A 72,089-nucleotide genomic window follows, 5' to 3' on the forward strand; every position below is an offset into this window, starting at 1 on the left:
AAATACAGCATCTTCTCATTACCTGCAGAATTCATTACAAAGTGAGACTCAGACTGAAGTAGCACTTTTTAGGTGCTTCTGGCTCTGCAGTGTTTCTCGAATGGTGTTAAATCTATTATTATTTTTATTACTATTATTTCAACAAATCTTCAGAATACCCTCCTCTGATTAAAAAAAAAAAAATATCTGGCTAGATCAATTTTAAAAAAAAATTTAAGGGAACATTTTGCATCAGATTATTATGTGGATCAAACAAAACAAGTCATTGTAGATTTTTTTTTTTTTTTTAGAATTTTGTGTGTTTAAAATAAATTTGCAAACAAAGTCAACTTAATTTTGTCATGTAGGTCAAGCAAGACTGTTTTTTTTTTGCTGTTCCTGTAAGTGTACTTACTTGAAAGATAACCAGGGTGAGCCTGATGTGATTCCATATCACTCATGATGTCAAGTCAAGGTTTTGGGGTGGAGATGCGGTGATTTTGGAACATTTAGAAACAACTTCCATATCCAGGAAGCTCCCGTCATTGTGTGTTCAGTAATGCGTGCACTGTCATTTAAAGTAAAAATCCAAGTGGGGAAAATAATCTGGAATTTGCAGGTCCTTTCATTTCGCAGTTATTTTGGAATACAGTAAATAAAACAAGCTCATTGTTTGTTGTATAATCTTCTTATATACCTAAAAAGATTGGCTGGGATTACATTAGTAGATCTTGTTAAGTAAAAAATAAACAAATGCAGATTAATTAAAACTAGACATTTTCATATAAAGATACAAACATATTTTTTTATGGTTAATATTACAGATTTAACACTTACATCTGCTCAGATTTATTTCTGTCAGTGTTGGTTTGTTGACACTTCACTCATCAGTCTCTAATCAAATATAAAAATACATGTTCAACTCTTCAGATTATAACTCCAGTTTATGACTGTGCGTTGTGTGTAAATGTTGGTAGTGCAGTGACAGAAGTTTGGTGTTTAAATGCAAACACAGTGGAAGTGAACATCTAGTATAACTGGATATTGGTTGGTGGCACTTTTTTTTATTCTGATATACTTAGGACAGAGGTGTTATTGGCAAAATGCTACTACATAGTTATAAAACCCAATAGTAAAGCTAACTGCACTACTTCCCTGAAAGAGTCAAGCTTCTGTCTACGTAGGGGATCTTCCAAAATAACAGAAATATTATATAAAAAATATAAAATTATAATCTGAACTGTTAAAAATTACAAGTAAACAGTAAAATGTGCATTCCTGTTAAATGATGTCCTGACCTGTCATTAGATCCTGCAGCAGCACATGCAAGTACAATAGGTCCAAGGTGCATTACACTATTAATGTATAAAAAGCTTTTAACAATCTAAAGTGGCAAACGGTTGCTCCACAGTTCTTTTCTTAATGGTTCCACTGTTGTGCTGCATTATTTCAGCTTCATGTTGGTCCGTCTGTTGACACACAGCATCATTAGAGGAACAGTTGGCCAATTATATGTATTCACTTCTACATCAGCTGAAACACAGTAGTGTTTACAGTGTGGGTTTAGACAACACACAGCCAGTTATACAGTACAGCTCCATGTCAGCCTTCACCTGAACAAACTGAAGAGACCCGGAATTTAGTCTTCTATGAAACTTAAAATGAATAATCCCTTTTAAATATACATTTGATTGTTTGGGGGAAAAAGCAGAAAACAGCTGCTTTTCTTAGCTGAAGAAAAGGTGACGAGACATGTTTTTTGTAGGATAGTGACAAAGGTCAAGATACACTGCAGCTTTAATTTGTGTCAACAGAGGTGTGGACGGTGCAAGTAATTTAATGTGGTTACTATAAAAATATCAAGTCTGATAAATGTTTCGGTCAACTATTCATTTAACACCTCTAGTAGTATTGTTGTTCGTCCACGTTGAACCTTGTCATTAACTCGTGTGTTGTGTTTGTGTGCAGGGGGGACATGTGTGGTGAACCCTACAGATCTGTTCTGCTCGGTACCGGGCCGCCTGTCACTGCTCAGCTCCACCTCCAAGTACAAAGTCACTATCGCCGAGGTGAAAAGAAGACTGTCCCCACCAGAGTGCCTCAACGCCTCCCTACTGGGCGGCATACTGCGCAGGTCAGTACAAACACACACTGACCGCACACTGCTGCAAAACAAGGGTTCATCACAGCTTCTTTACTGCATCTTAATGTAACTACAGTGACTCAAGAGAGTGTACTGAATTGTTGTCTTGGACCGGTAGTTGTTTTAGCAGTAAATATTTTGTGAAGGCACCAATGGTCAACCCTACAATATCGTTGCAATATCGATATCGGGGTATCGTGATTTTCTCCATATCGCCCAGCCCTAGTTTACATGCAAGAATCATGGCGGCGGTTTATTTTGCGTTCAAACCCCCTGACCACTAGATCCTTAAGTGTTGTAGTTTATCTTCATTTACTTGACTCTTCTAGTCCAACGTAAGAACATTTTGCTGGCGGGTTACAGAGAGTGTGATAAATACAAATGCAGACTCTACAGGTCTAATGGCACAAAAAAAGTTAACTTTTTTAACTCAAATTTTATGCACATGATGGTGTATTCTTTATACTATGACAATGTTCCTAAAATTAAAGAGAAATAAATCACAACATCGCACTTAGTTTACAGTATAACAATATATCGTGATATATTGAAATGTAACTCTGTATTGTGATACGTATCGTATCGCCAGATTCCTGACGATACACCATGCTAGTTGGACCTAGAGTTCCCCCTAATAAATCCACTGGTCACTGGTTTAGTTCTTGATGATTTGGCAAAAAAATGTTTAAGCCAAGTAGGCAAGGGTGTAGGTTTTGTGTCAATATTGGCAGTGGTATTGACACATATGAAACGGGGGGTTTAGGGGTCCTTTACCGGAAAATTTTGAGCATCATACGCTTCATTTCCTCCAGTCTGGGGATTTTCTTGCACCAATTTGTGCCTTTTCTGCATCACTTTATGGTCTAAATGTCTTAAATAAAAGTCCTCTGCTACTTTCACGTATCTATAGGCAAATGCGCATGCTCCAAATATTGAGAGGTGTGTGTCCCCTGCACCCCGCAGAAATCTACACCTATTCATGTAGGACACAAAACTTGCAAAACATCGAGGCCATCTTGCAGCAGCAGGGTTATATAAGAATAAAAGTGTCGAAGTGTAGCAGTGAAAGTGTGAAAAACAACAAATTTTTGCTTCATAAATCAACAACTTGGAGACAAACTCACGGTGAATGTGGATTTACTGCAGGGCTGTTCTTTTGGATTGTATTAGAATACCAAAATGTTCCTGTTATTTTGTCCACTCCCTGTAAATCTAACAAAATAACACTGACGTGAAGAGTGTGACAGAAAGGGATTTTAGAGTGAAAACACAGATTTTTAAAAGCCTGAATCTGGCTGGTGAACATTGGAGAGCGCTGCCTGAGTCTTTGTAGCCCTCAGATGAAACAGAGGATATACAGTAGCGCCCACAAAGACTATTGTAGGCGAACGAGGGGCCGGGGCTGCACGCGCCGCCATGCCCAGGGAGCCAGAGGGAGGCGAGACCAGGCCAAAGCATGCCAGGATCAGAGGAACCAGAGGAAAGCAAGAGTTGCCAGCACTGTATTATTGATGAGGCGCAGAGAAAGGGAAGGGGGGAAGAGGAGAGAGAATATGGCTGGTCCTACAAGATGAGGCATCATATAGTCAAAAACAAACAAACAAAAACGTGCAAATAGAGGTGTTGATCCTTATCTGGAGTGGAATAAATCACAGCAACAGCACTAAAATTATTCTAACAGATGAGAACGTGAAGCTGTCAGAGCCAAAAATCACAATCAGTGTTTAGAAGTTTATCTGAAGTGTAAGTGTGTTTGTTTGGACACTGGCTTGTAACAGAATGATAGAAATCCCTCAGTAATTTCAATCAAAATATCCCTAAAGGGTCCACAGGCGTACACGTATGGCTTAAAAAAAATTTCACATAAAAAGATAAAGAAATGACAGGGACCACTGGTCCTCCGGTTTCCAAAATAGCACTTCTCACTTTAGGTATAGACGGAGACAAACACTCAGACAGTGACAGAGGAAACTCAGGGGGACATGCTAACATATCTCAGCGTATACATAGCATATTTAATTTTTAACAAGTTGACATGTTTTAATTCCACACTCTTTGATTTTATGCTTAATTTCACGCCTTTGTCAAATCAAAGCAAATCTATATTCTTCCATCACTGCTTTCAAGACGTAATTAAAGACATGCTGATGATTTTACTATGGTTCAATTCCTTTAAAACATAATTAAGGATGATGTTGATCCATATTTATGTGTGTAAAAAAGTTATTTGACTCTTCAACAGAGCAAAGTCTAAGAACGGAGGCCGGTGTCTTCGTGAGAAACTAGACCGTCTAGGCCTCAACCTGCCGGCGGGGCGGAGGAAAGCTGCCAACGTCACGCTGCTCACCTCCCTGGTGGAAGGTATAAGCCCAAAATATTGTCCAAAAGTTTTAGTTATACCTTCAGATCTATTCCAGTGTTCTTATTTAATCCTTTCAGCAGTTGCTTCATCAGTCTGTTCCCCCTTTTTTCCGTGCTCAGGTGAGGCGCTCCACCTGGCGAGGGACTTTGGCTACACCTGCGAGACAGAGTTCCCCAGCAAGGCAGTGGGGGAACATTTGGCGAGGCAGCACAGTGAGCCGAAAGAGACCAGCGCACGCAAGAAAATGGTCCTGGCTACAAAGTGAGAATGCAAACACACACTCACACACACATTCACACTCAAATAAAATAGAGTAACGGCACTACAGTGTCTTTTATTCTGACATTTGCCTGATGTTAAAGGTTTTATACCTCCAAAAGGTCAAAAGGTTTAGATTTAAGTTTGCGTACAAGTCTATATGTTGAGGTGGAAATCACAGTCAATTCCAGAGATGCATCAGGGTCGAGATCGCTGATAAACACCATTTTACACCTTGTTTTCCCATTTACAGCCGCCTTATACTCTTCATCACCCTACTAGTAACCATCCATGTTTGGGGAACTCTTTCGGGATAAAACGGCTCTGTGAGAGTCAGACAACTGAGGAAAATTTAGGTTTAAGGGAGGATTGGTTACCAAGAAGAACATTATATAAGAATAAAAACTTCATGCACAGCAGGGAAAAAGTGCTGTGAGTTTGGACAACCTCCCACTCCTAACCACACACACTTTTCACACAAAGAGCATCGACTGGATTTGAATTTTAAAATACTATACTCACAAAATGTGTGTTTATGTAACAGCATGAGCTGCATTTACAGTAAATACTTACACACTGAGAGCTGGATGTGCTGAGGGGAAACAGCTCCCACTCTTGTCCAGCTAAGTTAGATTTTTTCCGATAAAGTAATCCCAACAATGTTCTCAACGCTGAGTAAAATCCAGAAAGACAGCCCTGACCAAATGCTGAAAACCAGCTTTGACTCTGCGTTTGCAGAATTTTTTTGGGTATCATGTTGTGAAAGTGTTTTGCTTGTTTTTGGATTGACATTGAGCTTGTCTCGCTCCTGCATGTCCTTCAATTGTTTCCTGGGAGGAATTTATGTGTGGGTTGATCCAAAAAATGATGAGGATGGGTGCAAGGGAAAGAAAAAAAAAAAAAACACCACAAATTGCGACGGTTGTGTTGGAGACAGATGGTAAACCCTCATTCCCTCCCTCCTTCTGTCCATCAGGCAAATCTGTAAGGAGTTCCAGGACTTATTGAGCCAAGATCGCTCTCCTCTGGGCTCCTCCAGACCGACCCCCATCCTGGACCTGGACATCCAGAGACACCTCACACACTTCAGGTAACACACACCTGCTCTTTACACAGCAGTAATGGACATTTTTTTTAACAATGTCTCCAATCTGGAGTCACTGTAGACAATTGAAACTACTCGGTGTCGACAGTTTTTCCTGCAGAGCCCGGCTGCTCTCCGTCTTGGCTCTGACCGCTTTGCCATTTTCCAAAGATGCAGCTGTGCAGTTTGTTAGTGCAGTTTGTTATTTGGCACAAATGACAGAGGAGGAGGGAACGGCGGCTTGTTAGCAGAAATGTCACATCTATGGCGTCATCCATCGCAGAATATACACAAGTTTTGTCAAACCTCCAAAGGGAGATGTAGTGTAGAGCGCCGGGCAGAGAAATAAGATGTGAGCTCGGTTGACAGATTGAACAGCAGCATCCTTCTGGCAGCTTAAAGGTCTGAGCTGAGAGGTGACCTGACATTTAGCTCTGCAACAACCTGCCTGAGGATTTTACAGGCCGGACAAACCACTATCACATTGAGAAAGTGATTTAAAATTTCTAAAAACCCTGTTTTATGATCATTTATACTTTATTTTATCCCATAACGAACAACAACCAATGAGAAATCAACACAAATAAACAACTTATCTAACAAAAAATAATAATTAAAACAAGTGATCAAAGAAAACAGTAAGCCTGTGTGCAAATTTGCTAATTTAATCTTCTTTTGCTTTTGCTTCTAATGCTCTCCATGTACACTCCACTCCTCTGTATCCCTTATGTTTGATTTAATGCAATGTCCAAAAATACAATAAAATAAAATTTAAAAGAATTTCATTTTAAATAACGTAATGTTTCTGATGTGTGCCATCACTGGATTGTGGGGTAAACTTTGCTTTATAGAACTTTTAGAAACTGAAAACATACAAATTAAAAAAGCTTTCTGTTAAAGTTGATATGGTAAATTTTGTTTTAGCAAATTAGAATTAAAATATGATTGACTGTGACTGTTAATTGCTTTACATATTTACACACAGTGGTGTAGTGATAGTTATTGAGGTGGGTGTACTGCTAGATAGATGGGTAGGTTACCAGGGATGACGTAGGTATACTCTTCAATGTATTCCAATGTCTTTTTTTGGCTGAGAGGAGGGTATACTATTAACCACTGGTTCCCAAACTGGGGGTCCAGACCCCACTAAGGGTCACCAAAGTTTCACTGGGGGTCACTAGGCTCCCTTGATTTTAAGGGGTGTAAGAAAACTTTAAAAATTCACAGTAGGCTCAGGATTTCAATTATTTCTGTGAAGAAAATCGTTATTTTTAGAGTTTAGATTAAAAGAACAATGGCCAAGTGTCACACTGAATTTTTCAAAAAACAAGCCTATTAAATATGTATGATTATTAAAAACAAACAGACAGAGAATCGTGTAAAAATGGTGAAAAAAATACCAGAGAAAAGTCATCTGTGATGCAAAATTCACAGGGAATATCTCCTTCAAATGACATAAACTTCCTGCAGTTATTTCATTCTGTATTTGGGATAATTGTTCAGTTTATCAGTTGCTCTGTACTGTTATTGCGATGCATTGAATATAATATGAAATATCCATAGTCAGGGATTTACTCAGTGATAGCAAAGGGTTTCTTTAAGGAAAAAGGTTGGGAATCACTGCTGTAATGAGCCAGAAAAAGAAATGGTTATACCCCAATTACCTGCATATACCCTCCACTACACCACTGTCTACATGGGATTTTGAAAACCTATACAGCTATTGTATGTTTTGACGCCATTGTGTGTGATAATATCTGCACAGTGTTAGAACTGCTACTAAGGATTGTTTTTGGTTTATTATCTAGTGTATGAAATAGCAGAAAAATGCCCTTCACAATTTCTGAAAGCCCACAGGGGAGTCTTCAAATGTCTTGTTTTGTCTGATCAACACTCCTAAACCTAGAAATATAGAGTAACTATCATTTTAAACAAATTGAAAAAAAAAATTGCTTAAACAATTTATTGATTGTCAAAATAATTGCCGGTTAGTTTTCTTTCAATTGACTACTCAGATAATCGATGTTTAAAGCTGACAATATTCCGGCCTAGAATTTGCTAAAACAGATAAGGTATTCAGTGTTTCCTCCTAAATTACTGTAGGAACAGGGTGTACCCAGCATTTAGAACATCACAGGACATTAAAACTCTGCTCTGACAGGAGTTAGCCCGACTAAAGACACTCTTTTAGGAGGATTAGAAGCTCCATAATGCAGGGAGAGGAAAGTTACTCTGCAGGTGAACGAGCTGAGGAGAGAAAAAAGAGCACTAGTTCAGTAAGCCAGTCTGCCTTACAAACCCAAACTCTACCCCTGATTTCTTTCTTCTCCTTACACCTGAATGAAACAAAGCTTTGTCACAGTTCTGACGGTTGCTTCTGCCTCCCTCCCTCACAGTCTGATCACTCACGGGTTTGGCACGCCGGCGGTCTGCGCGGCTCTCAGCACCTTCCAGACGGTCCTGAGTGAGATGCTCAACTACCTGGACAAAAACTCGAGCGGGAAGACGAGCGGACCCACCGACCAACAGATCAACAACAACTCAGAAAAGACGCAGCTCCGGAAAACAGCCGAGCCCCAGAGCAAAGACGGGAAAACAGAAAAGACTGAGTAGCCCACACCCACCCGGTCCCCGTGCCTTGGAGCGCTGCATTTAGGAGTGTGTGTGTGTGTATCTGTGTGTGTGTGTGTGTGTGCACTCTCAGAAAGGATTTAACTCCCGTGCATTACTGTGTCTTATTTGGGACAATTCATATTTATTGTTATTTATTTATCTTATGTTGAAATGTAACACTAACCCGAAGTGTCCCAAACAAGACGTCCTGATGTGAGAGTGGAACATCCTGTTTAGGTGTGTGTGTGTGTGTGTGTGTCATGACAAGGAGGAGCCTCGCCATGGAGACGGCTGTGACTCATCCAAGACTTTGATTTCTTTATTTATTAATTCTGAAAACAGGAAGTAAACATGGACATGCTGACATCACAGGTTTCCAGGACAACATACACACTTTACACACACATTTTAAGGGTTTTGGGGCAATTTGATCTCAATCCAGCAAATTTAGGTGTGAATCTTCTGCCACAACACAAAAACTAAAACACTTTTTTGACCTTTAAGGGTCCCTTTAATCTTTGTTGTATTAAATAATTACAGAAATCTTCATCATTACCAACTAAAATTCTAATTTTGCTTCAATTATGTGTTGACTAAACTGAAATAATTTCATCTTCCAAACGTTTTTCATAGTTTAATTGAAAAAAAAAAAATCACCCTGACCGATGCACTCACACACACACACACACACACACACACACACACACACACACACACACACACACACACACACACACACACACACCTGTACCTGTGACAGCACTTGAACCCCCACCAAGCAGACTTACTTTAATTTCTACGCCGTACAATCAGTGCCATAGCAACCAGTGTGTTTACCATGTGGGCTGGATGTGAGACTGACGCCACTGCCTGGGGTCGGCTACACTGTGGTGTGTTTGTCTAAGTGTGTGTGAGTGTGTGTGTGAGAGATAAAGAGAAAGAGAGAGAGAGAAAGAGTGCGAGAGAGAGAGAGAGAGAGAGAGAGAGAGAGAGAGAGAAGGGTCCAACTCAGCCATTTTGTAAAAGGTGACTCTTGCAGTTGCCGTCGTTACTCTTCCCTGTGCATGTCTATCTTTGTACACTCCCCAGAACGCAAGTTTAGCCGACACAAGCTCTCTGACTCGCTCATGAACATTTGTAAAGATATATATAAATATTTAAATTACTTTTCTTGTAGGCTTTCAACTATATATATGTTAAATCCCTACCTTCTAAAATGCTGGTGTTCAATAAAGACAGTTGCTACGTGTTCTACTATTTACTCTGGGTTTTCAGATGTGCCTGCACACACACACACACACACACACACAGAGGTATACACACAGCATGTATAAGCATACAGAAGGTGGCAAAAGAGCAAGCCGAGACTAAAAAGAGGCAGCACAGATCAAAGTCAGCCAGAGTGAATTATCCATATGAGTTCACTGTGTTAAAATTATAAAAAGTCAGAGCTCCTCTGTTCTGTTGTGAAAAAAGGCTTTACCTACAGAAAAGTTCAAAAGCCTCCTTTGTGTGCGCAAGCATGTGCGCTTCCTTTCAGTCTGAGCGACTTCTGTCAGGTTTTTCTGCTTATTTATATTTCAATGCGATGATAAAACGCAGAGAGGAGCAGCTGCCTGCTGGCGTCTCCATCCGGGCTCTGTAGTTTCTGTTTACTCTTTAATATTCCAGTTATTTAAAAGGAGGTCACGTTCGCCGCATAACACAAAAATACATAATCAGACAGGATACATTTACAGTGATGCCTGCACCGGTTTGTCACCCTGAATCAATGCAAGTGGAGCCTCAGGTGGGGGAAGCAATAGCGGTATAAAGACGAGGATATGAAGGGAGGAAGTGACATGGGTGCACGGTTCCAGTGCATTCCCAGCCTGGCTGTTATTGTTTGGTTCTGGTTTTTGACAGATGGTGTTATCCCCTAAATATATACACATGCAGTCAATGTTTCATGATTCTGGAACAATGCTGAGCCATTGATAATGCATTGCAGAGTGTCAGAAAGAATGAATGATGACAAATGGTAAATAACAGGTTCTTTAGCTTTGACAGCGATGCATTATTGCACAAGAGCAACACGATGCTTTGTGCAGACACTTATTATGGAGTCATTTGAGTTTCTGAAGACTGACACCTGCGTATATCTTTTCATACACTTGTAGCCATAGGTGCAGATTTCAGGGGGACCACAGGAGCACGTTCCCCTCAATATTTAGAGCATGTGCATTTGTCTGCCCCAAGAAAAACATTTAAGTAGCAAAAAGTGACAAAATTAAATAGATTTACACCATAAATTGATGAAATTTGTGCATAAAAATTCACCAGAATGCAAGGAATTAAGTATTTGATGCCCAAAATATTCTGGAGGACGCCACACCCCAATTTCATAAGTGTCCCCCTACTCCAATGCTGAATCCACACCTGCGCCCTTGCTTACAGCTTCTAATCGGTAACAATTAATACCAAAAATAATAAAAACCCATCTTGTGCACTGCGACCACACCTTTACATAATTCCTAGCATTTTGCTTTAGTGATGAAACTATTATTCAGCTGTTTGAGTGATCGACAAAATCAACAATTTCCACAATCGTTTGTCACTTATCAAGCAAAATATGAAATATTCTCTGTTTGCAGCCTCTCAGATGTGAGGATGTGCTGCTTTTCTCGCCTTTACATCACTGAAAATTGAATATTTTGGGCTTTTGGACTTAAAAAGCGACCTTTAGAAACTGTGTTTTTTCACTATTTTCTGACATTTCATAGATTAACTGATGAATTTAAAACCTAAGCCAATGATTAACCCTGTTTTGCTTACAGTCATCATTTGACTTACATCATAATGCACTCTTGTTTACTTTTCTATGCAGCGTTTCTGTACCACATTCAGGTTCTTTAACAAGAAGGAGAAGATGTGTGTTTTATCGCTTCTGGGTTTTGCTCATTAGAACATCTCCATCCAAAATCACCTCCCAAAATCTAACGCAAACAAACTTCAATGTGGGTTTCAAAGCACATAAACATAACTTATCGTTAACACCTTTTGCTCCTAACTTTGGAGGATGTTGGGACATGTTTGTCTTGAAAAACTTCTACTTCTTGGATTAAAATGTTAAAATCAGCAGTGTGTAGCAACAGAAAGTCCAACATGACATGAACTCAACATTTTGGGTGTATAAAAAGTATCCACTGACACATTTGTCTGGCAGTTGCTAGGCTACAGAAGCATATACATGTTGGCAGTTGCTATTATTTTTGCTTTTGTTTATAATACAACGTGTTTTACTCTCCGCTGATGAGAGGAACTTCAATCATATGGGTGGCTGATGTGGAGGAATCAGTCATGATATATCATCAAACTCATGCATCTGAACCAGTGTGAGTGAAGATGTAACACAGTGATGTGTATGAAGCGCAGCAGCTTTCTAAATTGGCTCTTTGATGCTTGCTGCATCTCACTGGAGGGGATGAGAACATATATACTGTATACACCCACCCACACACACACACACACACACACACACACACACACACACATGCAAACATGCACTCAGAGAAAGTAACTTAATCACACTTTTGTTTGTTATTACTTGTGTGATAAACATGTAATCCCTGCGAAAGGCGTCCCAGCTGACCCCGCATCAGAATAATAAGCCGCTTGATCAAAATGAGCTGGAAAATGAAATCGATGCATCGCCTGTGCCGGAGTTTCTGTAAATTGACAAACGGACAAGAATGAATCATAAGTTTGACATCAGCAATGCATAATGTGATGGGGCGGCCGATGCATTATTCACACAGGCTATTGATTGTATTACAATGCAGTGCTCTGTTATCACCACACTGAGCATTCAATTTTCCTCCTGTTCAGCCTTCAGTGTGGAATACTTGTGTGATAAATCTAATTAAATGTGTGCATCGCTTCAATGCAGTGCAGATATTTATACAAGCTTTAATATCCAGAACACACACACTAAAAAAAATGCACATCTCCAACCCAGAAATGTATGCGATGAATTCTGCCATTTATATAGGAGTGAATTAAACAGTCGGAGGTCTCAGAGGGACTATAACTCCTGCTGACTGAGCCCCACAGTCACGAATACCAAACTCTGCCAACTTCTAAGCCCTGTGTCTCCAGTCTCTCTCCTCTGAAGCTGTAACCCTCCTCCTCCCCTGCCTCTCTGCTAAAACCTCTTCCTCCTCTGTCCTGATCCCGTTCAGTCCCAGGAACATTCCAGGCCTTTTTCTCCTCAGCTGCCGTCCTGACTGTCCCCATCACTCTCTGTCAACCCACACACACAAATACACACATGCACGAGCTACTGCAATTCACTCAAACCTGCTATACTCCCACATCCAGGAAGATGGGAACGCTCTATTCTACATTTAGTGATCAACCTCTGCTGCTTCCATGTGTTAGATCCTGAGAGACTGGATATGGAAGCCACGGTTTATTTAATGTCAATGTGTTAGTGTCACTACAAGTATTATTTCAGGCTTTACTAATGCCACACTCCTGTTTTGTTTTTGGCTAGTGGTGGTGTGCCAACATGCAAACACTGATTAACTGGCAGATCCTACCTATTTTTAGGTGTTAACTTCTGTGGTACTAGAGGAAGAGTTCACCCTGTAAATGTTATCAGTCTGCCGTTTGCAGAGCAGATACACCCACTTGTTAAGATAGAAAAAGCATTGGTGCTACTGTTAACATGGTGGCTCTGTTTAATTCAAGTGTCCCGTAAGGTACGACAGTGTGACATTATCAGGACCCTAAAACAGAGGCAGCCAAATGGAATTCAGCCATCATTAATGCTATTAAACACACCTCTATTAATAGTACTTTTCCTGCTGTGACATGTCAAAATGTCTTCTGTGAAAAATCTGTAGTTGTTTTAACTTAAAAATATATATAAATCTGATAAAAAATTTGGATGTCTCAAATATTTTTTGCTGACATCTTCCTTGAGTCATGCTAAGGACCCATTACTCACATTCACAAGTTTCAGACGCAGTTCCATGCTGATGGTTGGTCAAATCACTGCTGAACTCAGGTCTCCATGTTGTTGCCTGCCTTACTGGCCCTCAGCTATGTTTTGTGGTGTTCTAGTGCGACCTAGTGGCCAACAGCTGAACTGCAGCTGGAGTCTGCAGAACCTCAGCATGTAATGTGACACGTTTTAGACAGGGTAGGGTTAGAAAAGGAAGTCCTGATGAACATATGAAAGAACATTGTATCTTTGAATGTTGTTATAGGGGTTGAATGAATGAATGAATGAATGAATCAAGTCTTACAAAAAACCCATACCCAACCGCTTTAAGGACAGTTTTACCAATCTCTTTTCTGACAGTTGGACCAGGGATACTGTTACCTACTGATGAATTGCTCTTTATTTTAAAGGGACAGTTCACCCTAAAATCAAAAACATATTTTGAATGAATGAAGTCTCACAAATAAACCCATACCCAACCTACATGAGCTTGAAAGACACATCAGAATGAATACTAACAAAATAATCCATGCATTGCCGCCTTTTCCAGGCTTTTGAGAAAGTCTGCACAGTTCAACACTTATAAACTTTCATTTCAAATTTCTGTACACTAAAATGTTGCAGGGTTTCATTAGTGATGTGATAAAAAAGTGTACATAATACTACATCACATCTTAATGGTACATCGAAGACACCACATTTTTCTTTGCTAGGACAGGAAGTGAGTGACAGGAATGAGGTTGAAGATACGAACATGACATCAATTCTATCAACTCTTTCCTCATGGCCCATCACATGTAAGAAGTGACTGAATGTAAGGCTGAAAAACAGTAGTGTGATCCTTGAATCATTCACTTGTCTACCACACTTATTGGGCTACTTATTCCTGAAAACAGTAGTCCGAATTGTGAAGCACTGGTGAAATCATAGGTGTGACTGCATGGACATGGCTGAAGACATGAGGGAACATAGCACCCAGGGTGTCTGATCACAACTGACCCTGAGCAAATGTAAAGACAAGTCTTTACAGACATGCAACAAGCAGTTCTATCAAAAGGGCCACAACAGGTGAGACCAGAAATGTGACCCACTTCCTCCTGACTGCAATTCCAGTAAAAGTGAAGATGAATGTGTCTCTAGCAAACAAAAGACAAGGAGCAGATAGAGCAATATTAGTGTGACATGTGTGTGTAATGTATGCTGATACATCGTGTGTCAAAGCCCTGCAGGACAACAACCACAACCATGCCTCCAGACTTCCAGACTGTCAGGACATCTGCCATTGCTGACAGTCATATGCCCTGCCATGTGTGTGTGTGTGTTTGTGTGAGTGTGTGAGTGTGTGAGGGAGAGCGAGAGAGTGTATATGGGTGAATCTTTGGCAGCGGGTCATTCCAGAGAACATGGGAACAGCCGTGCTCCTTAAACATTCATGTCTGGTATCCTCAGTGGCAGGTTTTTTTTTTTTTTGTTTTTTCGCATCGAACATCAAAAGGAGCTCAAGCATGTCAGAGAAAACACACAGGAGGGTAGATCAGGGTTGCAATGATATACTAGTTTTTAAGTTACCGTGATATAAAAGTTGATGGTTATCATACCGTGTACATTTGCTTATCTACAATAACTTGACAGAGAATCTTAGTTATTTCTAAAGGGGAGACTTTTTACACATATTTTCATTAACAAAAGGGTTCCAAGTTTCAGTTCCAGTGATAAAATGTTTGTTCAACCAACAATAACCCTTCAGTTTTCATCCCTTTAAGAGTCACTCTGATTGATAATGATATAAATTCTGTAATACTGTAATACCGCAGTATTTTCTGAGACGGTTATCGGACTTTGAAAATCTCGTACCATTGCGACCCTAGTGTATATGCACATATACAGACAATATGAGAGGATAAGTAAGTGTATGAACCTTGGTCCAGACCTCCAAAACTTACAGCAGCTAAGGAATGCAGCTTTTATTGATTGTAAAGAAAGACACAAAACCAAAAAAAGAATTCCTGACCTTAATTTTCTGGCCTAAATGTCGAGACCTGTCTTAAGAAACGAGCATTTCTTCCTAAAGAGATTTTTTTACTTTAAATATCATACATAACATTGATTTGAAAGTGTCCTTTCTTTAATTCAAAACTACTTAAAATAAATCATTAAACTAATAGGATTTTATCTCTTTTTAACCATCTTTACTGAGGCTTTTTAAAATGACAAACACTGGGACAAGAAGACACTTCTTTCACAGAGAACACACAGTTTTGGTGGATGGGTGCATGTACACTCTTATGACACTAGGGGGAGCAGTTTACACACACTTGGACAAAGTCTCACAGCACTGGTTGTAGGGAGAACCTCAGTTATTAAAAACGTGTAGTCTGCATAGATTTGAATATGTTGGAGGTTTTTAAGTAAATTTGATTAGTACACTGAATTTGTTTATTTCTAGTTTATATGTGAGAGTGAGGAGAACGTACAAGTACAGCAGGTCAAAGGCATTTTGTTTTTCTACTAGATACAATATGGAGCCAACAGCTCTAGTAAATGTGTTGGGACATTACATTAAGAAATACTACAGATTACTGGGGAGCTTTAAGAAAAAGGCTTATACTGAACAGTGCAAAAATAGTGATATTAAATAATAAGAATAAAAACTAGTATCTCATGTAGTACACAGTCTGTGGATATAACTTGATGATTATCTTTTAATGCCAAAAGATAAAGATGGACCATATCATATTATTTTACGCATTATTTTTTTTTCTGGAACAAACATAATTTATTTCAGTAAAACGTTTCAAAATTTGACTTACTGACATAAACAGGTGTTTGAATAATTTGGATTTCAAATATGTTCATTGATGTTATCACGTATAAATATTGAGACAACCACTGATGTGTCCTGTGGCTAAACCCTAACATTCAAGTTCTGTATCACCAAGCACTGCAGATCGTACGTGCATTTTACACTGGCCGATATAACATAAACAATGTCAGATATCAGAGTACACTTCATGTATTTACTTACGTGAAATTAATATTGCTACTGCTACTTTTCGTGTGTTGACAGAGCAGTGTTGGTTGGATATACTGTGTGACACTATTTCCAGATAAATCAGTTGATAGGTGGGTCAACTGTAACCACACCATCTTGTATTCCACTGCTAATTATGACATTAGATCAATAAATTATTACTCCATTGATCCGGCTATCAGTTACAAGACTGTTTTGAATTTAATTTCTGCTCTTGCCATCCCTAAACAAAGTGAGTCCTTTAGTGTAATCGCATAGTAGCGTTAGTGTCATGCAGATGTAAGTGTCCAGTCTATGTGCACTTAGTATAAACCGTATCATTAAAATTCAAGCGAACATACAGACTGGTGACAAATTAAAGGAAAAACCAGATTAACTAAGGATTAACTAAGCACAGAAGCTCACTGAATGGTTCCATGAGTCACTACATCTTTACCCAACTACACAACCACAGGAGATTTTGGACCAGCGAGTTAAACTGCGCTCTCCGCCACCATCACCATCACCATCTAAACAACAAATAAGGAAACATCTTTAAAAGAAGGCTGCTCATCCCTCCAGTACAGATATCAACAGATTTGTATCTATGCCAAGGAGGACTGAAGCTTATCTGGAGTCTGCTGGTGGTCCAGTATCTTACTTTATCGATATCTAACATTCTATACAACATATCAGACTTGGTCGTCCCTGGTGTTAACACAGTGCAGCAACCTTTGTCAAGACAGAGGCATTAAATGTCCGGTGTTCGGAAATATTAGAAGATAGTGACTAAAAAACTATAAATAACTAAACTATAAATTAGACCTAAAATTAGTTTTACTTGTTTGTTTTTTTGTTTTTGTAGAAATCTATTTGATGTCCCATCCAGAGGTGAATCATGAGACAATGGGCCCCTGGGCAAAGATACACAAAAGGCCCCACCACCTTGGAGTGGAGCAAGACACAGACTTTGTGGTGGTTTACCTTTATCGTTGTCGTTGTTTTTAGATCAGATTTCTTTGTCAGTGTACAAACATACAACGAAATTTAGGTGCACTCAAGGACCGGGCTCGTATATAAAAATAAATAATAATAAATTGGTAATAAAAATGAATAAATAAGTGCCTCCATTCCACTCACATCCTACACAACTGTAGCTACACTTCATACACTCGCTAAAATGGGATATGCGTATCTTTGTAGATGATACGCATCATTTTGTGGTTTTGTGTGCCTCTGAAGTCGCTTTGCATCTCTTTCTGGTCAGTGCATGTTAAATTGAGTGTCGTTATGCAGATGAAGGCCAGGGGGAGCCCCTGACACTTTGGGCCCCTGGGCTTGTGCCCAGCAGGCCTGTTCAGTAATCCCTCCATAATCCCGTTGTTACAGCAGCAACTGAAATATTTAAATGACTACACTCTGTTTTGTTTTGTTTTTTTAAACTTCAGTTAGATGTCATAAGTTATCAGTCTGTGTTTCACTTTGCTCCAAATAATAATAATAATAATTCAGACACTGTAAGAAAGATTGCAACACCTTTACTCGCTTCTAAGTCAGAGGTGTCACACATATGACCAGGGGGCCAGAACTGGCCCACCAAAGGGTCCGATCCGGCCCTCTACATGATTTTGCACACTTAATGTTGATGCCGAGAGGTTTCAGGTTCCTTAGAGGCTTCTCCACTCTGACCAGAATACAGCTGTCTGAAATAATAATGAATACTTTCAATGGTCATATTTAAAGATATTAAACATTGTGCAAAATATTCTCAACCAGCAGCTTCAGTGCAAAAGAATCTGCATCAGACTTCTATCTGAAAACTATATAAGTGGAACCCTGCTGCTGAGGGCAGGGGATGACTTAACCTGCTTCATCAATAGCTTCTACTTTATGAAAAAATGCACATGTTATGACAGTGAGTAGCAGACTGACTGAATGTAGAAGACATACTGTTGAATTTGCACATATTTTTCTTTCTTCTTCATTTGGTAAATGGGTGAATGTGTTCAGAATGAAAGAAAATTTTGCAGAGGTTGATATTTATAGGTTATTATGCAGTGGTTTTACTGGTCTGGCCCACTTGAGATCAAATTGGGCTGCATGTGACACCCTTGTTCTAAGTCACCCTTCACAAAAGATGTTCAAATGTGTGTGGCACTCATGAAAGGCGGTTGCCAACTGGTTGTGCTTTTATTTTTGGAAATTACAGAGATACGTGATAAATAAAACATGCACTCTTTGTATTTATTTCCTCAGATGGAGCAGCCTGCTGCTGCTGCTGTCAGCCCGCCCTATAGCTCTTCTTAACAGTAGTGGAGTCTTTACAGGGGTTCCCCATTCACAAAGCCTGCCTGACTTTACAGAGGGCGGAGAGAGAGAGGGAGAGAGAGGAAGAGCGAGGAAGAGGAAGAGAGAGAGGGAGAGAGAGAGAGAGAGAGAGAGAGAGAGAGAGAGTTGAGACATCCCTGCCTCACTTGGCTGCATTCGGTTTACCGACACCGGAGAAGCGACCATGCTGTGGAAACTAGTTGAGAATGTCAAGTATGAAGATATTTATGAGGTAACGTTACCGTCCGTCTGTTTGTGGTCGTGAGGACTTATAAGAGGAGCTATGTGGGGATAATGAAGTGTTGAGATAAGTGCGGTGTTTGCAGGAAGCTGTAGGCCTGGTATTTTACTGATGTGGAGACTGTGGAGGATGTTTCACTACATTTGGCACATTTGCGCTCAAATGTTTTGAAGTGTTAATAATATTTTATGTGTGTGGCTATGTTGCTTTTTGGAATATGGGGTAAAACGGAAAAAATATGTGACACTGGATAAATATAATTTGTATTTTACTTGTTCTTTAATTATCAGATGTTGGATTTATTTCAAATACAGGGCTTTTTGCGCAAATTCACGTTTAAAAATCAAGCTAAAACATATTTAAAAAATAATAATTACACCTCTGATATATCTCTAAATAGATTTTAGAAATAGACAAGTGATGCAGCAAAAATTACAAATTAATGTCTTATATTTTAAATTATAGCAAAAGAGAAATAACGGAGAGACGCAGGGTCAGCGGGGCAGTGATGTGTCAGAAGTATGTAAATCATTTGGCTTTGGTCCCAGAACAACATTTTTTTAAAAAACGAGCGAGGGGAAAGGGGAGAAATACCGCCGTGCGTGGGGGCGAAACCGCTGCTCCGGCTCGCGCTGAATGGGCTCGAGCACAAAGCACCACGAAGGGGAGAAAAGGGCAGCTCGCGAGGCCCCTCGGCTCAGCCCGGTGGGAAACCCTTGTCTCGTGCCGCACATGGCTTTTCTCCCACGGCGTGAGGGAGGGGAGAGGCTATAATGTTGTTAAACAAGTCATCCAGGAGGGCGAAGAAGGGGCCGGCGGAGTCTACAATATAAAGTTTAATCGCTTCTTTTGACTCGTGACACCGTTCACACGAGCCCCTCGTGCGCCCCTGTAGTGTCTCGGGTGGGTTTTTTCAGTGGGTTAATAAAAGGCAGCTGCAGCACTACATGAGATGTGCTTTATTTTGCAGGAGTGTTGTGTTGGCAGGCTGGAGTTTGGGTTAAATGGAATAAGACGGTTTCACCTTTGCGCATGTGTTTGTGTCTGTGCGTAAAAGTGGTTTTTCTTTCCCTGCGTCAGATTTTGCCTATAAAAGCTCCCCCCAAAGTGCGTATTTTTGGTGATGGGGGAATTCCTCACGGGTCCTTCTGGTCACCCTGTTTCGCTTTCTCCTGCCAGAGAGAGTCCTCTTTCTATCTCCTGCTGTTGGCGCGTTTCGGCTCTCCACGGAATTTAAACGTCACTCACGGTTGCGCGAGAGGCTTCACGCTCCATGTGTCGCCAGTCCCCTGCCTCGCGCACATTAATATTCCTGTAAGTCTCAGTCATGAATAACAATTACACCGTATACCGGGGGTAGAGGCGGGCGCTCGGTGCTCACACTCAGAGCGGCGGCAGCTCCGGGCGGAGGAAGGTTCTGCGTGGAGCTGTAGACCAGGCCGTGCCTGCAGATATACACACACGCGCTGCTTCTACCTGGAATGAGTTTGGCCATCTTGGCCCGACACTATCTCTGCTATCCTGCTGTTTTACCGTAAGCCCGCTCGTGACACCAACAGAGGCTTTACAAATGTTAGTTCACTCCTACTCCACTGCGGTGAGTTTCCTTCACTCAGATTCTATTTCAGAATTGCGCAAACGGTGCATGTGTAGACACTGCTGGGAGGTTTTCGCTGTGAGAGGTTTTAAATTAGGCTATAACATTTTTCCTTCAGGCTCTTTTCTTTTTCAGGAGATTCAATGGCAGTGTGGGCTACTTTGGCTACATCACCAGGGGCAATATAGTCTCATAAATGCATCACAGTCCGAGGCCTCCATGTGGTTTTATTTCAGTATAATGTGCTTCCATTTCTGCATGGACTTGATTTCTCTGTTCTTCTCTGCATCCTCTTGAAGGACCGGCATGACGGTGTCTCGAGCCACAGCTCGCGCCTGTCCCAGCTGGGCTCGGTATCGCACGCGGGACCCTACTCCAGCGCGCCGCCGCTGTCTCACGCGCCATCGTCGGACTTCCAGCCACCGTACTTTCCGCCGCCGTACCAGCCGCTCGCTCACTACCAGAGCCAGGATCCGTACTCCCACGTCAGCGACCCGTACTCTCTGAACTCCCTGCACCAGAGCCAGCAGAGCGCATGGGGGGCGCGGCAGCGGCAGGACGCCACCGGGGAGCGGATGGATAGCTCGGCTCTGTTGGCGCAGCCTCGGGCCTCGCTGCCTCAGCTGCCCGGGCTGGACCCGCGGAGGGACTACGGTGTGCGGCGGCCTGATGTGCTGCTGCACTCCGCTCACCCGGGACTGGAGCCCGGGATGGGAGACGGACTGCTGCACGGGCTGCACGGTATGGAGGATGTTCAGGTGAGTCAGAGATCACAGCTGAGACTTACAGGGGTGAAAGTAAATATATTTTTCCAGTTCCAATTATGATTATATTTTTAGTTTAATTTTTGAAAAGATATTTTTGAAGATATTACTATAAGCAAGGAAAGATACACTGCAAGTCAGGGGCCACATATGCCACTGCAATTATATTATAATTTATTGTATATCATTGTAAAAGCAGATACAAAATGTGTGCACTGTAATTATGAATTTAACTTTTCTAATTTACAATAATGGCAGTTTATATTTAACTAAAACAAACATACTGCAGGTATACAAACTTTGCATGAAAAATCCCCTAGTTTGGGTGTCATTAAACATCACATCTAAATTAAATTAAAGAATATAAAAGATATTGTAATGGAAGAAACGGATCTGTAATCGTTGACAGTTGTCTTCTTCATTGTGTCCGCGCCTTTAGAGTTAAGGTCAGTGAACTCAGAGCAGCTCCCTCAGGGCTGGACTCTCACAGCAGCTGTAGCCTAAACGCAAATGGCCCACAGCTAAACAAAGCATCTTCAGAGAGCTGAGACATCTCCTTTGATGAGAAGATGCTGATATGTGGAATAATTCACAAACTGCTGCATGGAGCTCAGATGCTGCTTCTTCACTGACATAACGATGAATATATATTTAAAGCAGAAAAGTCTAAAGATACTGCAATATTTTTTTATTAACTTTAATATGTAGAAAATAGATTTTTGTTTTTTACCTTTATAATTTTGTGTGAAAATTTTATTTATTTGAATTATATATTATTATTATTATTATTGTTGTTACGCATGTTATTGTTGTCATTGAATTCACAGAATTTGAAGGCTGTCATTTTGTTTTATGGGATAATATAGATTTTTCTTTCTTGCTGTTCCTCCCAAGGTGCAGAATATACAAAGCCAGCTGTAGACTTTATAGTGAGCTGTGTAGGATTCCATCTTCCCCTCGTTTCCCCTCTGGGCACAACCACCACGAATTGTTTGCCATTTAACCTCCACATTACATTCTCATTTCTGGCTTTGCGTATTTGTGTCATGCATTTATTAACCCCCATTTAAATTTGTTTTAACAAGTTTTTTTTTTCTTCTTTTGTATACAAGCGTGCAGAAATGACGACAGCAGCAGGTCTATTCAAAGAGGAATTTATCTCGCAGGGTGATGAATGAGACTAATGAATGAGGCTTTAAATTTGGGAGAGCAGCTTGGTCTATATGAGTCATGTCATGATGATTTTTTTTTTTTTAAATGAGAGAGAGAATGGATTATTAATCGGATTCGTTTGTTTTATTCTTTTGGACACCTGAAATGAATCCAGGAGGATTTTGTGGGAAAATAACTTTCACATGCTCGTTAAGTGGGTTAGGGCAGCATGGATCTGCTTTTATAAAGCAGACTATAATGATTTGTATTTATCTTGGCTCTAACAGACTATTGAGGACACCAACGGCACCAACATCCTGGATCAATCAGTAATTAAGAAAGGTATCACACACACACACACACACACACACACACACACAGACACACACTACAAATGCAACAATATGACAAAATTGACCAGATGTAGTACAAATATCAAATAATTTGGCTTTTATTTGTGCGTTATATGCTGATATTGCGCACAGCTGCCAGCTCATCTTGGGCTCTCTTTCCTCCCTGTTTCGTTATATAATTTTATATAATTCTATATCCTATATGTGCTATGCATTGTGATGATTTATGGTGTGTACAACTACAGTTTCTCCCATGAAAACAGCAAATCTGGGCACCACTTGGATTTAAACAGGACCAGACGCGCCACAACTCCATCTTTTATAAAGGTTCCTAGTACCTGAACGCACCACCTCTTGTGTTTTTTGGGTGCTCGGGCTAAGGAGTTGGAAGCCAGGTTAAAGGATCTCGGTATATTGACTCGCAGGCAGTGTGTCGCTGACAGGCTGCCATGCTGCCGCCCTGATGATGTGCGGTGATTTAGTTACGGGATGTTGAGTGACTGAGCTCCCCGCGGGGCATTTAAGCCGCTGATGTAATAAATGGCACCGCTCACGGAGATCTCGTGAGCTCGTTTAGAGCTAATCTGCGGTATTATCCCCCGTGGAGCCATCAAAACCCCCTCGCACTGGCCCCTACGCATGCATGCACGAGCTGGCTGCTTCTTTCTTTTTCCTTTTTTTTTTTTATTTTTTTACGCCATTAGCGCGCGCATTAACGCGCGGGATGAAGGAGCATCCAGTGCTGCTGGTGGGAGTTAAACCGGCCGTGGAGGAAAGACAGGGAGGTGGTTAATGCGATTTGAGAGCGCGAGCCAATCAACAATCGATAATATTGTAATGAGAATGTCGCGCGACATTAAATAACAGCAAATGCCCAGCGCGTGGGCGCTTCATTAGACCAGGGCCGCCCTCTGAGCGCGCAAAGTTTGACAGGAGAGAGAGATTTCTAACTTGACTCAGTCCCCTTGTTGTTATGTAAGAGCAGCACTCACACCGCCTCTAACCTTCCCTCTTCCAGTCCCCATGCCACCCAAAAACATGGGCTCCCTGATGCTCGGCAAGGACGGCCTCATCGGTGGAGTCACCGTCAACATCAACGAGGTGTTCTGCTCGGTACCGGGCCGCCTGTCGCTGCTCAGCTCCACCTCCAAGTACAAAGTGACCGTAGGGGAGGTGCAGAGGAGACTGTCCCCGCCCGAGTGCCTCAACGCCTCCTTGTTGGGGGGCGTGTTGAGAAGGTACGACTGCAGCCTGAGAGCATGTTGACGCAGGGACAACTGTGTGGATGGAGAGAAGCTTGTGGCTCGTTAAATATGCAGGGGATCTATTAATTAAAGCCTGCACTGTAGGAAAAGGCCTCTGCATGTGTGTGCCATTTAGCTCATAGATATTACTTAACATTAACTAAACCTCCGGAGACACACTGGAGCACAAGCTGATGACTATAAAGTTTCCAAACTTTAAAGCGAATATTGGTCATTTGTTAATAAAATGCTATGTGGGAGGATTTTTTTAACTACTATAAAACATTTCTCAATAAATGTGCCCTGCTTTAAATATGCAATTTACATGAACTCGTTTCTTTTCTGCAGAGCAAAGTCCAAAAACGGTGGGAAGTGTCTGAGAGAAAAGCTGGAGAAGATTGGACTCAATTTACCTGCTGGAAGACGCAAAGCTGCCAACGTCACATTACTAACATCTCTTGTAGAAGGTGATTCAGTTACCGTTTTAAACTCCTTAAATACAGGAACTACAGGGGGAATTGTGCACTCCAAAAAGGCATAAAAACCAAACATTTTATTTAGACTTTAAACTCCTCATTGCAACGATTTGACAAAGCATTCATGGTCAAAATATGGGTCTGCAAAGGTCATGACCTTACACACTCCACACATGAAAATGACCCTGTTTTCATAAAATGGTGTAGTGCAATACCACAAAAATAAATATTCAATACAACTACTGAGGAGGACTGGTGTTACCAAATCAGGTTAATTAATTATTTATTTAATTAAAGGCTGCAGTTTGGGCCTAACCGGTTTTACACCTGCATTTAGCCAGGTTATATGGGCCTATATTTTGCATATAGCTCATGTTTCTCATAATATTCCCTATACATCTGGTCATTCCAATTAAGGAAACAATGTCCTGCAAATAGATAATACATAAAGACAATATTTTTTCTACTTGTTCTTTTGAATATTTTTGTTAAACTCAATATTTGCCATTTTAGACAACCTTATATATTTTTTACTGCCTGACTGACAGTTACTTACACTATATTTACACGTCTACATTGAAATTTTGTTATCATTCCTGCCCACAAAAAGCATAATAAAATAATTATGAATTAATTTTCACGATAAAACTTCTAATGTTTTTGCGTCATCCGGGAGGACGATAGTGGGAGGGAAATCGGTGCGTAAAAGCATCACGTGTGCCCAGGAATAATGTGGTCGCAGCATATTAATTAACATTAACATATACAATCTTAAATAAAAAAGTAAGAGGGGAGGCTCTTACACGTCTTAAAAAATCTGCACTGGAAGTTGTAGAACTGAAATTCTCCACCACTGAGTCAAACCTGCATTCATCCTCTGCAGCTTGTTTTTGCTCCACATTATATTTCCATCCACTCCAACCGCACCTTTACCTCTTTCCAGGTGAAGCGGTCCACCTGGCCCGGGATTTCGGTTACATCTGCGAGACGGAGTTCCCCACCAAAGCCGTGAGCGAGTACCTCAACCGGCAGCACGCGGACCCCAACGAGCTGCACACGCGGAAAAACATGCTGCTGGCGACAAAGTGAGTTTGATGGAGCGTTTGATTAGATTCTGCTCCCTTATAGCCTTTATAGAGTATTGTCTGTCATAGGATATGTAATGCATGTCTGCAGTGTGGCATGTAGAGAGATGCCGGCTGGTGATGGCATTATACTCTAGTGTTAGTTTCATTATTTAAATGAGCAATTTAGCTACTTAAACACATCCAACCAGGTCAGGGCCCTGATACATACATAATACTTTATGTCTTTATGTATAAGCAAAGTGGTTGGAAATACTCAAGCAGCCATACAGTTATGCATACGTGTACATTTAAAGGGGGAGACATACCTGTGCATTTGTCCCCCTGCAACAAAAACATAAGGTAACAGAGGACTTAACTTATATTTTGACAATATATAAGACATTCAAGCTATCAGTTGATGCAGATCATGCGCAAAATGAAGAATACAAATTCACCAGGATACAGAAAATTAAGTGTTTGATGCTCAAAATTTTCTAGGAAATGACCCCCAAATTTTATCCATTTCATATGTGTCCCCCTCAACGTTGAAACAAAACCTATACGGCCTTGCATTTAAGGCTCAGAATCTCCTCATTTTACAAGCTCTGCTGTTCCAGGGTGCCATTTGGAAACATTTTCTTTGCTGTTGATTTTAATTATGTAATTGTCCCACATACAGGCTGAAAAACAGGTTCTTCTTATGCAAGTAGTTCCATTTCTGATGAATGAAATTAATGTGAAAATAAGCTCTCTCTCTCTCTCTCATTTTCCTGGGGCCTCTGTGGCCCCTCTTTAAGGCCCCCTGAGGGTGTAAACCTCTCCTGTATCCTCTCTGTTTTACGTCACACTAAGTCCATCTTGCCACAGTGAGCATGACACTGACATTTTAAAAACTGGAGTGAGATCTTCTTAGTGAAACACATTAAATTCAATATGGATCTAACCTGGAATAAAAAAAGCTAATTGACACTGAACAATTAGAGCAGTTAAATTAAATTTAGCTGTTTAAGAAATGAGCTGAAATCTATATAAAGTCAAGAACCTTACAAACAAAAGTAGCACCACCTGAATAACTTTATATTTAATGCTGGACACTTTCAGTTGGCCTGCACAGCTCACACACATTATTAAATACGAACTCTGAGGTTGCCAGTGTGTGTTTGACCTCTGCTTCTGGTCTTAGAGGCGATCCGTTTTACTGGTTCTCCTCATAAAGTTACTTATATGAATCAATTTTTATGGCCGTTAAAGTGTGGAATTGAATCCAGGATCTTGTGATTACCTTCAGCAAGCGAGCGACAAAGATTTTCTTTAAGGGAAGCAGGGTAGAAGAGTAATGTGGATTTATAAATGTGGATTCAATCACAGAATTACTTTGCATTTTTTTCCTATTTTTACAATGACTAAGAAAGAAAAACGCCCGCTGCCAATTAATGAGCAGTCCCTCTCTGTGTGTCCATTTATTCCCCTGAATGAGTTTTGTAGATGAAAAGGTTCCAAGCAAAGCTGTAAAGCATCTCACAAAGATCCCTTCAGGAGGCTTGTATTTTTAGCTTGCATAAATAGTCTGCTGGTCTGCACTGCATAAACCATTTGCCTGTGTGTGTGTGTGTGTGTGCATCCCAATGTACTCGGTATGTACGGTGTGTTCGGTGGTGGATGTTTGATGCTCAGATTCAAACCTGTTCCAATACTGTGTGTCGGTGCTGCCTGTTAGAAATTCATTATTTAGCAGTGAAGTGTTTCAAGTCGTCAGAAAACAACAGCGAGAGCCTTGAGTGTAGCCCGGGGTGGCGGCTTCTCCTCTCTACTCCCCTAACCCCAGCTGGGCTCGGCCTGCACAGCCTGTCACTCATTTGCTGGAGCTCTGCCCTTAGGCCGCTTACAGGATGTGTGTGTGTGTGTGTGTGCGTGTGTGTGTGCATGGGGCATGCAAGTACAAATTTGAGAGAAAGAGAGAGAGAGAGGTCCTGAATATAAAACGTGGGCCTAAAACCAGAGGATGATTTGCTGAAATTTAACAAGCAGAACGAGGTGAAGACGTGATTTTCTTTTACCGTTGCGTTTTTCGCTTGAAATCTAAAGTGAAGAACGAAGGTCCATTTCATGACCTCTTGTCTTAAATTACATATATTAACAGTGAAAGATTGGCTCTTAATGTGGAGGCTTCAAACACACAACTTTCTTGCTCTGTGCATTTATTACACTCCATTTTGGAGACATCAGGTGTTAGTGTTTTGCACAGTGTTCAAATATGTGCTGTTGACATTAGCCTTGTATTTATGGGTACATTTTTGCTGTGAAAGTATTGTGGTAACTTATTTTTCCATTCTTAAGGATAATTTAACAAACACATACGGTATGACACAGAGATGGGACAAAATAATTCTTTTGCAAGTCACAAAAAAGTCTAAGGTCTTTGTGCTCAAGCCCCAAGGCCGAAACTTTGAGTGTCAAGTCCTACACGAGTCACAATGTGCTCTTAACCAATATAACTCCATTTATGAGCATAGTAATAATAAATTAAATTTACAAAAATAATGAATGCTTTTAAAATCTGTACTTATTTGTTAAAAAGAAAGTTTATTGAAAGTTCTCTGTAAATTTGGACCTGCATGTTTTGCACACCGCTATTCATTTTTTGTTGAGCACTGCGTAGTTTTTGTACACAGACAAAATCATCTTTGGTACTATTTATTCCAGTTGGCGTTCAATTAAGTAACGTTGGTCCTTCATGGTTCTGTCCTGCAACTCAACTGGATTCTGCTGGATTCAAACAAAGTAGATCATCTGGGGAATTTAGTGTAATTGATTATGCCAACTTCCTGGGAACAAATAGCTTTCAGTGTTAGTAAATTTGGGATATAAAGGGAAATGAATTGATTCTGAGGTGAGTTTTTTTTAGAGATTTTACTTTAATTTTGGGGCATAGGTGAAAGTGTTAAGTATTTTCAAGTCAAAAGGCTCAAGTCCAAATTAAGTCACAAGTCAGTGCTGTTAAATTCCAAGTGGAATTGCAAATCTTTTTTGATTTTGTCATGTCCAAGTCATGTGACTCGAGTCCACACATCTGGTATGATGTCATAATGATTATGTGTTTATAGTTGAGGTGTTCAATGGAGTCAGTGAAAGAAATGGATTTGTTGTAGCATTAAAGCAAAGGAAAAACAAAAAAAGAGTTGTAAACTTCTTCACAGATTCAGTATGCCAGAATGCAACTGAGCCAGAAGAAATTTTTTAGTGAATTAAATACTCTAATTACATTGAAAACTCTCTCGGCACTGCCACTCTGTTCAGGTTAAGATGTACTGTAGCAGTTGCCTGCATCCAGTTAATGTTTTTAATTTCTTTGACTGATTTCCAAAAGCATTTTAAAAATCATAAAATTAAACAGGTAAATGAAGAAAAGCTGAAAGAAAGCGCTGTTGCACAATTAGGCTTTGGATGCACTGAACATTCCTTAAAGAGGTTAAAAATGGAAGTATCAGGGGGACAATTTTTCTTTGGAAGTGATTGTCATACAAGCTGATAAAGGGAAGATAGGGTTAAAAAAACATCACAGTTCTCTTGTAAATATCTTGATTTGGCACACAACATTCAGAGAGTTTTAGGGCTTGTCCTAGCAGAGAGTGGGCAGTACGCACCATGTGGTGAATTGTACCAATGAAACCTAAAACCTCATTTAGCTATGATTAAACAGCACTGATGCACCAAGCTTTTGCTAGTTTCCTCTCCCAGTGAATAGGTGGGTGGAGTCATGCTGTCTTCAGGAGCTGCTGAACTATCTGAGAGAATCTTTATCAGTCTGGGTTTCAGTGATGATCCAAGTGGTGTTTTACAGTCATTCCCACCCTAACAAGAATACTGCTTAGGGTGAATCACTGCTTTTGCTTTTTTTAAAATCCATTAAATAACATTATTTTACAGGTGCCTTGCTGTCAAAAAGCACAGCACAGTTGGTAGCTCAAACAACATAATTTATTATCCTAACATACTGCTCTGTTACATTATTGACACCACAGTTGTTTTTTAATCTGTCCTGTTGAGCTGCTTTTCCACAGGACATGGAAATTAAAAAAAAAATACAGCCCAGTTGCCAGAACAAAAAGTTGGCATTTTACGTTTCTGCAAACCATGGATTGTACATTTCATACATATCAACATTTAAATCTACATCTAAAGTGATGTAATTCACATTACACATATATGAGCTGAGTTTCTCATCATTAAGAGGAGGTGGGGATGGCAGATGGCATGACACCTAGGTAAGATGGTTGCCACATAGCACACAGCAGCAGACTAATGATCAAGACCAACAAGAGTGGGTATTTTTCACAATATCTCAGGACATTTCCAGCCGTGATCGTGAGGACAAAACTGGGTATTTTTTTAACAACATGTCAGGACATTTTCAGCTGCGTTTGTGGCAACAAAATTGTTTTTCTAAGGACACGTCGGGACATTACGGGCCTTGTTTGTGGTCACAAGACCGGGTATTTTTAAACATGTCAGGACATTTACAGCTACATTTGTGGTGATAAAACCGGGTAGTTTTTTTTATCAGCATATCAGGACATTTCAAGCCATGTTTGTGACGATAAAACCAGGTAGTTTTTATCAACATGTTAGGACATGACCAGCCATTTCTGTGGTGACAAAACCGGGTATTTTTTAACAGCATGCCAGGACCTTTTCAGCGTATCATGGTGACAAAACCGGGTATTCCCCAGCCATGTCAGGGCAACAAACTTGGTATTTTTGTAACAACTTGTTAAGAAATTTCCAGCCATGTTTGTGATGACAAAACCAGCTATTTTAAGCCAAAACATGATCTCACCCTCATCCTTGCCAAGTGGTTTTTTTTTTTTGTCCTTTAACCTAACATGTTAACCACTGACAACATAAAATTGAATTAGTTTCAACATATCGGTTACATATGAAATGAACAAAATGTAACATATGATCCATACATCAGTAACATATGCATGGTTTGCAGAAACAGTGCCAACATTTATTCTGGCAACTGGGTTGAAAAATAACAGATGCACTGAAATGCAGCTAAAACAGAAATGTGCTCCTTTTACCTCAGTGCAGTTAGAGTTGTGGAATTATAACATGTCTTCCTGCTTTGTCAGCCTTTTTTCTTTTTTTAATTAATAAGTTATATTCAGTTCCAGGTAGTATTGCAGGAATATCTGCAGCTAATGCTGAAAAATACCCTCACTATCATCCCTTGAGACTGTTTCACCACAGAGGCATCTCAATAAGATGGTGGTGGTTGATTTGGTTGCATCCCCTGAGTTTTAAAGATAGGCAGCAGTTGCACATACAGTACTTTATACTGTTTTGCTGACAGGGTCAGTATCATGCTAATTGAATACCAAGCACTTACTGTGCTTTAAAATTCTGCAGTTTGATTATTTACATATTGACTGCAGGCACCTTAATGAGATGTTTTGATTAGGTTACACACAGGTTTGCATGATTTTGTTGGATTGGCAGGTGCAGCTCAGGTGGCAGAAACAAAATCTGGTTTTCAGAAAGTTCAAACTTGTACACAAAATTCTGTCAGCCCTTCCACTACTAACATTTAAATGGAAACAATGACATTTGTCCAGCTTGGAAAACACTAAAATTACAAACACTGGAACTATAAACATTAAGAAAAGCGGAAGAAGAGGAGTACCTTTTATCAGCCTGTATGACATAATCTATCTCAAATAAATTAGCTATTTTAGGGAAACCCTATGATGAGTCAGAGTTCCCTCCTGACGTTGTGTCTTCTCCCCTGCAGACAGCTGTGTAAGGAGTTCACAGACCTGCTGGCCCAGGATAGGACTCCCCTGGGCAACTCAAGGCCCAGCCCCATCCTGGAACCCGGCATCCAGAGCTGCCTCTCCCACTTCTCCTTCATCACGCACGGCTTCGGCTCGCCCGCCATCTGCGCCGCGCTCACCACCCTCCAGAACTACCTCACCGAGGCTCTCAAAGGACTCGACAAGATGTTTCTCAACAACCCTCCCAACAACCGGCACGGGGACGGCGGCAACAAGGCCGACAAAGAGGAGAAGCAGCGGAAATGAAGCAGGAGGGGAGGCAATGAAGGAGAGCCAAAAGGGAGGCAGACACACAGACAGAGGCGTTACACCGTTACTTCTAGCTTTACACCACTGCCACTGACCTGCCACACACAGGGCCGAGGTGGAGGAGGAGGAGGAGGAGGAGGAAGAGGAGGAAGGCTTGACAGAGAGAAAAAAAGGCAGAGGAAGACACCTGTGGGCCAGTGTCAGAGAGCACAGAGGGATGTTTCATCTGTGTTACGTTCTTTTCATTCCCCTGAGGACATGATGGTTACTGTGTTACATCCATTTCGCTCCCCCTGCCTGCATCCCGTAAGACTGAGATGCTGTGAGCAGCCAACAAACAACATTGTGTGTGTGTGTGTGTGTGGCTGAGTGAGTGTGTGTGCGCGCTTGTGTTTGTCCTCACACACAAAAAGCATTGTGGGTATGAAGATTGAGTGATGAGCATTCTATCTGTGAAACAGGTTTGTCTGGTGACTTAACACAAGTATGAGGAGGGAGGGAGGGAGTTAATTTATGTGTGTAAATATTTATTTATATTAATTTAAATGGATGGTTGTGTAAATAGGTGCACCAGCTACTTTGGAGTAGGCCTATTTATCTGTGATTCGACCTTTGTGAGCCGGCGGGGGGAGGCAGGACTCATCCAGTGTTTTTCTGTTCTTATAGAGCTGTTGTCATGGTGCTGATGATGGGTAGACATGCTTCTAATTGTCCAGTGATTTCATTTCTATCACATTGATAATAAACCATGTGTTTTATTATGCGAGGTGTGCAGCCTGCGCCTTTTCTCCACGAGACTGGGGGTCTGTCTCTTTTAGTTTAATCCATTCAGGATGTGAAACATGGTAATATTCATTAATTTATTTACCTTATTTCATTTAATATTAATGAACACCTTTAAGCAAAAGTGTGTCCATCTGGGGGATTAAAAAGAAAATGCAACTTTCTGAATGACTGAAATTGCAGTTGGATGCCAACACTAGTTTTAATTACTGTTATATTCAGCGTAATGGCTCACATTCACAGGCCGGGCATCTTTGCCAGTCTTTCTGATTTAAGTGAAATGTGAGTTTATGTTTTAACAACTGTTGTCTGCTCATCACATAATAAATGTCATACTGGTTTAGGCAAAAAAATAAAACAAAAATAAAAAAAACTCATTAAAATTTAATTAATGAGCCAACAACCGCACTGAAGAAAACCACTAAATTTAATTTTTCTTTTCATTTTAACAAATTGTTTATTGCAGAGGACAGTAAATTTTCAATCACTGGGAGGAACAATAAAAAAATACAGAATTAATATTTCAGATATTTATTTTAAAATAAATTCAACCTTGCCATCATTTAGGCTTGTATAATCTTTGATTAAAGTGTAAATAAAAAAGTAACCCCACCACTGAAACTGCTAATAAAAAAAAAAAAAAAAAGAGTCACACTCTCACTGTTTAAGGGGACAACATATGAACATAAAATTATTAATGTTAATTAATTAATATTAATATTTTCTTTCTATTAAGGCTTGCGTACCTTAATAAAATATGTGAGAACAAGAGCGCATTCATGTAGGGATGACCAATAGGTTTGTTCAATGTTTTAAGCTTTTAGTTATACTGTATACTCTAACACATGTTATGGGGTCAAAAATGTGCTAAATGGTCCTTTAAATTATGGATTTATATTTTGTTATTGCGGATATCGACATTAAGGGTAAAATTAAATTGCTACTCATGGCATGTGTGGTCCAAGATTAAAATTTATAAATGATAGTAACAAAAGCAACAACAACAATAATGTTTTAATAGCTTTGTGAGGTTTAAAATATCAGTGGTCTGGAGTCTGGCTATATATTGCAAAGCCTCTGAAATGAATACACACACACACACACACACACACACACACACACACACACACACACACACACACACACACCATGATGGATACTGCCTTATTCCAGGGAGATAATTGGCTGTATTTTCCGGCCAGTGAGGCCCTCGTTTCAGAGAGGCTTCTCTCTCCCTCGCACGCGCGCAGGGGGAATAGAATCGTGCCTCGCGGGCCCGCTTCTGCGGTGGGGATCTACCGCCGGTGTGCTAATGACGGCAGAGCGCGAGAGACACACACACACACACACACACACACACACACACAGAGGAGGAGAAAGTAGAGAGACACAGAGAAAGAAAGCTAATGAGAAAGAGAGACGGAGAGAAAATAGGGAGCCTGAGAAACAGAGAGAGGGAGAGAGAGGGAAGTGTCCCGCGGGCTCAGTGTGACCCGTGGAGTGGAACGCCGCGTGACGCAGGTGCAGAGTTCAGCACCCGCATGTCCGCGAGCGATTCTCGCTCAACAAAGACAGGAAGCTGCTGAGCATCAGTGGCTACAACAACGACAGGTTGGCTGGAACAATAAACAAACAAGCCAAAGAAAACAAAACAACAAACACGGCAGAAAAAAACAACAACACACCAGCTTTTAACTAATTAACTCAGGCAGCTTCCGGTCATCACGAGGACGACTGACAATGTAGTTTTTACTACAAGCTGCCTACAAAGACATGTAAAACAACTGAATGCAGTTTTAATGTCAGTTTAGACTTGTGTTGATTCATTAGCTGACTGAAATATGTGCCAATGTTATCTTTACAAATAAAGAAAATATTTAGCAAGGCTACCAATACAACTAAATATATAGGTCTGTCAGACAATATGTAGGTCTCCCTTAATAAGCTGCAGTGAAAACCTATTTTTGTTTACTTGTTTTAATAATCTTATATGGAAGAAATCCCACTTGTAGGTGAAAAAAAACTAACGAATAAATGTTATTTTAAATTAATGCATTGATTCAGTTGGAAATTATAGATACTAGGGTGTAAAATAATTTCATTTTCCAACTCAAAATGGCCAAAACACAGTTAATCCTCAAATGTCATTAAAGCTCAGGAAAATGATAATAAACAACATTTTAATATTCAATTTAAAATAAAAAAGACACTTAATAAACAGCAAAAATCATCTCCCGCACTGAACTAACGCACCTGTGGACCCCAGTGGCAAAAGCAAGTGTAGGGTGACTGGATGTTAAACTGAACTGAAGAGCAGAAAGGTGACTTTTTGGACTGTTCACTTATTTGAGAACATGTTTTTACTCTCTCCTGAAACTTCCAACTCAAACAAGTGGTTGCTCTGGGTTTTGTTTCCATTTCCAGCAAAGTTAGTTTTGTGTATTGAGCTCCAGGCCTCTTGAAAATGCTTCATTGTGAAGTCAAGGCTCCATCTGTACAGGCACTACCTGGTGTTCACAAATGAGTCTTCCAAGATCCTCATCAATTTTTATTTTTATTTTTTTTATTTTTCTGTTTTAAATGCCAAAACATTGCAGGTTTAAATGGCTTGGAATATGCAGAGAAATATTTTAGAAATTATTTTGACTCTTAATTACAAACCAAATAATAGGAAATATCAGTTCTGTAAAATTATATACTTAATATAGACCTATAAAATTTGGGAGCAGTAATTTCTGCAGTGTAGGTGACAGTAAAAGTGAAGAGCTTTTGACATTATGTCTGGCTATGAATGCAATTTGCTTGAGGTATTTATTCAATACAAACATGATGTGTCTTATAACAAGGCTTTATCATTTACCACAACAACAAGGCATTTAGTTACATATAGAAAATACGATATCCTACATAGTCATGTCAGCCTGGTGGCACATTTTAACCAGCTCATAATAACAACGTTCGGAGTTAATTTGCGCTTTACAGATTCCGCCTTTTTAAAGACTTGGCTGCACTTGTAGTCAAAACAGGACCATGAATGTTTACAAAATTTTAGCATTGAGCATTCTGATCATTTTGCGAGGTATTTCTTTTCCCTGAAGGTTATATAACAATATGAAAACTTAAAACTTGGAGCTTGTCAATGGCTACTGATTCAAGAAATCAATGCAAGCTATAGGAAGTTTCAAATCTCCGAGAACAAAAAATGTATGTGCCAGTAACACTGGTCACCGCTTCATCTGCTCTCCTCACAAAATCCTTTTTAACAAATACAAGTTAATATGAACACAGTGTCAAACTGAGGACATTCATTAGAGAAGTTTAGGATGTGTTAGCCCCTGCAGGTCCCCTGACTTTAGCTCAGGAGCCATGATGGATTATTACAAGTGTGCCTTTTAAAGTAGTTCAAACTTTTAAATGTAATTTCCCACTTTTTTGTTCATAAGATTTGAGCAAAGTATTAATTCTGCACTTCAGTGTTTATAGGGCCAACGTGGCTATAGTGGATCACGCTTAAATACATCACTTCCTGTTCCTGTTCCAGGGAAACATCCACCAGCTGCAGAGTGTTCATTCAGGAGCCGGATATGATATCAATGACTCGTGTTTGATGAATTGGTGATAATGGGAAGCAAATTGTATTTTTATGAAAATGTCACAGGTTGTTACTTTAATGAGAGGGCCAGTGGAGGGTAATGCAGTTATGAACATGGACTGAGCTTATGAAGACATTGGTAATATTTGATACATAAAGTATGAGAGCGGCGCTGACAGTCTTTTCTACACGTAGTTATGTCTGCATCTCTGTCAGTCTGTCTGTCGTTTTGCCAGGAAGTGAGAGAGCAGGCCCCCATCAGCAAAGCCCCTAAGCGTTCTGTCACGCAATGGGCTGTAAAAATGCTTATCCAACACACACACACACACTCATACACACACACTCTCTCACACACACACACACACACACACAGGTTATCCAGCATGCAGACAGCCGAGTGCCGGTCGGGAGTAATTCCTGCTCGGGGCACTGTGCTCCAGGCAAGGCAGGCGCGTGCTGGATATTTCATTATTCATTAATTTACTGTTTAACAAATCCTGTCATTACTGAGCCTGAGCTGAGTTCACACACACACATGCACACACATACGCACACACAAAACACACACTCGCAGCAGTGGGTGTCAGGCGTGGCAAATCGGCCTGTTTGATCCCGGCCTTCTCAACAAACGGGGAGAGAGCCATGAATAATAAGAAACGCGAAGCCTCGCCGGAACGAGGGAGCGTGACACTGTCTCACAAAAAGCCCTTTAGCATGGAGCAAAGCTCCGCCGGGGCCTCACCGAGGGCCCAGGGTTCATTATATGAAAAGACAAAACAAACAGTTGGCACAACCGTGATCGATATGAAAGGCAAAGCTCCCACACACACAAAAGGCGAAAGTGAATCAGTCATGTTTGACAAAAGACGGCATACTGTTTCCTTTCTGCTCATGGAGGAGTCTAGCATGGCTGCTGTTTACTATTTTCACTCCTGAGTCCACTAATGGGATAAGGATTAAAGCTGTGAATATGGTTTTGGCTCATCCATCCCTGTTTTTGGCTCAAATCCCTACAAAAACAAAGGGGTAACTACTCCCTCTTTCTCATGAAACAGTTGAATATATACAGAACGATGAACTCAGACACTATAATGACTTTTACTTTCCCTTTTCAGTCTAGTTCACTTAATTAATTAACAGAGGAAGCCTCCAGGCTACAAATATTCATTATTTCACAGGAAGAAAAACATGTATCATAAATATTATAATGATATATTTGTGCTGTACAAATACATTTTATTCTAAATCTCTCTGTGACCAAGCCCCACCACGTCAGACCACATGGTTTGTGGCTGGAGAAGGTGGAGGAAGGTGACCACAGACTTGACGACAGACCTGCAGTAATGCAAAGGGTTAAAGCCTTGAAGTCCTGGCACTGAATGCCACAGCGAAAGGATAAGGCCGGCGTTCCAAGGAGAAACGACTTTATTTCTCGATCTGCTGCCCTCAAGTATGTCGCGGTCTGTGGGTGGCCACAGACTTGATGTCATTAACATGTGACATATGTAGAGCTGACTGGGAGTGGCTGGAGGCCAGTGTTTGTCTCCGCCGCTGTTCTTGTGTCTACAGGGCCAGGCAGGCTGAGTCTGGGCTTTGTCAGCAGTCAAGCAGCCAAGCAGTCAGGCCACTGTCTGCTGCTGTTGATAGCGAACACGTTTATCAGTATGCATGACGGACAGTGTGCATGAATGTGTGTTTGCTGGTAGCTTAGGGCGGGAGGAGGAGGCGGCGAGGGGGGTCTGGCTGGTTGTTCTATCAGGGGGGTCCTTGAATGTGGATGTGTGGGCAGGGACACGGGCAGTCCGGGTCCCTTAAGGTTGGGCTGAAGACGCTGAGTTGAAGTGACACAGCTGCTGCTGCTGCTGCTGCTGAGGCAAGGCTGCCTCTCCAGACGGGTCAAGGTTACGCAGAGGAGAATACACTTCCGCCACATAGCTTCTCGTGCTCACTTACAAACACAGACACCCGTGTACAAACTCAGGAATACAAAGCAATGCTCCCTTAATTGCCAAGGTCAAAAATGTCTAGTTACTTGTACCTACTATAAGGAGATATTTATGCGTTTATACACTGTATTTTCACAGGTTATAGTCTGGCATTTTAAGATTTTAAAAGTGTGCCAATAATTAAAATTTTACCATGTAATCAAGTCAATGTTGACTGATGCTTCCATGGCACTGGCTGACCTATGCCTAGACTGTTACCATACGTAATACCTCTTACAGGGATTTTGCATTTGCTCAGATTTGTTTGACATTTTGGGAAAAACTGCTTTCTTGCAAAGCGTTGGGTGAAGAGATCGATACCACTGTCATATCTGTCCATTAAACATGAAACTACCCTTGGCATGTGATAGACGCCAAAAGCACCCTTTAGCATCTTTATGAGACGCACTAAGCTTTCAAGTAACTCCAATGTAAACCCATCCAAGGCAAAACTTGAGACTGAGAGCAGACTTTCATCCAGGAGAATTTGTGTTCACTGTAAAACCAAAAGTTGATGTTGTTTTAACGTAATGTTATGCAGTTTACATACAGTCATCATGCACTGACATCATTCGTAACATAATTACATCGGGTCAGGTTACATAATGTAGCAAACATACTTATTTCAACCCAAAACGAATCAAGTTGTTTTGTTGTCTAAATCTGACCTCAACCATTTCAAAACATTAACTACGTGTTACAGAGAGTTTTAGCTGTGCGTCACATAGATTGGCTAAAGGGTGCCCTGTGTGTCACTTTGAGACACAGAGGGGTGTGACAATTTGTCAGTATTTTATGACCTATGAATGAGAATGGGTTGGCACGGAGATGGTTAGCTTAGTTTAGCATACAGACTGGAAATAGGCCAAAACAGCTAGCTTAGCTCTTTCCACAAGTAACAAAGTACACCTGCCAGCACCTCTAAAGCTCACAAATAAACACGTTATATCTTATTTGTTAAATCTGCTCAAAAACCAAAGTGTAAAAACAGGGTTTATGGTGGTAAGTCCAGGATTATTTCTTGGCTGGGAGCAGTGACTTCCTGGAGTGTCTGCTGCAACCTCATTGCAACAAGGTTCATGCTCCATCTCATACTGTCAAAGAATGACACTTTCATTTCACCATGAAGATTTTTCTCTGACCTTAACCAAGCAATGGTAGTTGCTTTGAGGTAACCACACCTTTATCATAACTAATTTACCACCACCACAAGCTTTCTCTCAGCATAGCCAATCAGTTTTAGCTCCCAAAACTTGACAAAAAGAACTGCTGCTGGGTCTTCATCATACCAATAGGGGTGTGATCAGATCAACTAAATGCTGGCATTCAAAGGATTCTGTGTCTTCATTGCAAGAGACACAACAACAGTGGATTTAAAGGGATACTTTGCAGATTTTCAACCTGGTCTGTGTCACCATGGAGTGGAGTGTGTGTGCAGATGATGTTTGGCTGAGCAAGAATCTGCCAGATGAAGTGAAATGTGTCATTTGAATTCATCAATGACGCGTTTCACTTCACTTCATCAATGGCAGGCAGGGAGCTCTCGGAGCTGGCGGTACGGGGTTTACCATAACACCGTTTATCTACACACAATCCTAATAACGTGGTGACACAGAGCAGGTTGAAAATCAGCAAAGTATCCCTTTAAAGGAATTCACACTAAACTGAAAGCTGAGACAACACCTACAAATAAGTTCTCATTATTTTGTGATTCCACATGTCTCTTAAACAAACTCAACATAGTTTCAAATCATTTCTTCCCACTGTCATACAGAATCATGTTGTAATGCTGTGCTCGTTAGAGTTGACCTTGCAATCCACCACATCTTACAGTACACTCCACCATGGGTATGTGATAATCACTGAAATCAGCTGCTGCTGTGATTAGCTGGACAGAAATCAGGAATATAAGGGAACACTGGTGGAAGGTCAATTTCAATGCAAAGAGCCAAACCAATGTAGGTATCAGCTGTGGAGAAAGAGGGAGCTGAAAATGATTAGTGGGATGTGTGGGGGTTCCAGGATTACTATATGTACACCACCACTATTGAACTCCACTTGTGTGTGTGTGTGTGTGTGTGTGTGTGTGTGCACATTATTAACTCCCTGTTTACTCATCCCCCACACTCAAATATATATACACACATGGTCCTCTGAGAGCCAGTTGTTATTAGCTGTGTTTATTGTTGGAGGCATGCTTGGGTCATACCATTTACAGATACTAACAGACGTGTGAATGGAAGGAGGCATGTCACAGTGGGAGGTCAGACATGAGACAAGAGCATTGATTGCAGACAGAGAGATTTCAACTGAGAGGAGAGACGAACACTTGGTCAATCTAAAGAGCACAAAACTCTTAAAAACACTTAACTGACTGAGGGAGAGGATGACCACAGGTGGAGGAATAAGGCAACTAATGACATTATTTGCATTAATCACAAAGTACTGTTCCACTTTTTAGTCTGTGTAAACATTTTCAGAGATGCACTTGATTGATTGACCCTGTTGAACACCAGTAAGTCCTACTGGTATCATGAACTGATTCACATTCAAAATCTACATTTCTTTTTAGATAACAAAAACTGAGGGAGTGATTTTGGTGCTTGGACCAAATGTAAGCTGGGTCTTACACATGTATGGTAAGATACAGGTGATAATGACTGCAGGATTTATACCTTCATGTGATGTGATATTGTGTCAGACATTCACTGCTAAAGAGATAAAAAAACATGAGTGCATGGGCTTCTTATAAGTGTTCATATGTTCAGAGGAGTCATTTTGTTTTAAGATCATTCCAAAAGAAGTAACAATGCAACATCATCAAATTTCATTGAGAAAAGGATATTCTGTGTTGCACAGTGGCCAGAATGCAGGATATGTAAATAATAAATATACTCATAAATTATGCTGTGGTTGGACAAGGTGAGGCCCAGGAGGGAAAATAAGGCACAAAATACAATTTTTATCTGTGCCTTTTAGGTTTAAGGGGCAATATCTAATATAATACCACATTTATTGACAAAGGTTTGGCAAAGACAGGAGTCCGCTGCCCTTATGGTCAAAGACTGCAGCAGATCTTTGCAGAGTGCTCTGCCAGCCTGTTTTCATTCCCAGGGACCCAACTTTGGCAGATGGTCTGTGCCCCTAAGTGTCTGATTATGATGCACAAACCACCCTTTAGTGTCTGTATGACACATACTGGGCTTTTAACTAAGGCCTATGTGAACCTGTCTGCAGCAGTGACGTAATATAAAGGGTTAGAAAGTCTGAGTAGGGTGAAGGGAGGCAAGGGTTTTTCCTAGGATGGCAATTGCGAATTTGTTGAGGAGGAGTGTTGGCTGCGACAAACAATTACAAGACTTTCACACATGCCCTGTTTCGTTCGGTTCAATTGAACTCAAGTTCGTTTGCCCCCTTAGTGTGATTGGTTTGGGCAGATGTGAACACAGCAATTGCACTCGGGTGCGCACCCAAACAACTGGAAGCGGTGGTCTCTGTCTGGTTACAAATGAACTCTGGCGTGGTTTTGTTTGTGGTGAGAATGTTTTCCGGCCTCAATCCGAACCAACTGCAGTCACATTCACCACTTGTAAATGCTGCCATGAGAACATGAACCAACTCTAGGCAATTATGCAACTTTGTAACGATATGAGTCCCTCGGACCAAAGCAAGACAACTCTAGGTCTGAAGGCAACCTTAGAATATATTTTCAACCACGTTTAAGAGTTGTTAACCTCATATGACATATATCACAAGATTGTCCTAGGTTGGTGAAGGCATGATGAAATTGTTAATACTTAGGTAAGTTAAGCTATGTAACAAACAAACCATGATTTTTTATCTAAACCTAACCAAGTAGTTATGTTGCCTAAACCTGAAGGTAGTTTTAGTGCTGAAACCACACTTAACACACTGACCCTGAGCATCCAAAACTGACGCAAGTGGGGTACCTGGCTAGTTTGTGTGTAGAGTCACTGATCATGCTGCTGTATTTGATGAGGGGGGAGTGAGAATGAGCTGTCTCTGCAGGAGAGCATCCAAGCCTGCCCAAGCATGTTAAAAAAAACACATTAAGCCTGATTAAGCACCATTCAGTGATAATGTCAGTCTCCTGGTTGCTTTCTGAACTGTGTTGGTTGCCTGGACCCCTGCATACCTGCTTGTAGATCTAGTTGGGCAATAATTAATCTTGTATTTGATTCTTATTTTGATGTAGAAATCCCATCTGGTCAACAAACAAACATCATCCTGATGTGTATCTACATAAACAAATTATTCCAAACACAAAGGGTGTAATCAAAGATAAAATGAGGGAGAATGGTCATGATGTGTTTTAGAGGAGGATGATGAGGGAGAAAACAGACAAACCATATTGTCTGTTTGTAACAGGTTTAATAGAAATTCAGCGTTTGGCTCGCAGACTGTGTGAGACAGAGAGAGAGAGAGAGAGAGACAGAGAGAGAGAGAGATGGCCTCGGGGCGATAGAGGTCTCTGTTCAGTGTCTGAACAAAATGCCTAGTCTGATCGAGTGAGCAAGGCCATGAACCAACCTCCACCCCTATAGCATCCAGCCCGCCCTCATAACACTTCTAACACAGTTTCTGTCTACTGTATCAGTATATGTCTGCCTGCGTGTGTGTGTGTGTGTGTGTGTGTGTGTGTTTTAGGTCAGGACAGATACATGTAGGTATAATTTCTCTGGCAGTTCATTTTTAGACATATATATCTTATATAGTGCAGTTTATTTGAATACACATTTAATGTGGATTACAAGTAAGATCTGTTAAAGGAGAAGGTTAGATTATTATATGAGTGTAAATATGGATACAAATGTATTTTGATGTAATAAGCATGTTTTCTTTAGTGCATGATAACCTGAAAATAAGGATTGTTGCATTTTTGTTACAGTAGAAAGAGCCAGTTATATTTACATGGGGAGCAGGTCCTCGTCTACGGAGATCGCCATGTTGAACTGCCATGTTTCTACAGTAGCCCAGAACAGACAAACCAAGCACTGGCTCTAGATAGAGCCATTCACATTTTCATGTTGGTCACTAGAGTAAGCAGCTCCTCCGTGATGACAACTTCGGTAAAACAATTATTTTTATTTTATTATTTTTTTACATTAAGTTGCATTATTCAGTGTTTTTACTGGTCTTAATATTGACCTGGTCCGTTTGTTTTGGGAGAGGAGGAGACCTCTGCTGATAATGTCGATCCTGGTAAAAACCAAACATTGAACACTGAGGGAATTCGAACCAGAAGAAGTTTCAACTGGTTGCAATCTGCAATCCTCACCACTAGATGCCACTAAACCCCCTAAATCTTACACACTGGACCTTTAAGATGGAAAAAAAACTCTGCAATGTCTACACATATGTTACAAGTGGACACTGCTACAAAAAACAGAGAATGAGCTGGTGCTACAGGTGCTACTGGACTGATTTTGTTACATTTCAGCGGAGCTAAGCTAGCCATTTGCTAAATTAAGCTAGCCAGCTGCTGGCTGAAGTGTCAGATATGAGTGGTACCATCTTATCTAACTCTGCAAAAAAGTGAATACACATATTTCACAAAATGTTGAGCACTCTTTCCTTGAAATGTTCATTTTGTAGGAGTTAGTGGCATCTTGCAGCAGAATGTGTGTTGCAAAAATGGTGGCTTATGTGAAAACACAAATGGTCCTTACTAGAGACAGTGTTTGATTTGTCTGTTCTTGGCTACTGTAGGACAACAATGTTGACTCCATGTAAGAGGACTGATAATTATGTAGATAAAAAGGCTCATTATTATGAATATTATATACCATCTTTTGCCAGTAGATGACCCTAAATTGTACACACTGGACCTTTAAAGGGAAACTGCTATATTTTTATACTTAGTGGGACTCTGGTACATGAACAGCAGCTTTTTTGGTTTTCCTTTCCATTTTGGTCTCCAATCTTTATTCCCAGAAAAGTTCTCAAACCTCATTTATTATAAAATGTGGCAATTAATGTCTTCTTGCAGTAGAGGACCCTTTAATGGCTAGACTGATGGGAATGAACATTTCTGATGAACATCTGCTCTAACCTTCAAAAATCTGTGTTTTTGGCAAAAATATTGAATATCGGCACAAGCTATGAGCTGCTTCAGTCCCAAAAATACAATCTTGGCTTGTGAATACCCCTATCAGTTGAAACGACTGTGTGTCTGTGAGTGAGTATATATGAAGGAGGGACAAGGAGACAAAGGGGACACTGGTGTGGCCGATGGGCTGCTTGGGTTAGTTTGCACGGCAGCAGCAGGGCTTTTCTTGATGCTGAACCAAGAGGACAGGAGGAGGCCCGGCCATGACGCTCATCACATCTGAAGCCCCCATCTGTACTGGTGTCTCCCCACCAGTCAACTAGCCAACACACACACACCCACCAACACACATGGCTCTAATCTTTTCTGACAGTGCTCACATTCAGTTAGGCCCCACAGTGCTTGTGCATGTCACTGACCATAAACAAAACATACACTCCTCTACGGGAGACACACCACAGGACATGGGGCGTGGATACCCGAGAAATACCACAAGACAGGGGTGTGGGGAGTGTGTGTTGCAAAAATGTGTGTGATGCTTATGATGGGTGTATGTATGTGAAGCTTCTAGGGAAGAACAGATGCCTTCAGGTCATGTCATATCTCTGACATTAGGGCAAAGTCATTGGCAACCCAGCCAATGGAAACAAAGAGACGTCAGTAAGTAAGCAGCGGGAATGGGTGCTGGATGAAGTCAACACATTACCCTGTATTTCTGGTTTTTCTTTCAATATTTGGTGGCTTGTTTTTCCAGTACAAATAACTACATGGAAATGTAGCACATGGAACACATCCTCAATCGCAGGGTGGGACCTAGAAAATTGTTTGTTCATTAAAGGCGAAATATTTCAGTACGATTTAACTTTTTTTGGTCATATATGTATTGTTTCAATATCTGATGTTCATATTAAACATGCCCAAAGTTTGAAACAATGAGGTAAACATATGTAAAAGTAATCCCAGTGAGTGAAAACCTCAGGCTTCAGACCATTCTTAATACCCACTTTTTTTTACTACTTTGTAGACAGGCTGATGGACTGTTTCAGACAGAGGGTAAATACAGGTGTTCCAGCACAGACAGTATGAAGATAAAGTGTTTTTTGAACATTAAAACATGTCAAAAAGTTCTACTAGAAACCCAAAATATCAGTCTGAATCTGAAAATGAGCATAATAGTTCCCCTTTAAGTAATGTTACCCTGAGGCTCAGGAATCGTCATACTAAACTATATACTCTTCACCAACTGAAAATATGATTAAGTTATGTATTCAGTTCATGAAGTCAGTTAACTTTCTCTTTGACCAAGCCTTGAACAAATATTGATATTCAACTATTCCTTGACATCATTTTTAGATCTATTTTACTATGTTTGACATTTAAATTTATCAGTTACCACTTGAGAAAGTTTCCCATACTTCCCCAACCTCAACCCTGAGTTTCATTTGCCTAGGCCTAACCATAGAACGTATCCTCACAACAGTTCATATGATAATGTATGAACTAGCGGCCAGTGAATGACGTTGCGTACTTCATGTCAAGTTACATTTTCAATGTAACTACATTTTTAATATACAATTACTGTGATTATGTTTAAGGAGAAGGAACACTATGCCAAAGTTGCTTCATGAAGATATGGTAGAGAGTGAAAATTTTAAAATTCCTAGCATGGAAACATCTTTCTTGATTATCACGTGGGTGTTGATGGCAGTCACCTGTTTACGATCAAGGGCCGCGCTTTGGAAAGCAGAGCTAGATGATAAACAAACATGGCAGCACACCGGTAAGGTAAGACAACACATTTACATGTTGTTTTCTATATGTTCTATGTGTTCTATATATGTCTATATGTTGTCTGACATTTATCCTAACGATATGAGGCGGTCTTTGTGGAAAAAAAGCTTGTTTAGTGGACTAACTTTGCACTTGAAAGGATGCCCGTTCAATTACGTTTTAACAGGTCTGACGCTACTATGCGCTCCGGCTGTATCTAGGCTAACAGCTAACATGCTAACTATTATTTTTATGTCACTAGTCACTTGAAATAAATTTAGGACGATAGGAGACAGGTTGAAATAAACTGAAATTTCCCTTTAAAGTTATGCATAATTAAGGGTGTGGCCACTTTGAATGACAGGCTGTCTGCGGATAGTGTCCTCAGGCTCTCAGTCAGATCCACCCCTTTCTCCTTAACAGCTCCAACTTCTAGTCCAAATATGGTCACTTTGGGCTCCAAAAATCCAAGATGGCGATGGCCAAAATGAGGCCAATGAGGCTTCAAAATGGGAGTCCACAAACCAGTGGGTGATGTCACCATGGCTATGTCCATTAGTTTTATACAATCCATGTTTTTAATGTACCCAGTTACCAGCAAATGCCAAATCAAAGTGCATTTCAGTGCTTGTGTAATAACTTAATGATACATATATGCGTCCTCTCTCAAAGTCAGAGACTTTAACTGGCTGCTTGAGGACAATAAACATGTGAAAAGAATCTAACTGAATAAACCAAGACAGAAATTCAGCATTTGTTGTTTCATAGCAGACCACTAGATTAAAGGTTAAAATATAGCTTCGTAATCATTATCAAAGAGCAGCCAAGGCCAAAACATAAGGTACCAAAGATATCTGCGTCATTTCCATGAGAAAATGAGACCAGAAGAATGTCTACCAGTGCCATAGCAGTGTTCCCACATATTTATTCAGCCATTTTACATCGCAGCTCGTGGTCTTCATCAGATATCTGTGTGTTTACCATTGCAAGCTACACAGTGCAGTACCAGATACAATTTCTCATGTCGATGATGTGTGTGCCTCTCCCCTCGTTCAAAAGTTTAGAAAAATGACATTTTAAAACTGAAGGAAAAGGAAATCATTTTCATCCTGTTCAGAAAAAATATTGACACACACTCACTCCCCTGGGGTTGTTTCTCATATTTTTAGCTACTGTCAAAAATTATTACTTTAGGTTTTGGTGTTGTGTTTTGGGTAGATGAGCTTCCAGTGTGGGTCCCTGGAGAAAAAGTTTGAATCCCACTGTGCCAGCTCTTTGGCTGCTGGCTGCTTAGCGAATGGAAACACAGTCAGACGTTCCCACCAGAGAAACTGTGCTGTTTACAGACTGTTTTAAAGCGACTCTAGTTCTGCTAAGCGATACACGATGGAGTGTGACAGGAAAGATGGGAAGAGAGTGAAGATGGCGTAAACAAAAGATCCAAGTGGATGTGAACCAACAGCATCGTGTAGGTGACACGTTCTCTTAGATCAATTATTCAGTCCAACAAGTCCTCATACCTCAACGACAAAGTGTTATCAGTTTGTCAGTGTATTCCAAAGTGTCATTTTCTGATCTGCTGCACCTGTGGTTAAGTCATGTTAAAGTTTAGGGAAGTAAAAGTACTTGGTGAAGGTTTCAGAGAGATCACCTTCATCATTTATAGACACAAACAATGATTGTTAGTAGGAGACAGGATGCAAACCTCAGGCTCTGTAGTAAACAACACTTAAATGAAAACAGCACTGTTTTAAAACACTCACAGGGCTTTGTTGGTTTGATGAGAAAATTAGAAGCCAGTTCTCACTAGTGCAAAACTGCTGTGTGGAACTACAGAATATCTACACGTGAATTTTCTGCATGACAACTATGCACAGCACGTCCGGTGCAAATTATTCACATTGCCTACTAGTCAATACAACTAGAATTACAGCTTCGTATTGTAAGCCTCCGCGAACCAGCTAAATTGGAGTCACAGTTTACATCCATGTCTGTGAAAACAGCGTGCTTCACATGCATCACCCCCTAAGCAGCACAAGAGATCTATACAATTAGCACAGTTTCAAGTTGGACACCCAAGATTAGTGTCACCTATTCACTGTCTGACCAAATGTTCCTGAGTTATGACATTGACTACTGGCCAGAAAAGTGTTTTTTTTGCAAAACATTATCATGTCACAGTGAAGTTGACCTTTGTCCTTTTGCATATAAAATGTCATCACTTCATTATTTTATCCTATTAGACATTTGTGTGAAGTTTTGTCATAACTGGCATATGTTTTCTTTAGTTATGACCAAAAACATACTTTGTGAGGTCACACTGACATTGAACTTTGGCCTTCAACCACAGAATTCTGATCTCTTCAATCCTGAAGTGAACGTTTGTGCCAAATTGGAAGAAATTCCCTCAGGCCGTTCTTGAAATATCCCTTTCATGAGAATGAGACAGATGGTCACAGTGATCTTGACCTCTGACGACCTAAATCCAATCGTTAAACTGCTAAGTCCAAGTGAACGTTTGTGCCAAATTTGAAGAAATTCCCTCAAGGTGTTCTTAAGATATCACATTCACAAAAATGAGACGCGGATGTACGTACGTACAGACAACCCGAAAACATAATGCCTCCGACCATGGCTATCGCCGACAGAGACATAAAAAACTTTTCACTCATGTCTCCTATATGCTCCACTTTTATAGAAATTATTTCACTCGCACAAAACACAACATCCTCTCTGCACCAAAGTGCACTCAAATTCTGATGTCAGATGTCAGCTTTATGACTTCTTTCAGTGCGAAAAGAGAAACAAAATTTGTCCTTTAGTGACTGAGACAATATCTGGACTCTTTACTGCAGTTTCTTTTTAAAACTGTGCTTTACCTTACAGGATATGTCAGGAGAATCCTGATACTTTTCTTGTGCCTACCATTATAGCTGGTTTTAGGTTACTTTTATAAGTCAGTGCGCACACGCAAATACACACACACACACACACACACACACACACACACACACACACACACACACACAAAAATACACTCACACACTCAGCTAACAGATTGGGCATGATTGACAGCTCTGACCTGAATGTGCACATGGCTCCTTACCCTCGAGCTACAAGCAAGCATGCATGCACAGACGCACAAACACACACACACACACACACACACACACACACACACACACACACACACACACACAGCTATACACAATGATGAACATATATTCTTGCGTGTATGACAGAACTATTCACTGTTCCATCAATGTGTGTAGTATGTACAAATGTATGTCTCTATGCATATATGTGTAAATGTATGTATGCACAGATGCACATAATAGTAGTCTAAATAATAGTCTAAATGTGCAATAACTTCTAATTCTAAGAATTCTGAACTCATCAACTGCCCAAACTGCTCTGACTAAACTCCATCAGTATTACGAACATTTTATTCTACATAAAAAGTGAATGTTCTAAAACACAACAGCTTGTCCTGTATGTTTAAACAAATACATACAACTAGTCCAAACTAGTGAATGAGTTTGTTCCCACTTTTTGGCATTGTAAGGTCCCTTACGTGCTGACTCAGTCAGTCCCCAGCTGCCAATCAAAGTTGTTGCAACAGCCTATAGACCTGATTTCACTTTTTATTTATATCCGTCTTGACATTTTGAAAAGTCAATCACCCACTGGTTTTATGGTGAAGGCACGGCTCTGTCTGTTAACATGAAGAGTACTCTCTCTACCTTACAGCCTGACCATGGTATGACCTTCTGTCATGCCACTGCTGAATGTTTATACTCTCAGTAATATCATCACATTTTTGTCACTTAAAAGTATGAGACACAAGTTGCAAAAACAAATGTTTGGGTTGTTTTTTGACACACAGTGTTGTTGCCTTTAGAGTTATTTAAAAGAATGATGCTGGCAATATTCATCATTTTTCTAACTGTCACCAAATCACATGTAAAGACCAGACTGAAAATGTGTCAGTCCATGTTCCGAAATAATTTTTTTTAGAAATAATTGAATTTTAAGTATTCCCCTCTCACACACTTTTAGAAAACAGCCTGTCCCTTTTTAAATTATTTATTTTGATTATTTTACCTTCTAATTCTAATTTTTTGCTCTCATCAATAGGCTATATGTGAAATTCATGAAATAGGTCATCGACTACCTTCCCATTGCCAGTAGACAACAGCTGTGTGCACAGCTCTGCAGCAGATGAGTATGCCCTCCTGAGTGTGTGTTTTGGTTTTTTTTGGTGTCATATTCCATATGTCACGCACCTGCAGAAAAACAGCTTAGTAAACCGTACAAAGCAGCATGGAGCCTGGTGAAAATGTACGGTGGTTTCTTCTTTTTAATATCAGTTACTTGTTTAGTCTCTCTCGGACTACGGACTAATTTGGATCAATGTTTGAGCGCTGCTTGGATGGAGACGGATAGTATTTTGCAGGGCAGTCATTGCATTGCGCCAGCAAAAAGGCTAAAATTAACGCATCCATCTGGGTGTTGTATTTCCATCACTGCCGATCGAAGCCGATCAGAGCTGGAGCTCATTAATACCCGTGACGACTGCAACTACTGTCGTTTGACCCGGGTGTGAATGCTGATGATAACCTTGCCCACTGAATTAAAAACCCAAATTTTAGCAGGTGTTAAGCCCAGTTCAGCCCAAAGATTCACAACGAGATGAAACCATTTTAGAACATTGCAAAGCAAAGTTGCAGCGGTGTGAACTGGCCGGTCTGAGTTTGAATCAAGCTGGCTGATGGTGTTACCTGCGACTCAGCTGGTCAAATGTCTGGTGGCTGGTTTTAGAACATAAAGCACATCATCTGTTTGTCAATCGGCTTGTTGTAAAGTCCGCTGGTCAAGTCAAAACGACCGCAGTTTGCTTACTTCGTCCTCTCCAAGCCCTCTGTTTCGGTCCTCATGATGTGCCGGTGTTGGACTGTGGGTCGCTACTGCTCCTGGCTGTATGTGCTCGCGTCCCCCCCACCCCAAATACACACATTCTCATTGACTGATTAATTGGTGCTGGTTATTTATATTATTATGGTGTATTAATTAGAACAGTCCATCTGATGGTATTTTTGTTTCTGATTTCGCTGTTTCATCAGTACTACAAATGCACCTGTAGCAAGTATCTCAGTCTTACTATCCTCATTCATATTTTAAGAAACTACAAATTATATAAAAAAATAAGCCTGAAAAGCTTATGTTCCAGAACCGGCACATTACAAGTAGTTGCCTGTATCAACTCGTCTGATTAGTTTTGGGACAATAATGGAGCTCTATGGCACAGGGGAGTAAGATATTTTAGGCTTTGGCCTAATACTGTTCTTTCAGGGGATTTGTTGACCATTGCAAAAATATATATAAGACTCATCTTTTATTTACATGTCTACATACTGTATATAGCCATACTGTGTCAGGACTGAGGGTTGTTGTGCAGCCGGAGCATTGTCTCCTCTCAGATCTTCACTAAAATGAGCCACAGGCGAGTCAAAGTGAGTGTTAACCAGAAGGATACCAGCCGCTTCCAGCAGTGAGCCTTAACTCACCCGCTGGAGCCAACAGTGGGCGAATATTCATCCCTGCTCACGTAATCATTCTGACTTCAGTGTGGTAGATCTGAGGGGTTGTTCTTATGACCTGCAGGGCTGCAGAGGAACTACAGTGGCTTGTTTGGATCATGTGAGCTGGAGGGATGAGGAAGTATGATTATTACTATTCTTTAAATGTCTTCTTTCCAGTGGAGAGAACACAAGCTCTGTCCTTGATGACTTTATGGTTAAACTTCAGCTTCAAGTTTCAAGAAAATGCCTCACTATCTTTTTTTTTTTTTTTTTGAATTAGCACTTTTATTACCACATACAAGTTTAGGGGGATTTGAAGGGGAACAGATGCAAACAGTCACACTGTGTAACCCTGTTATGTTAGGCAAAAACTGAGAAAATTACTGCCTCATTATCCTGAAATCACTTTTTAATTTGAATGAATTGACTTAGGCATAAAAATATTACATACCATGTTGCGACTGTGTCATGCAAAGTAGTGATAAAGTGTAATAAAGCAGACGTGCCCTATTTCTAACTTTTTAAAAACAGTTTAGTGAAGCTCTGCAAGCACACACACACACACACACACACACACACACACACACACACACACTCTGATAGCAAAGGCGGAGCAGAGAGTAGCAAAGCAGAAAGCGAGAGGAGGGCTCACCATCTTCTCCGTTAAGCCTGGCTGACTAATTCTTGCTGCTAATTTGCGTTTGGTTAATTAACTAATTACTGAGGATGTCTGAGGGCGAGGCTGTCTGTCAGCCTGTATCAGTAATTATTTTCATCGTTTTAATTAGACTCACACACTCCTAGACTCAATTTCTCTTCTTTCTCTCTACCCCACACACACACACACACACACACACACACAGTCACACATTGAAGCATAAGTAAACAGCTTGACAACAGTATAGAGACCCTATAACATTGATATCTGGTCCGCTGATGTTTAAGATATAGGTTGAAGCTAATCTGCATTTGTGACATCACTTACAGAGAAAGAGGACGGCTTTTTACGGATTTGCTTTTGGGATGTTATCATTTCTCACGAATATGCTGCAGGGACAACCCGACAGAGAGGGACAGTTTAGGTTTATGCCACTGACATGATTGCCTCCCTGTGTGGTGTAGAATTTATTTTAATTTTAAAGGAATAGTTTCACACTTTTGGAAATAAGTTTATTCACTTTCTTATGGAGAATTAGATGAGAAGATACCACTCCCATATCAGCCCATTCAATATGAAGCTGAAGCCAGGAGCTGGTTAGCTTAGCCTAGCACAGTGTCTGGCACAAGGTCTGAAATTAGCACCCGTCACCAGCCAAATGCCAGTATACTGTTGGCAATGGAAGGTAAAATCATCAGGCTATTCAGGCTATACTTTGGTGAAGATGAGAAACAGATGGCACAAAGACATATTTAGTAAGGTTAGCACATGATTGTATAGAGCTACACATTTGAAAGTAACTGGCAACTGCTATATGAAAGCAAAGCTAACCAATCATCATCGATTAAAAAGACACTGTAATAGTAAAGATAATCATTCCAAAAAACACAATGCATACTGTTGCGGGGGCTATGTACGGGACTTTTTCTAGGCTGGGTACAGTGACTTACTGGAATCGCCGTTTGTTGCCCTGCAACCTCACAGTGACAACAAGACGCCAAGGAAACGATGAAGAAGGAACAGTCATGGCAGGGTGACAGTGTTCAAGGAGCTAGACTTTAGTGTCAGTTCTATTGGAGTCAATGGGACAGGCACTGCAAATCACACTATAACCCATCATATCTTTGTTGTTTTAACTTTGACTGAAAAATCCTTCCACCAGATTAAAAAAAATACACATTACCTGATGTTTACCGATGTTTTTAATCTAAATATGCGTGTTTGTTTTCCTTGTTCTCCAAACAGATCATGGCTCTGTCTAGCAGCTGCATCTCCATCTCTGCTGGACAGAGCCATGTTCTGTTTGGAAACCAAAATCAAAACCAAAGATCAAAAAATAAATTTCTTTAGTAAAAGTTAAGTAAGCACACAGTGAATCAAAAAAAACCCAACAAAAAACCAACAAGCAGGTGAGAAAGGTAAAACACGATCCAGGAAGTCCAGTTTGAGTAACATATTCTCAGGTTTCAAGATTCAAGATTACTATGTCCCAAGGGAAATTTCTCTTTGACATAAAGGTTGCCACATAAAAACACATACGTACATAGTGCAGAAATAGACACAGAAAAGTGCAGACATAAAGTGCATTTAAATACATGCAACACTGCTCCTCATTTTACATCCTCCTTATGTCCTGAGTTTAGGAGATTACTGATAGAGGGATGAAAGAGCTTTTTATACCTATTCAGGTATCTCATCCTGTATTTAATTGGAACCCTATAGCATCTACTTGATGGGCGCAGATTGTACTCTGAATACAGGACATGGAAAGGATCTGTTTGAAGTTTTATCAGGTAGCACAATACTGAACAGTGGTACAGTGAGACAGGATGTTACTACTCTTGAGTTATGAAGTTATCACTTCAGTAATTTTATTGTCCACATCAATGATTGCAAGGTAAAAAGAAGTATAGCGTTCACATTACAAAGTTTGTGTTTCTGCTTGCACACACATAATGATGTGAATGACTTATTAACTGATGGCAAACGTGCGTGGTTCAATGCCAGACAACCCTGAATTGCTCTACAACAGCCTTCTATGGGAGCCATGCTTTGACGCTGCAGTGAATGAGGAGGCTGCATTTTTTGACAGCATTAAGCCCCCTTTCCACCGAGCAGTCAGGTTCATTTCAGTTCAGTATGCTTTTTTTTATGTTTCCACTGTGAAAAGTTGTGGATGGTACCAATAGAACCATTCTGTACTGTCCCCATTTTTGGTCTCCCCTCTGTTGGGGTACCTAGCACACAGATCTGGTACTAAAAGGTGGAGCTATGAACACTGCAGTCCGTTGACTGGACAGTAGAGGACGGTCACTCTGCTCAGGGCTGAGCTGTGGCTGGTTTTGAGGCTCATGTAACCACTGTTCATACCGTGGAGAGTTTTATTAGTAAACTGTAACTATAAAATGAAAGGATGTTTTGCTGCCTCTCACAGCAGCTGGAGTCAGAGAAAAAATAACTTAATTCACTGGGCCGACTGACTTTTAAGGTGGATCATTAACTTGTAATGTCACTCAATGCACGAGTTGACTACGTGAATCCATCAGCACACCTTAAATTTCACTTTAACAACTTTGACCACCACTTTGGTTTTTATATGACACGCACTTTTAGTAATAAGTGGATCGTCAAGCGTTTATATATATATTATATTAAGTTCGACCAGATAATATGAACTGCATATATTCTAATCCTCACAGAGCGTTGTTCCTGTGGGCTCCAACAACACTAAACCCCTGAGCTTGCCTGTGAAGGACTAAATGCACAACCCCGCTGTTTTTAAATATCCCATGGAGAGAGACTCTCACTGCAGAATGTTTTATTTTGTTCTGAAAATGTCAGCGTGCAGCCTCGTTCTGTGGACTATAAACGAGGTGCAGGCTTCCATCTGGGTCACCAATAAGGAAATAAAGTGAGTGCTGGATGGAGCAGTGAGTGACAACAATCCCGCCCACATTTAACAGTTCTGTTTGCAGTGGAGAGGCTAGGGTCTAGGGACCATGTCTGAAGGGTTACTGTTGGTTCCAAAGGTACCATACTGAAAGTGTTTGATGGAAGCAGGGCTATAAGGGATTGTTTGTCAGTGTCTTCCAAACCGTCCCACAAACATAACTTGTATAAGTGTTTCTTATCTGCATCTTTAAGGTTAGTGAAAGATCACGATCATGATTTAAAGAAACTGACTGTGGCTTTCAGAGTCAAAGTCACGTCTTGTACAGGCAACCATATACCAACACCATACTACTTCAACCTTGTTGAATGGACTCATAGGTTGTTTTGAACCTATGTCATTTGAACAAACAATAAGTGCTGTCACTTTCTGGACAGTTTCACAGGCATTTCCACACTGACAAGATCACACTGTGGGAGAAATGGTAGCACAGGGCTTCTTTGCATCATATAAGATCTGTGAAATAGAAAAACCAAACGGGGCTTGCAGTTAAAACTCAAGTGCAGAGATCTACCAAAGGTGGAAAATTAGATATTTCCTAACTGTGCAATATGGAATATGATTAATAATGCAGTGAAAAAAAAACTAAAAAAAAAAAAAAAAAAAAAAGTATTGTACCGACAAAATCTCTTCTCCTCAGCTCTAAATTTGCTTGTTGAAATTGAATTGTGATTTGTTTTTTAACATATTCTTGTTGTTTAGATGTTTCATGCCCAGAATAAGATGCCTCATCAGCTCTCTGCTGGGTCAGATCCTGGCAGGGAGAGAGAGAGTTGTAAATAGTGAGCAGATCTCTGGCAGAGCGGCCGCACAGCAGATTTCATCCCAAGAAGCCAACTTTAGTAAACAGGCAGAACTAATGAGGACACTGAACACACACACACACACACACATACACAGACATGCAGACATCCACACCCACATATACACACACACACACACAACACAGTGTCTGAGCATTTGGAGGCCCCGAGGCCCCGGGGCCAGAGCAGCCCAGATACCTGATGGGAGCAGGGACATCAAAGCTGCAGGATTAGAGAGAGGAGAGAGGAGAGAGCGCCGCAGGGAGGAAATGCTAACTTATTATCCGCTTCCCAGCTAATCCTGTTATCTACAGAATATAGCTGTGTTTAACCCCCCTACACACCTCCCTCTGACAACACACACACATACGGTGTACACACAGAGAGATTCAGTGTTCGGGGGTTCGACAGTCTCCCAGAGCGCCCCCTGGTTCCACGCTAAACCCCCAAAAACCATCTGGTTATGTATCTTAGTTTGAGATCATGTACAAGTGAACTTTCGCCATGTGTTCAAGTCCCAGTCCGCCTTCTAGATCCTTCGCTAGTTAGGCTTATAACGTAGTCCTGGAGTCCACTCCAGTTTTGGGGGGCTTTCAGGTGATGTAACGCACCCTCTGGCAGACATATTGGAGGTCTACAGATCAGGGTTGCCCCAGGCTGAGTGAGGCACCAAAGCTGAATATCATTTAGTTCCCCTGATCCATTTTCATTTGTGCGCCTACATTCACAAACCAAATTCAATATGGAATTGTCCTTTAAACCAAACATAAGAAAGTGTTTGCTAAAAACAAAGCCACTGTTCAGCTAAAATTATTTAATTACATGATTTAGTTTAGTTAGTATTTAGTTCAAATACCTAAAAGCAAATTATTTAATGATCCTACTACAACAAAATTCTGCTTTGCAACACTTAAACTAAAAGACAAACCTGAAGTGTTTTGCTTTTAGGTTGATGTGTGTTTAGAATATTTAGTAACAGATATTTGTTACAAGGGTCAAGAATGAAACTCCATCATATGGTGTGATAAACTCCTGTATGGCGGACTGAAACTTGCATATGTGCGTGGTTGGAGATGCTCTCCAAATGCTGCAGAAAAGTTGATCAGGTCTGTCAGGTTGTATTCTCCTGATTGACAGTTTTTCGTCACTTGAGAGATACTTTTATGTGCACTAACTTTTTCTGCTCCTTTGAATAGATTCAGCACACAAACTAGTTGTGACAGCTTCTCGGCAGTGTTTTAAAATTTGGAAAAATAGGATACAGATGACTATAATATTTAGGATTTCAGCTTTGATCCACATGTGATTTATACTCAATGAAAGCGTTGTTCTGTATACCTATAAATGGATCTCACGCGGCATTACAGGCTGTTTTGCAGCCATGTTGGAAGTTCACAGCTCTAGCAAGCAACAACTCCCAGGGCTAGAAGCCAATGCAAAAGTGCCAAAAACTGCAGTTCACTGAACGGCCACCTGGGGCTGGCTCCAGAAACCAGTCGCCATAGACCTCAATGTTAAAATGCCCAACTTTACAGCAGAAATTTACATGTTTAAGGCCTGATACAAAAATGGTTTTGATCTCTGTAGCTAATTTCAACACTCATGACAAGTGTTAGCAGGGGTGAATTTAAAGATAAATCACACGTCTGCATTTTATTAAGGCCTCAAGTGAAGCCAAATTAAGGGCCGCTGCTTTGATTGACAAGCTGTCTGCCAATAGTGTCTTTGGCCGCATATGATCACTTCTGACTCCAAAAGTCCAAGATGGCGACGGCCAAAGTGCTGAACTCAAGGCCTCAAAATGGGAGTCCACAAACCAATGAATGACATCACTATTATTTTTACATTCTGTGAGCTCTAGTAAAAAAAAAAAAAAAAAGCAATTTCAACCATGTTCAAATAAAAGATCCTCATCTACTTAACTGACGTAACATTTTGGCTTCTTATTAGGCTAACTACAACTAGCTTTCATTTATTTGCCACTTACAGACTTGAGTTTATGTACGTATAAATATTGTTGGTAAAGCTAGAGCCAAACACAAGTACCAACATTAATGCTATCTTCAAGTGCTCTACACAAACTCCTCAATTTGTGTTCAGCTGTTGCACATTCAGCTGTCTTCTGCTTCGTAAAAATTACAATATTAATACAATAATTTAAAGATAAAACAACACAACATACCTGGCTATTGTTTTTTATTTGAAAAATGAAGACAAACATAACTATTTTTTTTTATTGTAGAATAACTGAATAAAGATGAGAAGTACAAATTGTTTTTGTATGTACCAAACTTTCAATAATTTAGGAGGCAATTTATTCATTAATTGAAAATTCCTGTTCATATTAATTTCCAAACAATACCGTGTGATAGTTGCTGCTCTACTCACTCTAAACATCACATATTTGCATATATGACAGGCGCTGCAAAGTCAGTTTGTAATTTTACAATCATGTTTATTAGACTTTTGGGTAATGGGCCTCAAATTCATTATGTTTCTGACAGCATGTAGGCAGCATATGGACCACTAATCCCCTCTGATTAAGCTGCAATATAATGTGGTATGACAGATGATTAGCTGGCACATAAACAAACTTTAGACTATGGATCTTTACTGGCCTTGATGTAAGCCATGATGAGATAATTATACACCAAAACAACTTCTTTCACCACCACAACATGGCTGCATGAAGGTAAAGGTGCGCTGCTGGATGCTCCTGCACATTAATTTACTGCAGGTACAAGAGTTTACTCCTAGGCATAATTAGCTCATTGTCCTCTCTGACCATAACACCTGTAAAATAAAGAGAGGACGAAATAAAGAGGGAGAGAGGGGGAAGTTGAAAGAGAACATTCCTTGCAGATAATGTTTATGTGAACAGAAGTGGTAAAAGAATATGGTGTGCTAATACATGTAGATGAAGTGAAATTGTCATTAGGCTAATCAGCACTAAACTAATTGGGAGTCATGGACCCTCCTATCTGCTAATTCTAACCCTAAACCCCAGCCCATATCTGCAAGCAAATGGAGGAAGAGAGAGAGCAGGAAAAGTGGAGGGAAAGAGCAGAAAATGAGAGTGAGGTAAAGAGAGGAAGAGAGAGATGAAGCCTAATTAAGAGTGCTGGGATTTATGCAAATGAGACGGTGCTGATATGGTAATCAGAGCCTGCAGGGCCGTAACAGGCTGTGTGCTGTACGCTCTGTGTGTGTGTGTGTGTGTGTGTGTGTGTGTGTGTGTGTGTGTATGTAAGAGGCTGACAGCTGGCTGTGAGGAAGGTCAGAGCCAATCAGGCTCTTACTCTAATGCACACTGCCCTCTGGCCACTCTACCATCTCTCTGTGCTCGCTGGCTCTCGTTCTCGGTGTCTCTCTACCCCTCGCTGTTATCCTAACCCTGCTCTCTCTCTCTCTCTCTTTTTCTTTACATTTCACTGGTTGTCTGTCATGATGCGTCTTGACACTGCACACAAACTCAAACCTACACACAACAATTGTTTTCACACGTTTACTGACAAATGGACTTAAAGACACATTTGTCACTTCCATCCGGCCTTGAAAAATAAACTATGTTATGTATCATAGACTGCATAAAATAATGGACGTAGCTACCGTGTTGTCACCCTCTGTTTTTTTGACTCCCATTAAGTTTGGCTGTCGCCATCTTGAATTTCGGAGCCATAGGTCTTTATATTTGGACGAGAGGGTGGAGCTATGAAGGAGCAAGTAGTGGATCACCCCCTCTACAGATGTCATGGATGTTGCTATTAGCTATAGACAGGCCAGCCGTTAGGAAATATGGACAAGGGGACAACATTTTCAGAATACACCATTTTGAAAAATGGCAATATTCCTTTTTCCCATGCCATAATTTAGCTTAACTTTCAGCGGTATTTGGCCCCCTTTCTGACAAGATAGCATAACATGGTTGGTACCAATGGATGCCTTAGGTCCTCTGGTTTAATATTTTACCAGTGTCTCCACTGTAGCTTTAAAACCGAGCCTGATACAGCAGATTTTATTTGCTAAAAGTTACTCTGCCTCAGTTCTCACCATCAGCTTCACCTGCTGCGAAGTTGTTGTTTTTTTGCCAGACATTTTTCACCTCTCTGCTCCTTTCATTTCTTGTTCTCTCTGCACCCTGACTTTTCTTTTAGGTGACCCTGATTTTTGGTGAGTCATTCTGATTTAGCTTATCAGGGTGCAGTCCACCTCGCATGTTTACATTAGTCACTTGTGGGCATTGCGCACCTGACCCATATCAGATGGACGGCACCATTTTGCAGTACCGGGGGGGGGTACATATAACTTGTACTGCCAGTAATATAAGTCAGTAAGTAAATTGTTGTACTTTATCCCATTTAAATGTCAACCATGAACCTTTTCATGGGGCCCCCTTGGCCTTGGGCTGGGGTCATCTGTACCCTTTGACCCCCTCCAACAGTGGGCCTGGCAATAGAGCCCAAAAGTGTTTTTTGCACCTGGCTGTAAACATGCTTATTTCTGCCGTAAAGTTGGGCGTTTAACATTTTAACCTGGGAGTCTATGGGAATACATTCACTTTAGGAGCCAGCCTCAAGTGGCCATTAAAAGAAGTGCAGTGTTTTACACTTCCAAATTTGTTTCATTTTTCAGTGCCGGAGGTTGCTGCTTTGTACTGTATGTATGTATGTACATATATGTTGGTTAAAAGTTATTGGCTGCTATTATCATTCCTCTTGTCCAAACTGACATAGAAGTGATCATTTCCTAATGTGACTACACTATAAGAATTAAAGGCTGAAAATCCTCATTCTAGTTCCATGTAAAAGTGCACTCTGAAGCTCAGCTGGGGTGAATACAAGACTTAAGCAAACTGACTTAGACAAATCACAATTCAAAGTCTATTTGGCACAAGATTCCCTCTTCTGTTTCAGGGTACAGCTCTCACTTTTCAAAAAAATGTGGTTTGAACAAATCTGAACAAATTCATAATCAGTTCAAAATAATTTGCTTGCAACCCAGGTCTCATTAGTGTTGTAGATTACATTCTGTTCATTCACAGTGCCTCACATGACTGACAAGCTAACTGTACAGCAGCTGCACTTCGCAAACAGTAAAAACAGACAAAGCTCAAATTCTTTCAAACATTTCTTCTCAGATGGTTTTGTGTCATGATTATCTGCTCAGCACGGCTCGCTGGTTTTCTTCATTTTGTATTATTTTTGTAAGCAAACAGAGCAATAGGGGAATGAGGTATGCAATTTTTCAATAGACAGTGCATTTTGGGAACAGCCCCACTGAGATACAAGATACAGGCTGCTTACAATACACTGAAAACTTTATTGAATTTCAAATATAAAGTGAGGACCCCATGATATTAATGATACAATAAGTCTTCCAACCCATACGATCACATCAGTTTAATGTTCCTACCCTCTGAATACAACCCACTGGAGTATTTCCTAAATTAGCGCACATATGTGTGGTTGGATAGGGGTACAGAAAAAATCATGCTTTGGCTTTACGTAAGTACATCATCTGTTACTAATTAACCTAACACATACGTCACAGATGTCACTTGACATACGATATGCTACGTTAGGTTGTTAAAATAAGTCAATGTTGACTTTTGGTTTTGCACGGGATATGAACACCAGTCTCCTGGGTGAAAGTCCTTTGCTTTTTTGGCTGTTTGACCCATCCACCTCTTCTCCTGATTTTTTGACTCCTGTCCTGACTATATCCAACTTTCTCCTTTGCTGTCATAACAACTACCACAGCCACTGGCGGTCTAACAATAAGCATAAATATGGATAATAATTTCTGCTTGTAAAAATGACCTATGTGGTCGCATTTGGTCTCCAGTCTCCAATGACACTATAAACACCATTATCCTCTACATGAGCAGTAAATAAATAAAATAAACCGACTAGATTAGCTGTATTTATGACTCTTTTTTTTTTTTGAGAACTTCTTACTGTGGATGCTATATGATCTAATATGTGATTAAAAAAAATAGTAATACTATATATTATATAGAATAAAATGTTAGTGTTCATATATGGATAAATCTTATTCACTCAACACAGTGTAGGCTATGTACAGAGGACCACAACCATGGTCTAGCTGGTTGAAGATCTCTCCATCACCACAGACATCTCCAGTTTCGTCAGCAATTCAAATATGTGTCTGGTGTTGTGGTCATTAATGGCTGTTACCCCATTGAAAAAAACAGGCATCTTCCTTTAATAGTTAACTAACCACATCTGTAAGCTAGAAAAGTGCACCCGGTAGAATACAGATCTCCACCAGGTGGCTCTGTTCCAACTGTAAAGCAGCCTTCAGAGCGAATGCTGCTGAACTAGACAATGAATGTGGTGCAACTGCGCTGGGTGGAATTATCCCTCCTGGCTCCCTCACAGTCAAGATGGCGGCGAAGATGACAGAAGTAGAGACAAATTCATCTCCTATTGTGTCTAACTTTAGCGGATAATAACATATCATGTATGGAATTAATCTGCAGATTCTCTGGTTCAAAATGAGACCAAACTTCACGGATGAGGCACGACAATGAAGACCAACAACAGACTAAGTAAGGCTTGTTGTTTTTAGATGAGCTGATTGCCAGAAATGCCTTTTGCTCTTTGCTTCTGCTCTGTGAGTTTGTTGATCACTTGTATGTTCTACTGGCCAATTACAAGAAGTATGGAGTTGGGATGCCAACTAGCTCACCTGGTAGAGCAGGTTATGTGCAAAGGCTGTGTCCTTGCTGCAGCGGCTGTGGGTGCAATTCCAGCTTACGGCCTTTTGCTGCATGCCATCCCCCCTCTCTCTGCCCTCAAGCTATAGCTGTCCTACTCAATAAAGGCGAAAAGCCCCCAAAATTCTCTTTAAAAAAGAGGAGTGTTGAGTCAGCAGTCAATGACCATATAAATCTGTCAATAAACAGTTGTGGATCAACAATCAACAGTTGTGGATCATTACTGCCACGAGAGGTCCTCAAGCATACGGTCATAATTGTGCACACAAAATACTACACACAATCAAACGCAGGCTTATGCCTGGGAGCAATAAAAACAGACACAAAAATGGTGACAAGCAAGGATGACACCCAGACAAGAAGAGGGGTTTTTGGTGAAAAATATACTGCAAAATGAAGACACATATTAAATATGTTGTGTGAGATAAATCAACACATGGTTTAAAACTCAGGATTAGAACTTGAAAAATTAGTTGTTGTTTTTTTTGTCTCTTTAAGTTAACTGCTCCTACAAAATAAAATAACTCTCCCTCCCAACAAGAAAAAGGATGACATGGACAGAATGTCAGACTGAATTAATGAAGAAAAACAAAACGGCACTTTGTTCTGATTATTAGGCTATCTGGGACACATGGATGACTTTGACAGACTCTCATAACGTAACAGGTGAGTCTATTCAAAGAACAGCCTCTTCTGTACTGTGACTTTAAAGCAGCTCCCTCCCTCATCACTCAGACTGTCTTCACATGTCAGCGCAGGATCTCTGGACCTCACAAGTGGAATGAAACGCAGAGCTTTTTGATAATTGTTAAATGCTCGCATATGTGCATGCGCACAAACATGAACGGACACACACACACACACACACACACACACACACACACACACACACACGCTCAAACAGAACCCAGGGCCATGTGGCCATATCAACACATCTGAGTGTAATCCAGTTAACAGAGTATCCCAAATGACTAAATTAATCAGAGGAATACTATCAGGCTCATCTCTCTGTACTGCTTTGATGTGTGCACGCACAAAAAAACACACATACTCCTATACACACACACACACACACACACACACACACACACACACACACACACACACACACACACACACATGGATACACATATAGAGGAGGAATTAGTGTGGAACATTGGTCTAACTGAGAAATTACTTTACCTGCTCTGATAATAAGGCCTCAAACCCATGGAGGGGCCTGTGAGATACTATCATTATACTCGCACCCCCGCGGGCATGGATACACACACATACACACACACACACACACGCACCTCTATTGTATACATGGGAGTGAGAGAGATCAAAAAGATGCATTGATCCACAACTCCAGATAGAGAGCACAATAGCACAAAAAAGATCATTACTGTGGTTCTGTTGCACCAGCGAAGTTCACGTCTTCACCAGTGACATCATTCTTAATTGATGATTTTGCTTTGTAGATACAGTACAGGTTACTGTTTTGTTAACAGAGCTTTGACTTCCTTATCAGATTTACTCCAGATGTTACAGCTGCCAACAGCAGAACAAAAGGTGTCCTGATTCTGAGACTGAAACGTGGAATGTCGGTCATTTGACGAATAATAACATCTAATAATTAGATATTTTACATGCTCTACTGTGTGGTAAGAGAAAGATCTTTTGTTTGACGAATTTGAACTATAGGCAGAAGTTTGGTCTCAGCTGCTGGCTATCAAAATCACATGACGAGGGTTGTTTTGGTGTCATTTTCTTTGTGGTTAACTGGAAACTTAAAGTAGTTGTCTTCACTCAGACACAAACATAAACTCTTGCGATGCCTGAATGGACAAGTGCATCACTAGATTGTCATTTGCCTTCCTTGCTTCACATCCTCAAACCAGAAATATGTTTCAGTTGTTCCAACATTTGTGAAATTTATCCTGAGGTTCTGAATAGATCTGAGGCAAGAAAGAGACCATGTATTTATAGGATCAGTGGTGGATCTTCCTACAGGCGACATAGGCAGCCGCCTACCCCAGGGGAAATGGTGCAGTGGAGTGTATGTGGAGAGCATTACAGTCGGAGAAAATGAAAAGAAAAAAGCCATCTGGGGCACCTACACAATCAAGATGATGACGGAATTTGCACATACGGTTATCTCTTTTTGTTTATCATGAACATTGTTTATTAGTTGTTTATTTGTGTTGATTTCTCATTAGCTCTTGTTCTTGTTAGTAATAAAGGCAATAAATATAAAAGTTAATAGGATTTGTTTTGGGGATGGGGGGGGGGGCTTGTCTGGGGCCTTGAATATGTTAGGTCCGGCACTGTGTATGTTCATAGTTGGAGAGTTTCACAACAAGTGACATCAGTACTGAAAGATTCTCTGAGCATCCAGTAGTTGGCACCAACACATGTGGTCCTACACATTTTCTACTGAGCTCAGCTGGTCCTTGATGCAAAAACTAAGTTTGTGAAATGTGGTGCAGCTTTGTAAAGTTAGTGTTGCAGGTTAATAACGATAATAAATCAGCCAGAAATCACTCATGGGCAGCCTATCTTTCAATACATGGATGGTACATAAATTAAACTTTTAATTACATAAAAGAAATCCAATGTCACTTCAGTGTCTTCATGGTGTATGAAAGAATTTGTTTGACAAGAAGAATTCCAGTTTCACATACTCTGAATGTTGCTTCAGAGGTGTTTGCCATCTTGCCAGTAAACATTTCTGGTACCTACAGTATGAGCATTTTTAGCATGTAGCCACAATACAATACTTCTGGACCATTTTGGGTTTTTCTGCGTTGATTAAAAAGGAGCATGTTAGCAGAACCAGGTGGCTCTGAGCTAAACCAATGCTCACGAGCAGAACCCTCCATTAAAATAATGAAAGCAATAAAAGCAACAACAACAACAACAGCAACAATAAAACCTTTGGAAAACATTTCATAAACCATCAGCAGCCAATTAGAGGAGCCGGCACAGGCTGTGCTGCGCTTTGTGTGTGTGTGTGTGTGTGTGTGTGTGTGTGTGTGTGTGTGTGTGTGTATGTATGTGTGTGTGTGTTGGGTATTAGAGCGTTACAGCGCCCAGCCCGGCTGTGCCCTGCAGGCCCGACCTTCTAATCATTATCTGTCTGTCTTATTACGCTCCAAACCGGGCCACTCTTAAATAAAATATGCAAAGGTTTCTTAAATGATGACCCGAGGCTGCGCGCGCCGCCGCTGCTCTACATGCTGTTAATCTGAGAAATGCAAATTCCCTTCATCTCGCACTCGCCTTTATTAACTTTTTTGAATTTAAAATTCCACGAACAATGAGTTCTGTCAGCTTCTGAAATGATATTTTCTCTCCTCTTTTTATGTGCGCACGGAAGCGAGTTTAGAGCATGAAATTACCAGGGGAAATATGAGCGGTTTCATCTCTCCCGCACAATTTAATTGGCTGCTTTGCAATTATTAGTTTTTGCTGCTAAAGTTTTTTTTTTTTACTTTACTGTTACTGTTTCCTTAAAGTGGCAGCTCACAACAGTGTTTTATTTTTCCCATGTATACATGTGTGTGTGCATGTGTGTGTGTGTGTGTATGCCTGCAATTCCACTGCCAACCGTCAGCCAGCCGCTCTGATTGGATGGCTGATTCCATGTGATTTGTGCAGTGATTTGATATTCTGATTTCAAATTCAGTGATGTTGGGAGAGGATCAGGAATCTCTCCAGCAGATGAAAATCAGATAGACGCGTGGATGGAAAGATAAACAGATTGGATGCTCCACTTTATGATGCAAAAACATGTTTTACAACATCTGTGTCTTTTTCTAAATTCAACTCAAATACATTTTGGTGTTCTTGACCTCCAGATTTCACACACAGGAGGATGTCCAATTCTCAACTTTTTCATCATGCGCCTCTTTTCTACTTCCTGCTCTGTGTCCATATTTTTCTCTTTTTCCGTAACATTATTCGCCCTGCTTCGATCCCTCTGTCATTCACCTTCTCTTCCATCTCTTTCTTCCTCTCACAGGCTCAAACAGCTCCAGGTGAGCAGGAGCGTCTGACTTCACCTCTTCATACTGTCAGAGCAATGTCTTGATGTGTTCATCGCTGGATTTTTCATATTTAACCTCTTTGTGTTTAGAAGAAGGACAACTCGGGTTAGATTGGTAATTTTACAATAAAGGAGACTGTTCTGACAGGAAAAACGTCCGTCATGTGTGTCAGGTGCTTAAATTGACCCATGGCAACATTTGAATTCCCTGTGAATTATTACTTTTCTGTCAGGAGCAAAGGCAGAGGTAGCGTGATGTTTCAGCATTGCAAAACCACTTTGTAGCTGTGTTGTGGCAAATGGATGGGTCAAAGAGGTCCGTTCATCATTTCCTACCAAAACTGAGCATTGCTTGTTTATTTCTCACCACTACTGCAACCAACCTTAACTAAGTAACTTCTGTGCCTAAATTCAACCAAACCTTAAACCTGACTGAACTGATTTTTGGACACTTGGGCCAGCACATCAAGCTGTAAACACAATACTGACATGTCACTGTATAAAGTATCTAAGCTGCCTATTTACACATCCAGGAGACACATAGGCCTTGACATTTAAAAGAAATACTTCATCCACAAAATAACCATTTGTGTATCAATTACTCACCCTGTGATACGTTGAATTTTTCTCGCATCTTTCCATAGTGAACGAAGAATCCAAAAAACAGAGAAATTTCTTGATGAATTAGAGTAAATGGGGGCCACATTTAACAGCAGGAAAGCTTAAAAATGTATTCACAAACTCTCACAAAACTTGTGGAGTATAATCCAAGTTGTATGCTCAGTACTTCCCAAACATACATTTTGCTAAAAACCTTACTATTTAAAACACTTCCACTTAAACGGTCTCAGGCCTGGACGAGTAAACACATGGCAAATGCGTGCAGTTTTACTCAGCTCAGTGGAATGCACAAGCGAGTTCAAATCTGTCCCCTTGCCCGGACATACAGAAATGTATTAAATAGTAAGGTTTTAACAAAAATGCTTGTCTTTGGGAAGTACTGAGCATATGGCTGAATAAGCAAGGCTTGGATTTTACTGCATGAGTTGTGTGTGAGTTGGTACATTGGTGTTTTGAAATAGTAATGCTTACTTCAGATCATCAACAACTTTATCCATTGAAGGATTCTTCGTTCAACGTGGAGGCATTAAAGAAAAATAAAGTTTTCTTCATGAATTCAATGCAACACAGCGCGAGTAGCTGATATCCAAAACGGTCATTTTGTAGCCTAAGTATATGTTTAAGTAGTCTCGCGTGACCAGCCTCCCTTACTTCGGAATGGGAGTCTGGGGACATTCGTCTTTCGTTTTGTAATAGAAATGGGCGGGGATATCCAGACCACGTGATGGCATTGCCATAGGTACGGCACACTGTAAATCCTTAATTTCTCCAATCTTGTGGACGTTGCAGCTCTGCAATATAGCTGAATTAAATTACATCATATCCATTTTAATCTCTTTTTGCGATGCACTGAACACTTCCTTTCCTGTTGTACTACGGACAACAATTCGGGGAACAGCAATTCCGGTGTAGGCAGGTGTAAGGCAAAGCTAATCAGCCGTTGGTCGAGGAAGTACAGAAGTACATTGATTTGGATCCAATCACATCACTGCTGCTGGGAGCCAGCACTAGTTCTATTACAACTTTCCTATGGGAATGTCCACAGATGACATCATCTGACGTCATCGGCATCTGTGTAAGAGACTAATGTTTAAGCTGCTTTTAGCTCTGTTTTTGGTCTCCACCAGCTTCTGAGTAAAATAACTCTGTCTGTAGCTGCTGAATGCTAAACTCCTTTTGCTAGTTGGTTGTTAGCTTCGTCTGCCTGCTGTTTAATGCTGAGCAGACTGTGTACAGTGGGTTTATCACAGAAAACAACTGACTACTGTTGTTGAAAACAAGGTAAACAAAAGCTGTGGGACTGAATCAAAACAGTATTAACGTCATGGCTGTAAAATCAAAATGACCTGAAAGACACTAAAACACCTCATAGAACTGAGAGGTACTGTAGAGCTGCGGATAATTCAGAGTCCAGGTTTGTCACTACAAGTGATTTATTCTTCTCTACATTACATGTAGTCATTTGATCCATGTTAATATAAAAACATAACTTGTACAGATCCAATTCACAGCACAGGCAGATCAGAAAACAGTGACAGTCATTTCCAACACTTTTGGGAGGCAATGACAAACACTGTAGCTATTCTGTCATTTAGTTTGGAGGACTTTGGAGGAATGAAATGTGAATTACAAAACTTAAAAAACCTGTTAGGAAAGTTCCTGACAGTTACACAGAACATTAATATAAACTTCACCTTTGCTCCCTCAATTTCTCTTATTTTGTGTCAATAAAAAAATGTCAAATTGCCCTAAAAATAACTTAAATAGCGCACTTCTTTTGCTCTCATCGTATCCTTCTCCTTAGACTTTCTCTTTCCTCTCCACCTCCTCCCCTGGTCTCTTCCCTCCTGCTTGGCGGCAAAGAGTAATGGACGAGGTTATGAGTGTGTGGAGGCCTCAATTGCTTCCGAGGAATAATGACTCTGAACTAATGTTGATTAGAAAGAAAAAAGACGCAAACATAACGAGGGCTCGCGCCTCATTCCCCTTAATCACCCTCCTTATTTACCTCTCTGCCAGAGTGCTCAATCTCAGCTCAGCTTCAAGGAGGGAGCCGGGATGTGATCAGGAACACAGAAACCACAGGGAAATACAGAATATAATACGTTGGAACACTTAATAGAGATATTTATAATAGCAAACATATTCTGTCAGCTGTCTGTATTAAATCCAATATTCTTAAAGGGTTTATTGTGAAGCTTTAGATCAGTTTTTTGGGGGTTAACTTTTGGTGAAGGTGCGTAAGGTTTTCTTTTTGGTTTCAACGAAGGGGAAATTGTTGGATTGTTGTTAGATATTCCTTTCTCCATCTTAAGTCACCATGCTAACACTTAATCCCTCGTTCCTAGTATGAGTCAAGCTCCAAAACCACTGGATCCTACATTACCCAGAATGCAATTGAATAGCATCATTCCATTAGACCCTCCTTGCTTGTTTAACGTTCACATCATTCAAACTCCATATCCCCAGTTTGTAATGCAGGCTTTCTCTTATACATTCTTAGTCTTTAAATCCAAACTAAGATAACACCGACAGGTATGTTCTCCAATTCTTAACTATGTCATATGAATGAAATGTACAAATGTAGAACATCTGTGATATGCAGATACCTACAAGGCCAACATTTTATTCTGGTGACTGGGCTGACTTGTCACACATACTGTGGCAGTGGTGATACATTTGTCACACATGAACATAATTTCTCAGATTAAATTGCAAACAAACTTTGTCTTCTGTCCCAAACTCTACAAATACAATCAGCCACACACTGATAATCATTCATCTACGAAAGCTCATCCAGCAAATTAAAGACACTTTTCTAAAGTCCATAAATGAGCAATTACAAAGGAAGCCGCGGCTGGTCAGTCCTTCGGCGATTCTCTCGTAAGTCAGCCTGTCCTTCATCGCTCCTGTCATCTGACGGTTAATGGCCTCTTCATTTGCGAGGACAAGGAGGGCGCACAATTCCTTGTCTCCCCAGTTGTTCATCTTTACTGTAGTGTCTGTCAGGTTTGCGTTTCCTTCTTGCTACCAGTAGCCTACTAGCTGCTCATTCCTACTATCAGCTGTTTCCTGTTTATCCACCGCCTGTGGCTCGCACGTGCGCCATCATCAACAGCTCCTCCCACTAGTCATCAACAGCCCCTCCCTTGGCGGAAGGGCACCTTGTTCTTTTTAAACCAAAAAGATTCCGCCAATATGACTACCCTACAAGGTGGAAAATTGAGCACCTCAGAACAACTCGCCAATCCGGCTCTGTGCGTCTAAACACTCGCAGCTTGCCGGCAAAACGGCCCAACATTCGTAGAAAATCTGGCAGTATAAAAGGTGCTATAGTGTAGAATTGGCCAACTCAGACTATGGTCCGATAACGTCATGGCCGTGCTCCGTATACTCTCATGCAGTCATATCAGATTTCCTTAATTTTTTGTGGATTTGAAGCTTAATGTTGTGCTTGGGGCACGTCATGTATTAATGATACTCGTTACCTGGAGAGGCTGGAAAAAGATACACGTTTCTTCCCTGTTCCAAAACCAAAATCAAAACCTGAAAAGTGTAGGGTTAGCTAGCTAGCTACTGAAGATATAGCCTACTGAATGTATACACATGCTGCTTTTGCTTTTTAATGATTATAACAGTGAAAAACAGACCGACCTTGCTGTACAGGAACCAGTGAAGGGAAGCAGGGAAACTTTGTGAAACAGTGTGTGCAGATGAAATGTGTCTGGCTTCCCCCGGAGCTTTCCACCTGCTTGCTAGCAGAGGTCGAGGCACTGGCAGCATGTTCATCTGCACACACTGCGATGCCACACAGCTGGTTCAATATCAGTGAAGTCTCCGTTTATATATTCATTGTCTTCTGTGGAGATCAGCAGTGATGTGGTGGTTCCCTTTTACACTGCCAGATTTTCCGCGAATGTTGGGCCGTTTTGCCGGCAAGCTACAAGCGTTGAGACGCACAGAGTGGGAGGAGCTGTTGATGACGCCGCACGTGCGAACCACTGGCGGTGGATAAACCGGAAACAACTGATAGCAGGAATTAGCGAGCTGCTAGTAGCCAGAGGGAAACACAAACCTGACAGACACTGTAAATGAGCAACTGGGGAGACAAGAAATTGCGCCCCCTCCTTGTCCTCGCAAACGATGAGGCCATTAACCGTCAGATGACAGGAACAGTGAAGGACGGGCCGACTTACGAGAGAATCACCGAAGGACTGACCAGCCGCGGCTTCCCTCCTAGGTCACTGTTTACGTCACACGCTAAGCTACACGTTTTGTTACTTGCTCACGCCCCCTATTGCCCCGAAAAAGGTGCATTCTGTATAAACAAAAGTAGGTAAGCGGCATTTTGCTGCACTCCCCGATTTTGTTTTTATACTGCCAATGCTGAAAAAAGACTGATTGGGCTTTCCTGTAAATTTGCACAATTCCTATCTAAAAAGGGCTACTGTGATCTGTAGCCTATAGTTCAGCTTTAGCTTCTAACTATCTTTGTCTTTTTAACCTGTTGTTGCTGCTGAGTCAGTTTGACATCCTGGATATATCCTTCAAACACAGACTGTAGACCCCTCTGTCTGCTTCTCTCTGGAATCGCATTTCATATTTCCTAAAAATCAGATAATATTTCTTTATAGAGTGCAGTTAGTTACAGTGTGGGCTCTATGCTAGCTCTGACAGCTTGACGGAACATCATAAAGGGGCGGGGCTTAGCAAAGGGCCAGTTCTACTTCACATAAATCTCTACACTGTAGACATTAGACAC

At 40.7% G+C, this 72,089-nt stretch overlaps 2 protein-coding genes across 2 annotated transcripts in view; both read left to right on the plus strand.

The window, feature by feature from the left end:
- The window catches only part of tfap2d (transcription factor AP-2 delta (activating enhancer binding protein 2 delta)), a 17,836-nt gene extending 8,300 nt beyond the window's left edge, over positions 1–9,536 (plus strand). Inside the window, exons 4-8 of the mRNA XM_049589960.1 lie at positions 1,948–2,113; positions 4,365–4,483; positions 4,604–4,745; positions 5,719–5,832; positions 8,223–9,536. Of these exons, the coding sequence (XP_049445917.1) occupies positions 1,948–2,113; positions 4,365–4,483; positions 4,604–4,745; positions 5,719–5,832; positions 8,223–8,439 (758 nt within the window). The 3' untranslated portion in view covers positions 8,440–9,536. The remainder of the gene's footprint in view (positions 1–1,947; positions 2,114–4,364; positions 4,484–4,603; positions 4,746–5,718; positions 5,833–8,222) is intronic.
- A 9,390-nt stretch (positions 9,537–18,926) lies between these two features.
- On the plus strand, positions 18,927–32,178 carry tfap2b (transcription factor AP-2 beta). The gene is made up of 7 exons (XM_049589959.1): positions 18,927–18,996; positions 20,902–21,360; positions 22,806–22,860; positions 23,890–24,109; positions 24,464–24,582; positions 25,535–25,676; positions 31,453–32,178. Exons 1-7 carry the CDS (start codon positions 18,949–18,951, stop codon positions 31,739–31,741), a joined length of 1,332 nt encoding a protein of 443 aa, XP_049445916.1. The 5' UTR covers positions 18,927–18,948; the 3' UTR covers positions 31,742–32,178.
- The last annotated feature ends 39,911 nt before the right edge of the window (positions 32,179–72,089 follow it).

Source organism: Epinephelus fuscoguttatus, linkage group LG11 (assembly GCF_011397635.1).
Source record: "Epinephelus fuscoguttatus linkage group LG11, E.fuscoguttatus.final_Chr_v1".
NCBI lineage: Eukaryota > Metazoa > Chordata > Actinopteri > Perciformes > Serranidae > Epinephelus > Epinephelus fuscoguttatus.

What these genes read in the sequence shown, in the direction of transcription:
- tfap2b (XM_049589959.1), top strand. Translation starts at nt 18,949, where the DNA reads ATGCTGTGGAAACTAGTTGAGAATGTCAAGTATGAAGATATTTATGAG. An exon ending in TTGGGGGGCGTGTTGAGAAG is followed by an intron (nt 24,110 to 24,463) that starts GTACGACTGCAG and finishes TCTTTTCTGCAG; the next exon opens with AGCAAAGTCCAAAAACGGTG. An exon ending in AACATGCTGCTGGCGACAAA is followed by an intron (nt 25,677 to 31,452) that starts GTGAGTTTGATG and finishes TCTCCCCTGCAG; the next exon opens with ACAGCTGTGTAAGGAGTTCA.